Source organism: Homo sapiens, chromosome 20 (genome assembly GCF_000001405.40).
Source record: "Homo sapiens chromosome 20, GRCh38.p14 Primary Assembly".
Lineage (NCBI taxonomy): Eukaryota > Metazoa > Chordata > Mammalia > Primates > Hominidae > Homo > Homo sapiens.
Genome location: NC_000020.11, coordinates 58,120,160 through 58,190,522, shown reverse-complemented (window position 1 = coordinate 58,190,522; position 70,363 = coordinate 58,120,160). Strand labels below are relative to the sequence as shown.

General features: G+C 47.7%; 1 protein-coding gene and 3 long non-coding RNA genes across 6 annotated transcripts, besides 2 other annotated features; 2 read left to right on the top strand and 2 right to left on the bottom strand.

Moving 5' to 3' along the window:
- Positions 10,682–10,741: a silencer, noted in NCBI's record as "silent region_13068". NCBI's record gives its function as "represses an Ori minimal core promoter by ATAC-STARR-seq in GM12878 lymphoblastoid cells {active_cell/tissue: GM12878}" and the evidence as "EXISTENCE:reporter gene assay evidence [ECO:0000049][PMID:35858748]".
- Positions 10,844–26,062, top strand: LOC105372694 (uncharacterized). 3 transcript variants are annotated; one of them, XR_936926.3, is made up of 3 exons: positions 10,844–10,931; positions 11,067–11,175; positions 25,865–26,062. It is a non-coding gene; the product is annotated as an uncharacterized LOC105372694 (long non-coding RNA). The 3 variants fall into 3 exon arrangements; XR_007067679.1 differs by lacking the exons at positions 10,844–10,931; positions 11,067–11,175 and adding an exon at positions 15,291–15,496; XR_001754691.1 differs by lacking the exons at positions 10,844–10,931; positions 11,067–11,175; positions 25,865–26,062 and adding exons at positions 15,291–15,496; positions 16,099–16,323.
- Positions 14,336–14,836: an enhancer, noted in NCBI's record as "H3K4me1 hESC enhancer chr20:56750743-56751243 (GRCh37/hg19 assembly coordinates)". NCBI's record gives its function as "activates a minimal SCP1, AML or CMV promoter by ChIP-STARR-seq in naive H9 embryonic stem cells {active_cell/tissue: H9 hESC(naive)}" and the evidence as "EXISTENCE:reporter gene assay evidence [ECO:0000049][PMID:30033119]".
- A 3,310-nt stretch (positions 26,063–29,372) lies between the features above and the next one.
- On the bottom strand, positions 29,373–39,621 carry CIMIP1 (ciliary microtubule inner protein 1). Its single transcript, NM_178456.3, has 4 exons — positions 39,491–39,621; positions 36,898–36,979; positions 34,954–35,055; positions 29,373–29,862 (listed from the first exon to the last, which is right to left on the bottom strand). The coding sequence occupies exons 1-4, from the start codon at positions 39,556–39,558 to the stop codon at positions 29,701–29,703; spliced, it is 414 nt and encodes a 137-aa protein (NP_848551.1). The 5' UTR covers positions 39,559–39,621; the 3' UTR covers positions 29,373–29,700.
- LOC107985434 (uncharacterized) lies at positions 31,092–60,924 on the top strand. The gene is made up of 3 exons (XR_001754692.2): positions 31,092–31,132; positions 33,694–33,825; positions 59,106–60,924. It is a non-coding gene; the product is annotated as an uncharacterized LOC107985434 (long non-coding RNA).
- LOC107987284 (uncharacterized) lies at positions 56,696–60,993 on the bottom strand. The gene is made up of 3 exons (XR_001754693.2): positions 60,921–60,993; positions 59,492–59,576; positions 56,696–58,761 (listed from the first exon to the last, which is right to left on the bottom strand). It is a non-coding gene; the product is annotated as an uncharacterized LOC107987284 (long non-coding RNA).
- Positions 60,994–70,363: the final 9,370 nt, after the last annotated feature.

The window sequence follows — 70,363 nt, the reverse complement described above, 5'->3', positions numbered from 1 at the left end:
AGTAGGTGTTGGTGAAGAGGTGTGAGTTTTAGCACCTAAGGTGGGAACTTTGCTAGGAGTCTAGGGGGACGGGGACTTGCTGCCCGTGGACACCTGTGGTTCCAGTGGAGGGGTCTTGGCTAACTCCCAGGGCTCCACAACGCCCCAGGGCTACCTCGACTTCCCTGTCATCTGCTGGTTCTCTGGGCCTGGAAACTTTCTTCTCTCCATGTTCACCTAATGTAGTCTTGAAAGGATGTCTCTGAGTTGGAGGCGATTGCTCTGTGTCCTGGCTCCCCTACTTGCAAGCTCAGTGATCTACCCCCTATCTGGGAAACAGATGCCCCTGAATCCATTTACAGCAAATAGCATTTGAATGTATGGGGGGAACTGAAACAGCCTCTCCCTGATTTTCTAAAAAGATCTAAAAACAAAGAGAGATGTAGAGGCCAAATGCCTTTACAATGTTTATTTAACTAGTTATATACATACGTTTTGTGAAAGGAAAATAAATCTTGGGGCTGCCAAATCACTAAGCTAAAGGGGAAAGTCAAGCTGGGAGCTGCTTAGGGCAAACTTGTCTCCCATTCTATCCAAAGTCACCTCTGCTCACTGAGATAAACGCATATCTCATCGCCTCCTTTGGAGGGCTCATCAGAAACTCAAAACAACGCAGCTGTGTGTCTCTTATCTACCTATGACCTGGAAGCTTCCTCCCCGATTCCAGTTGTCCCGCCTTCGTCTGGTGGTGTCCCACTTTCCCAGACTGAACCAATGTACATCTCACACATATTTATTGAAGTCTCTTGTCTCCCTAAAATGTATAGAACCAAGCTGTGCCCCAACCACCTTGGGAACATGTCGTCAGGACCTCCTGAGGCTGTGTCACGGGTACGCATCCTCAACCTTGGCAAAATAAACTTCTAAATTAACTGAGACCTGTCTCAGATTTTCGGGGTTGACAATTTAAAAATCACATGCTAGGCTGGGCACGGTGGCTTACGCCTGTAATCCAGCACTTTGGGAGGCCTAGGTGGGCAGATTATGAGGTCAAGAGATCGAGACCACCTTGGCCAACATGGTGAAACCCCATCTGTACTAAATATACAAAAATTAGCTGGGTGTGGTGGCGCAGGCCTGTAGTCCCAGCTACTCAGGAGGCTGAGGCAGGAGAATGGCTTGAACCTGGAAGAAGTAGGTTGCAGTGAGCCGAGATTGTGCCACTGCACTCCAGCCTGGCAATAGACAGAGATTCCATCTCAAAAAAAAAAAAAAATCACATACTATACAACACGAGGTGTGAATCAAAAACATGGCCAGTTCCCTCTGGCGCATCTCATGAGTAAGTTTCATGTCAACTCTTCCGCTGGGCCTCCTCCAGCCTCTTGGTCATCACCAGCCCCTCGATGTCTGAGTGATGCTTTCCACAGCTCAGTGTCTTCACTCCCACCCAAGTTGTGGGACACACAGCACTTTCCAAATTCCCCCCATAGGGCTGTCAATCCCCATTTCATCGTAAGGCACGTTTGCAGCATATTAGGATGGCTCTCCCCATTTGTCCTGTAGGTGTAAGCCAGTGATCTCGAAGTGTAGTCACTTGCTTTATTGCATTTTAAAGAGATTTTAATAGACTCATTACATTAGTTTTCTATTGCAGTGTAACAAATTAGCACAAAATTAGTGGCTTAACACAATAGTTGTTTATTCTTTCCCAGTTCTTAGGTAAGAAGTCTGGGCACAGCTTATCTGGGTTTTCCTCTAGGGTCTCACAAAGTGTCAGTAGAGCTGCCTTCTCATCTGGAGGGAAGACTTTGCTCCCAAGCGCCCTCAAGCTGTTGACAGAATCCATTTCCCTGTGGCTGTAGAATCCACTCCAGGGCAGCTTGCTGCTTCTACGAGGCCAGCAGGAAAGAGACAGAGAGAGGGACAAGAGAGAGGCTCTCACTTCTCACCTTCTTTTAGAGAACTCACCAGAGTGGGTCAGGCCCACAAGGGATAATCTCCCTTTCAAGTAACTTTAAGTCAACCGATTAGGGACCTTAATGATATCTGCAAAATTCCTTCACCTTTGCCATATAATTTAACATAATCACGGGCACGATAGCCCTCACCTTGGCCTCGGTCCATCAGTTAGAAGCAAGTCACAGATTCCATTCACATTCCAGGGAAAGGGCCATACAAAGGTACTGACATCAGAGGCAGGAATCATGGGCTCACCTTAGCCTTCTGCCTAACACACCTGTTTACAATGAGAAGCAATAATTGCTATGCGAAGATACCTCCAGATAATAACAAAATCAATGGGCTGCTTTCTCCTTTCTTGTTGATGACATCAAGGCAAGCCTCCCAAAGTAGCATTTATTGAAACACCCTTCTCCTTTTTAAGATAATATGCCTTCCTCAAGCACAACTTTGTTGTTAACATATTTTATTTTATTTTTTGGGACAGAATCTCGCTTTATCACTCAGGCTGGAGTGCAGTGGTGCAATCTCAGCTCACTACAACTTCTGCCTCCTGGGTTCAAGCAATTCTCCTGCCTCAGCCTCCTGAGTAGCTGGGACTACAGGTGTGAGCCACCACGCCTGGCTAATTATTGTGTTTTCAGTAGAGATGGGGTTTCACCATGTTGGCCAGGCTGGTCTCGAGCTCCTGACCTCGGGTGATCTGCCCGCCTCGGTCTCCCAAAGGGTTGGGATTACAGGCATGAACCACTGCGCCCAGCCATGTTGTTAAAATATTTTTGAGGACATCTGATTTTATGACAAACTTTGTAATGTAAAGGGCTTCAATACCATTTTTTTCCCCTGGGGGATTCAATTTCAATAGGTTCTCCTCCTCCTACAGAAAAAAGACCAACTCAGGAGAAGCCCAGGAAGGTTGGGGACGTCTGAAAAAAATGGGAGGCTGACTTCTCTTTCCCTAGTTGGACGTTTATTTGGCTCTCTTCCCTTGTGGAGGTGAGAGTGCTGGGGAGAAATGTCCTGGTATGACCAATATCACCACCCCTCGATGCTCATGGTCCTGAGAAAGGGGAATGGAGCTCACTCATCTTGCATGCCCCCAGAGTTGGGTCATGAAAGGTCAATGGGATCGGGGATTTCACCCTACCAGGAATCCTTGCAGTGCGGCACAGAAGCATGTGTGTCAGGGGTGTGGCAAGATGCCACTAGCTGGAATGACTGAAAAACTGTGGGGCTGACCACCACCACCAACATGAGGGTGGGCTGCTCCGGCCTTCCCCTCACCAATGTCACCTGGCTCCAGCGTGGGAAGGATGAGAAAGCGTGGACTAGAGGGGCTGGCCCAAGCGTGGCCGTGCCCCCTTCCACTCTCCCAGAGCCCAGGTTGGCCTTTGCGTGGGAGGAGGGATTTGGATGGAATATTCATTAATTTATTCTGTGCTTACCATGTGCTGGCACAGTTTAAATGAAATACCATTTAGAACCAAATGGGACTCTTATTTTCAAATTTATGTTTTAATCAAAGTCATTACTATGCTTAGAGCCAAATATTTCCATAAAGGTTGTTAGGGAAAAAAAAGGTGGTATCCATTGCACCTGCCTGACCAGGGAGATCCCACACTTTGACTTGATTATCTCAGCCATTTTTTTCTTTGCACCTAAACCACATGCTTGGCCTGCTCCGTCTGGATGGAGCAGCTGCAGGCATTGCCCGTGGACTTCCTTCCTCAGAAACAAGGGCTTCCCTCTCTTTCCTTACACACGTGCTCGCCACACAAGTCCACCCTCCTTTCTGAGCCATATGACATAAGATAAAGTTGCCTAGATCAATATTCCATGTTTCCAATATTATTACTTTGTAAATGTCCTGGACCATGTCATAAACTATGAAATTCTTGCTTTTCTACCCAGCTTTGTTTTCCCTGGGGTTAATAACTGCAACATTACTTGCTTGCTTAGTTTTTTTATTTTTTTTTTAAGTGTCCTTCTGATTCATTCAACTTCAACTTTTCACCGGTTACCCAGAGACCTCCACGCTATCCAACACATCAGTGACTCAATAGATCTTTGGCTTCATGAAAAAGTTCCATAACTTTCTGAACTGGTTGCCATCTGCTGTCCAGCCACCCTCTTTTATTTTTATTTTTGTAGAGATGGAGTCTTGCTTTGTAGCCCAGGCTGGTCTTGAACTCCTGGCCTCAAATGATCCTTTCATCTTGGCCTCCCAAAGTGCTGGGATTACAGGCATGAGCCACCATGTCTGGCCCTCAGACATCCTCTTAGTTCTCCCTTCACCACCTCTTGGATCCCACCCTGCCTGGATGCAGAGCCCTCGTTTTTAGGGCTTTCTTGGGAGATGGGTGGTGAGGGGAGCTGTTGTCCCTGAGGCTGCCCCTTGACACTGACCTTCTCCCTCCTCCACGGCCCCTCTAGACACCCTGTCTCTGGCCCGTACTTCTGCTGGTCTGGGCAGCTTGCCTGGTGGGGTGGCCCGGACCCTCCTCTTGGGGCTCTGAGCAGGTGAGAAGCTTGTGGATTCTGGAGAGATTTGAGACAGAACTGATGAGGATTTGCTTGCCAGAAGGGTGTGGGGTGTGAGATAACTTCTAGTTTCCCAGCCTTAGCAAACTTCTATGTGCTGAGCTTGGGAAGAGTGTGGGAAGAGCTGGCTTTAGAGACAGAGGTCAGAGGAGCTGCTGTTGATGTACCACACCTGAGATGCCCACTGCACAGCCGTGCACCAGCTGCTCACCACACCTCATCTAGTTTAATACTCCCCAGCCCAAATACACACACACATATACACACAGGTGCAAACACACACACAGGCATACATGCACACACGCACACATAGGTGTGCACACATACGTGGATGCACATGCAGACACATGGGAAGTACAAGGGAGGTGGTCACCTTTGGGATGGCAAACTGAGGCTTGAGAAATCCAGCCTCTCACTCATACTCACACAACAAGCCCATCTCAGAGGCAGGATTCCATCCGAGGCCTGTGCTACTCCAAAGCTTCTGCTTTTTGTTGGCTGGAGAAACATGGGTTCCTTAGAATGAGGCGGAATCAGATGGGAAGTGAGAGGTCTTGTCCCTCTCCAGGGAGAGGCAAGACTTGGAGGTGAGGAGGCCTGGGGCTTTGCTTGCCCCAGGGGTGAATGGAGAGGCCTGGGTCCAGGAAGGTAGGGAGGAGGAGGTGGGGAGGAAGAAGTGAAGGAGGCCTGGCCCAAGAGACGGATAGGTGGGTGTGTCCCTTCTGAGGGGAGGGTTTGTGTGGCAGAGAGCTCCAGGCAGCTGGCCTTCTGTGTCTGAGCCTGATGGGGAGGAGAGAGAGCCCTGGGGGGTGTGAAGCTGGCTCTCCCCAACCCACATAAGTATTGAGCACCCTGTGCCAGGCATTGAGGGCATTGTGGTCAAGGAGGTCGAAAGTCCCCATGGTGATTGTCTGCAGAGACGGCAGCTGCATTCACCTCCTGCAGCTGCTGTAACACATGGCCACAGTTCAGTCTCTTAAAGCACACATATTTTATTTTCTTCCCGTTCTAGAGGCCAGAAGGCCTAAATGGTTTCATGAATGAAATGAAGGTGGCTGCAGGGCTGCATCCCTTCTGGAGGCTCTGGGGGAGAATCGATTCTTTGTCTTTTCTAGCTTCCAAAGGCCACCTGTACTCCTTGGCTCGTGGCCCCTTCTTCCATCTTCCAGGCCAGCAGAGCAGCATCCTCCAGCCTCTCTCTGCTTCCATTGTCACATTGCCTTCTTCCTTCTGTAGTGAGATCTCTCTCTGCCTCCTTCTTGTTAAGACCCTTGAACATTCAGGACCCAGCTGGATAACCCAGATCATCTCTCCATCTCAGGGTTCTTAAGCACATCTGTGAAGTCCGTTTTGCTACATAAGGTGACATATTCACAGGGAACAGGGATTTGGACCTAGACATTTTGGGGGGCATTATGTAGCCTCCCACAGCTACCAACAATTCCTCCTGTCCCTGTGTGTACATGCCACTCTTCCCATTGGAAGAGGAGTCTATTTCCTCTCCCCTTAATTCTGGGCTGGCCTGGGATTTGTCTGATACTACTCCAGTCTTGGGCTAGGCAGTGAGAGGCCTGGTAGCTTCTGCCTTTACTCTTTTGGGTTCTTAGAGGTGGCATGTAAAGAGATCTGACAACTCTGATGGAAAGAGGAATAGTTGGGAGGTCATTGTGGGGCAGGGAGAGAGAGAGGGGTGCCCAGCCAGCTCCCAGTTTTCCAGCCCCGCCAGCCATGACACCAGGCATGAGAGTGAAGCCATCTCGGATCCTTTAGCCCTAACTGAGTCACCCCAGCTGACACCGTGTGGAGCAGAGATGAACCATCCCAGCTGAGCCCTGCCCAGGTTTCTGACACACAAAGCATGAGGCTATTGTTTCAAGCCACTAACAGTATAATCACCAGCTTAGGGAGGGTGCTTTGGAGCAGTCACTGGGGAATGGGAGCTGCTACAGGCAGCCTGGGTGTCCCTGGGTGGTCTCAAGGTGGTAATGCACCCTTTCTGAGCCTTGTTTTCCCCGGAGAGGGTGGACTAAAGGCTCCTGAGGGCATTTCAGTATGTTGCCGGCCTCTGGAGTCTCTCTGTGGCTGCCCTGGACTCCCAGGGTGTATGGGTCCCGAGGACTCCAACAATTCCGTTTAAGGTGTTTTGTGCCAGCTCTTAGAGCATTAGCATCTTGGCCATGTTTCATGAGGAGTAATTCTCTGTGGTCCTTGTATCAGTCAGGATTCAACCAGAGAATAAACAAGCAGGAGGAAGATATTGAGGGATTTATTGGGAGGAGTTGGTTTAGGTGACTGTGGGGCCTGGCCAGGCAAGTTCGGAATCCATGGAGAGACGGTGAGGACAGGTTGGGTCTCTCAAGCACCTCTCAGGCCACTGTCACAGGAGGAATTTCTTCTTCTGCAGGGAGCCTCAGCCCAGTTCTAAATCCTTTCCACTGATGGATTGGATCAGGTCCACCTGGGACATCCCGGATAGTCTCCTTTACTTGACATCATGGGCTTTAATCACATCTACCAAACACCATCACAGCAATACCTAGATGAGTGTTCAGGTGAATAAGAGGACTGTGGCTTCACCAGGTTAACAATTCAGATTGCCTTCAAATTGTCCTTCACAGTCTTCCTTTGAAAATATGACCCCCAAATCCTGGGAGACTGAAGGTGGTGGGAAAAAAATAAATATGATACATATCTGACATGTATGGATATGTATGAGGTACGTCTATGTAAATATACATTTATATGTAAAACATATATATATATATATATATATAACATCGCCCTCCAGCCCAGATAGGCCTGTTAACTCTCCTTTCTTTGGAAATCAACTCTGCAGGAATGATTTAGAGATAATTTATGTGTTCCCCTAAGTCACAAGGGTTTGCCCATATAATTAGCAATAATAAATAAAAATAAAATATGGGATTATATGTGGCCATTTATCCATAATAAAGCTGTAATTCCATCTGTGGGGATCATAAACCACTGAGCATGAGTGAGGTGTCCTGGGAGGTTAGCTCCTGTCACCAGAAATGACATGAAATGACAGCTGACCATGTAAAAATGTGACACACCTCGTGTTTGAACGATGCAGCGGCACCTGAGGTTGCAGGGAGCTGGGGCAGCCAAGCCCTCCGAGAAGGACAGGAGGCCCGGGTACCAGCACTCCCGCCACGTCCCCTGGCTTCCTCCTGCAGGCAGTGGGCACAGGCAGGTGGAGGCAGCCACTGCAAGGAGCCAAGCTTTCTACATGCACCATCTCATCTAATCCTTCCAATGAACATGTCAGATGGGCACGGCCATTCCCCCATTTCACAGACCAGGCAACTGAGGCTCAGAGATGTAAGGCCATTTGTTCAAGGCCACAGAGCTCACTATGGGCAGCACAAAGAGTGGTCAGGGCAGTCTGACCAACACCAGTCAGGATTCCCCAGCTAGAGATCATGTCATCAGCACTAGCATTGACACAGTGTCTCTCTGGTGCCAAAGACTGTTCATAAGACATGACCAGCTCCCCACTGTAGAAGGGAGGAAATTGAGGCTCAAAGAGTCGATGTCACTTGTCTCAAGGGTCCCAGTAAGTGAGGGTAGAGCTGGCGGGGGCACTCAGGTCTGTCTGGCAGCTGAGCTCTTAAACGGCTGTCCCTCGCCTGTCCCAGAGAGCAGCTGGCATGTCACAGGGCCCCTGGGAAGCTGAGAAATGGGCCCCAAAGATATCAGGTCCCAATCCCTGGAACCTGTAAATGTGACCTTATTTGGGAAAAAAAGGTATTTTCATGAATGATTAAAACAAGGCTCTTGGGATGGGGAATTTATCCAGCATCATCTGGGTGAGGGCAGATAATCTCCCCTTTTTATTTTCTATATTTTGACCCTAGCAAGCCGTCTAGATGGGCAGTGGAACGCTGCATTCCTCATTCCAGCTAAAGAGGAAAAGATCTCACAAGGAGAAGGGAGTGCCAAGAGAGAGCAAGACCCTACACCCTTCCAAAGATCCCCTATGGTCCAAACTCCTTTGGCCAGCTCGGTCAGTTCTTTTTGTTTTCCATTGGCAGAGGAAGGACAGGTGAGAGGAGCTGGGGGTAGTCATGAAGCTCCCCAGCCTATTTGAGAGAGCACTGCCTCTGAGCTCCAGCAGTCTCAGCTGGTAAGACCCAGGGGTCCTGTTCTTTTCTGTAGTCCCTTGAAGATGAGGTCCAGCTAAGGTAGAGTAAGCAGTCATGCCATCTCAAGTGTCAGAACAGGGAGGCAGAGGGAGATTGGAGTCAGAGGAGGAGAGTTTGATGTGACTACAGAGGCAGGTTTGGGAGTGATGTAGCCACAAGCCACTGCAGGAAAGCCTGGAGCCACCAGAAACTGGAAGAGGCAGAAAGGATCCTACCTTGGAGGCTTTGGAAGGAGCGTGGCCCGGCTGACACCTTGACTTTTGACTTCTGCCTCCAGACTATGAGAGTCAATCTGTGCTGTTTTAAGCCCCCTAGTCTCTGATCGTTTGTTATGGCAGCCCAAGGAGACTGATCCAGGGTCAGTGGTGTGTGAGTGAGGCCAACCTTCTCCCCTGACCCGCTCTCTCTCTCCTGTGTCATCTCCAGGGGTCCCACGACTCCTTAAAGCATGCTGGTGCCGGACACAGTGGCTCATGCCTATAATCCCAGCACGTTGGGAGGCTGAGGCTGGTGGATCACCTGAGCTCAGGAGTTCGAGACCAGCCTGGCCAACATGGTGAAACCCGTCTCTACTAAAAATACAAAAATTAGCCGGGCGTGGTAGTGGGTGCCCGTAATCCCAGCTACTTGGGAGGCTGAGGCCGGAGAATCACTTGAACCCTGTAGGCGGAGGTTGTAGTGAGCTGAGATCACGCCACTGCACTCCAGCCTAGGCAACAGAGCGAGACTCCATTTCAGAAAAAAAAAAAAAAAAAAAAAAAAAAAAAAAAAAAAAAGCATCCTGGAGGGCACTGTGGCTGCTGTCACAAATTTCAGAGTGTAAGGCAACACAATTGTGCTACCCCACAGCTCTGGAGGTCAGCATCCGTCACAGTCTCCTGGGCTAAAATCCAGGTGCCGGCCAGCTGTGTTCTCCTCGGGAGGCTCTAGCGTAGAATCCGTTTCCTTGCCCGTTCCACCTTCTAGAGGCTGCTGGAAGGAGGGGTGGTGAACCTTGCCTGGTGGGGAGGCCTGAGGAGTTAAGAGATCCAGAGCCCCTGGGGAGAGACCACAGAAAGAAGCAGGAGGGAGGGACCACGGCTAGGGTGAGGCAGGTGATGCCATCGCCTTGGGTGCAAAATTTAAGGAAATGCTAAAAAAGCACAACTCCCAAAACCCTGTAATCAAGATAGAGGATATTTTAGTGTGACTTTGAAAAAATCAAAATCAATGCAAAAAAATTCATGATATACAAAATATTAAAGCTTTTTTTTTCTTTTTTCTTTTTTTTTTTTTTTTTTGAGACACTGTGTTACTCAGACTGGAGGGCAGTGGCGGTGTGATCACAGCTCACTGCAGCCTTACCTCTCTGGACTCAGGTGATCCTCCTGCTTAGCCTTCTGAGTAGCTGGGACCACAACCGTGGGCCACCACACCTGGCTAATTTTTGTATTTTTTGTAGAGATGGGGTCTCACCATGTTGCCCAGGCTGGTCTCCCACTCCTGGCCTCAAGTGATCCTCCCCGCTCAGCCTCCCAAAGTGCTGGGACTACAAGTGTGGGCCACCTCGACTGGCTTAATATCAAAGCTTTAAATAATGACAGATAAATAACAGCGCTGGGCCTAGCCGTATTGCAGCCCTAGGCAAAAGGACAAATCAGTACTACTGATCCTGACTTCATTTACAGTTTTGATATTTTGTTCTTGGATATGCTTGCATTGATTTTGAATTTTCAAAATACGATTTATTTTGAAGAACGATTTTTTGGGCTCTCCCTTGAATTTCCCACCCCATGTCATCCCCTCTCCTGGCTGTGGCGGTGGGGGTGGTGCATCTGGCAGTGACCGGCTGACCCGGGAGCCAGGGGTGTGGGCAGTTCCGGGGGCCACCCACGCGCGGGGGTGTAGACGCTGCGCCGTCCTGCTTCCCCCTAGCCCTGTCCTCTGGGGACAATCCTTTGCAGGAGGTCGTTCATCAGTGTTCCTCAGCCTGCGCCAGGCCAGCCTCCCGCCTTTAAGGCGTGCATTGTTTTTCAGCCTGGCCCCTGTGAGACCCCAGTGCGTGGCCGGGGAGGGCGCTTCACCCACGCGGCGCGGGAGCAGCGCGGAGCCCGCAGCTGAGGTCCCGCCCGGCGCCCGGTTCCTGCAACTCCAGGCGTGGCCAGCAGGGGGCGGCGTGGGCACGCTCGAGGCCCCGCCTGGGACCCGGGGCATTTCCTTCCCTCTTCCGCGGCTCTGCCTTCGTGCAAACGACCCTGACCCGGGGACAGCCCGGGTACTGCTCTTTAACCCCCTGCTGCTCAGGTCCGGCTCCTGGGGAGGGAGGGGCTCTGTGTTCTGGTCTTGCGGGGCAGCAGCGTGCTTTTCTTGGATCTGAATTGGGAAACCATGAGCAGACCCAGGCACTCAGTGTGTGTTGAATGTTCCCTGTATCTCCAGATTCTTCACGCAGCCTAAAGAGGCGGCCAAGCCTGTAAGTCTCACTTTGCAGATGTAGAAGCAGAGGCTCAGCAGGGCAGATCTCCTCCCGAAGTCCCGGGACCATCAGGTAAAAGGTCGAGTCATACTCAAGTCTCCCTGCTCCACATCTGAACGCATGGCCTCTGTCACCTTGTCTTGTGAACAAGGCTGGTGTGGACCCAGGATGCAGGGTCTCCACTGAACTCCGGGGGGTTGCCGAGGTGGGAGCGTGACCAGGAGCCAGGGCGGAGTGCATGACCCTGCCCCTGGGGCCCCTGTCCTGTTTGTGGCAATGAAGAGTGAGGGAGAAATACGGAGAGAAGAGGAAGCATTTTGTGAATGGCTGCAGCAATATGAGTCTCCACTCCTAGGTCCACCTTCCAGTCTCCAGGGGGAGTCCCTGGAGAGCCTAGAACCTGAATTGTCTGTGTCCCCACCTCCAAGCACAGATCCAGCACTGAACAGCACCTGCACTGGTTCTGCCCAGTTCCCTGTACTCACCATTCCAGTCTGGACCCACATCCCAGGAAGCTAAGTTCCCCCAAGAGCAGCCCCCAGCCAGTGATGGTGGGAACGGAGGATAAATACCCCAGCTCCCTTGCCCCACAGGTGAGATAACCCTGAGGGTGTCCAGCACCTCTCCTCTGGGGCCCATGTGGCAGCTGGCCTTGATGACACCTTGATTAGCCTCCTCAGTCTCACCTGCCTACTCCTTGGACTTCCTGGGACCACCTCCCCTATAAACTACCTGCCCTCAAATCCTCACTTCAGACCATGCCTCTGTTAAGCAGAGACCCTTGATACCACTGTGATGGTGGTGATGTTAACATTCATTGGTGCTGTTTCTTGAGCACTTACTGTAGGCAGACGTTGTGGAAAGGGCTTTGTGGGGTGAACTTCATCAAATCCTTGCAACAGCCCCATATTGTGATGAGGAAGCCGGGGAGGTGGTCACGGGGCTGCTAGGATTCGAACCCAGGTCTGGAATGAGGGAGTGAATAAGTGATGGGGGCCTGGATTCCTCCCAGGACAGTGGCTTAAGATGGAAACTAGATATTATGGAATGTGGGCATGTTTGGGGAAGCCAGGAGCACATCCCAAGGCTTTCAAGAGTCACTCCCACAGAGGGCAGTTCACTTTCTCAGTCCCGGCCAAGTCTGGCAGGGGAACCCTACTTTCCTCTTTGTGTGTTTTATGTCTCACTCATTTTCTACAGTAGGTAAATATGCATTAATTTTCATAATTTGAAAAGAAAACCATAAAAAAGTAAGGCTTTCAGATAAAAGCACACTTGGACACGTTAGTTGGGAAAATGTAGCTAAAGGGAGCTCCTGGCAGGATGCTTGGTCAAGGGCGGTTTCTGGGATGAAGATGCAGCCGATGACTGAGAGGCTGATTCGAGTTGATCCGTGGAGAAGCCACACCTCTCAGCCTGCACCCTGTGCGTGGCGCCACATGGTAGTGGTGGCTGAGGCTCGGCGGACTGCTTTGGTGAAGGAGATGAGACCTGTGAGAGCTGCTTAGCGATTTTTGTTGCAAACTGAGGAAGTATCTGGGGTGGATTAGGGCCCAGACTAGGGAGGGAGCTGGGATTGCTGTACTTTCACAGAGGGTTTTCTTTCCCAGGGTATGGGGCCAACACTTGGTCATGGGGCTTTGGTTTCTCCAGGTGTAGGGAAGGACCCTTGGCCCCTCTGCTTCAAGGCAAGCCCGTTGTGTCTGACCCCAGGCAGCAGGGGAGGGTTTGGGCCCACTACCCTGGTGGTCCTCCCCGGGGTGAGGACAGAGGCTTGAGAATCCCCCACTTGGTGAGGGGGAAGGAGGGAATTCTGGGAGTCAGGAGGGTGACAGGCCCTGGCAGGTGGGGGTCTTGGCTAGTACCTTCCTGCCAGAACAGGATTCCACAAGCCAGACAGATGGGGGAGAAGGTGGGGGTGGGGGAAGACTGACGGCATGTGACAGCGATGGCTGGGTTTTTTGTTGGCGTCTGGCTGGTGACCTTTTGGGGGAATGGATTCAGAAGTGACTGCTATTTGTCAAGGCCCAGTTCAGAGATGCCAGTGGGGGTCACCTCCTCAGGATTAAATGTCAGGGCCCTACTGTTGCTGGAAGTGGGATATACATCCCTGCAGGACACAGGCTGGTTGGGGCTTGGCAGTCTCCTGAGCCCAGGCGTGTCTGCAGAAATGCAGGTGTGCCTACCTCATGTGCTGTGATGTTAATTTGTGACTTGCTCTTGTGTGTGTGTGTGTGTGTTTCCTTTCTCCTCTTCCCAGAAGGCAGTGGAACTCCTTCATCAGGGTTTTGTGGTATGGAGTGGGGGACTGAAATTGCCCACTCCTGGTTTTTATTTTCAAAAGGAAGATGCCTTGTGGGGGGCATGGCTGAGATAGTGAGAAAAACAGCCACCAAGCTGGGAGGGGGTCCTAGGGCTGGGGGGGCCACAGCCCAGTCTCACAGCTTCCTGGGCAGATGGCAGAGTCTGCATTGGTAGGGCTGCCAGGAATTCCTGCCAGGCTAGACCCTGGATGCCCAGGCCCCTGCTTCTCCAAAGCCCCTCTGCCTCCACCTCTTGGCCTCTGCCCTCAAGAGACCCTTAGGGTCTATGTATATCAAGAGCCTAGGGACCAGAGCCACACCTCAGGGTTTGAAGTAGGCTGAATCACTTTGCTGGTGGCCTTAGGCGAGCCTCATCTGCGATAGGAATGGTGCCCCTCTGTAATCTGCAGTCAGGATTATTTAAACACATAAAGCACTTAGAGCAATGCCTGGCATAAAAGAAGTGCTCAATAAATAGTTGCCCTTGCTGTTCTTGTAAGTGATGACTGACCATTGTGAACTGAGAGTTCGGGGCTTCCCCAAGAGTTTGGCTCCATGCTAGGCCTCTGGGGCTTTGAGAAGGTGCGGGCGTAACAGCAGCCTCCATTTGGCTGGAACTGAATTTCTCATCAGCCCAGGGGCATGGGGGCTGGAGGCGCTTCTAGGGGGTTGGAAGAAAGTGGGGAATGAGTATCTCGAGAGCCCCAGTAAGCCCCAGACTCATGACCCCCTCTCGTAAGAGGCTCCTCAGATTGGGCCTGTGGTCTCCAAGGGTAATGGTGGGGACAGCTGGCAGCCACTGCGAGAACCCACCCTGTGAGTCATCTGAGTGGGTCCCCCCAGGGTCTTTTGAAGTCAGCTATGAGACCCCCATTTTATAGGTCAGGGCCCCATCAGGGGCTGCCCAACACTCATGGCTGGAGAGTGGGGGACCAGGGATAGAAGTACGATCACCTCCTTCAGGGCCTCTGCACATTGGACTCAACTGCCCTTATGGGGACACTGACTTCCCAGGGGGGACTTGGGCACAGGGTCTCCGCTGTCAGGACCAGCTCTACTCAGGGCGCAAGCCAAGCCAGGACCTGGTGCCCCAGCCCGGCCTAAGTTAGTGATGGAAGTGAGACCTGAACCCAAGCCAGCTCCCAGCTGGTGACTAACATGGGGACTATCACCACCATCCCCCTTGTCCATCCCGTCACCCAGGGACAGAACAAGTGACCACACCAGGACCCTTCTCTATGGGACAGATGCTAACCTGCAGTATGGGCATAATCTGGCCCTCTCCTGGGTAGATGGAGCTGTGGCCCCTTCTCAAGTGATGGCTGCTGTTGGAGGAATCCCTATTCCAAGCTCCAAGGCACAGCCCCTATGGTGCGTGCCTGCCGGGGCATAAACGCAGAGTCCATCCATGTCCTCTCCACACTACAGGGAGGACACAGACGAGGCCCTGATCACTCAAGAGGAAACCGTTCACCTGGGATAATGGGATGCAGTGGCTGCGGGTGGCCAGTGGGGACTTGAACCCATGCAGTCTGGTTCTGCCCAGTTGCTCAGCGCACACTAGGGCTGCTGGGGGAGGTGCTCCTGTCCTGGGAATGCAGATTCTCCCTGTGCTGAAGTTCAGAGAAAGAAAAGGAAGGAAAAAGGAAAATCTTCTTCCCTCCCATCCCCTCCTGTTCCCCGTTTCTCGCTCACTCTGTCTTCCTGTCCTTTCAATGTCTTCCTCCCTTTCTTTTCTTTTTCTGCCTGCCTGCCTTTCTGTCTCTCTCTCTCCCTTGTTTTTGCCTCTACTTGTCTGTTTTTCTTTCCCTTCTCCTCTCTTTCTGTCTCTGTCCCTCCCTCCCTCCCTCTTTTCCTTCTCTCCTTTCTCCTCCCACACCCTGGGGCGGGGGATGGAGGTGGGGGCTGTACTTGTGCTCTGAGCCTGCCCGCTGGCTGTGGGGACCTGACCTTTTCTGCACTGAGGGGAAGGAATGGGGTAATTAGCTTATATAATCCCCGGCCTGCCTGCTGTTTGCTGTGGATGTGGACAAACTCCATGAAAATGTGGACTTCTGGGCTGCTGCTGTGGGATCCCTTCAGAGGGCTCGGTATGCTGGCCTGGGAGGGGAGCAGGGGCTCTGGAAGGCAACTCTGGGTGCGGTCCTTTCACAGCCTTTCCTGGGCTCCCTCCGAGGTGTCTGTGAACTTGTGGAGGGAGTGAGGGTATGGGGAGGGGCAGCAGCTTCCCCAGGGACTCAATAACACACCAGTGCGTTCAGATTCTTTCCAAAAAATTAGAGGAGCGTGTGCCCTCTGCAATTACGTTCCTTCCCTGATTCTAAGCCTGAGAACAGCTTTGGTCTGGGCTGATGACGTTCCCATCCTCCATTTTCTTTCTCCTGAAAGAAAGGAAGGAGCTTTGTGGTTTCGAACTCTCCTCTCCTCGTGCTGCGAAGGTACAGTGACAAGCTGCACTCACACCCGCTTTAGGAGCTTGGTCTCCAGATGTGCTGGGGTAATTTCTGTTTGCATAAAAAAAGTTATAATAAGCCTTTGAGACCCACGTCTGTACAACATCCCACAAACTCAACTCTCGGGTGTCTTGCAACCTGAAGCCAAGGCCTGGGCCTCTATTTCAAAGGCTTGGCAGGAAATTCAATGTATCTGATGGATTTATGCATTTATTATTTCTTTAAAAACTTCTCTAAAGCCGAAGTAATACAGGACAGTGCATGCGCGATTGTGCAGCCCCAGGAGCGTTCACAAACTGAACACATCTGTGCCGCCGGCATCCAGATTCAGAAACAGGAAGTGACCAGCACAACCCCCTTCATGCCCCTCCCAACCACCACCGCACAACGACCCCACCATCCTGGCTTCTGTAGCATTGATCAGATTTGTCTGTTTCTGCACTTTATATAAATGGAATCATACAGCCTGTTCTCTTTCGTGTCTGGCCCAACATTCTGCAGATTTATTTTTATCTCTGATCCCACCAGAGCAGTTTTCCCGAGGCTGGGAGAGATAAGCAGGTCTCCCGGGTGGGGACCGCCGGTGGAGTGACGACCAGGTGACCCGATGGGCACCGTGGATGATGGAGATCTACCGCGGCAAACCGGTGCCTCAAGGGCCTGTCCTGGCCCTGCACTGTGTTGAATTTCACCCGTGCAGTGGGTAAAATATATTCCAATATGTGTATCAGAAATTGGGAAAAATATGTAAAAGAATAATTTCACGCACATCACCCAGAGTTGACAACAGTCATGTTTTTTGAGGTGAAATTAACATGACATAAAATGAACCGTTTTAAAGTGCACGATTCAGGGTCCTTTAGCACTTTCACCATGTTATACAGCCATCGCCTCTATCTCTGCGTCTAGCTCCTGTTCGCTGCCCAGCCCCTGACAACGGTGAATCTGCTTTCTGTTCCTAAGGGTTGATTCCTTCTGGATTTGTATCAACTGGACCATGCAATAGGTGACCTTTTGTGTTTTCTGGCCTCTTTTCCGAGCTTATCCACGTTGTAGCGTGTATCACGACTTCATTCCTTTTAGTGGCTTCCAGTCATTTTTGCTTCGTGTCATTTTTTTTAGAAAAATAAAGAAATGAAACATTACTGGTAAACTCGATGAGTCTGCTGTTCTATAGGGTCACTTCTGTTCCCCAGCTTCATCTCTGGGGGAAACAACAGTCATGAAATTTGTCCTTCAGAGTGTTTTTTTTGTTTCTTAAATTGGGAATTATATGACAAGATGAGAATGTGTTTCCATCTTCTTTGGGCAAATCAGAAGGTCAGACTGTACTGGAGCCCCGCCCCACGGCAGCCATTGGCTGCAGCTTCCTGGCCCCGCCTCTCAGGTGGGCTTGAGTTCTGCCCACGGTCCTGGCCCCACGGCCCCACGGCCCCACGCGGCCCAATTCACTTGTCTGCCGCTTCCTTCCCAGCCTCTGAGTTTTAATCCCTAAAGGATTTCACAGTCCAGGGCTCCCCAAACACTTGTCTGTGCCCCACAGCAGCCTCTGCTGAAGTTTCCTCTTTTTGCAGATATATGAAGAAAATAAAGTCATCACGTCTTTTCCATCAAGATCTGATTTAAGGGTGAGCCTCTATTCTGAGATACCATTTCCCTACCTTCTCAGTTAAAAATGTTCTTTTTTTTTTTCTTTTCCATTTTTTTTTTTTTTTTGAGACAGAGTCTTGCTCTGTTGCCCAGGCTGGAGTGCAGTGGCGTGATCCAGGCACACTGAAGCTTCTGCCCCCTGGGTTGAAGCAATTCTCCAGCCTCAGCTTCCCGAGTAGCTGAAATTACAGGTGCACACCACCACGCCCAGCTAATTTTTGTATTTTTAGTAGAGACAGGATTTCGTCATGTTGTTCAGGAGAGCTCAAACGATCCACCCCCCTTGGCCCCCCAAAGTGTTGGGATTACAGGCGTGAGCCCACCTTGCGCGGCCCAAATGTTCTTTTATGAGATAATTGTGACAGTGAATGAATGAGCCTAGGGGTGCTCAAGCTTTTTCTGTAAAGGCCCAAAGTAAATATTTTCAGTTTTACAGGACCCGAAGTATCTGTTGCAACTACTCAGCACTGTTGTAGCGCCAATGGTAGCCACAGACAATATATACAACAAGCAACAGGCTGTGTGCTGGTAAACCCTAATTTACAAAGAGGTTTTGGGCCGACTGTGGCCGTTGGGCCATCGTTTGTCCGCTGTTGATCTAATAGATGGTAGTGGTGGATATATACTTTTAAGTGTTCTTTACTGGCAAAACCCAAAATTTAGCAATGGTAGAAGTTACTTGTCCCTGTGGTAGATATTACGAGTGCTGATGAAGATTTCCTGTCCCCTTGAAGTTAGGCAAGGTCAGGTGACTTGCTCTGGGCTATGAGATATGAGTAGAAACAACACGTCACCTCCAGGCTGAAGCATTTCCAGGCTGGTGTGCACTGCAAACAACAACAACATCCACCATGGCCCACACAGTCTGCCATCACGGCTGTCTCTACCAGAGGTGTGCATCACAGTGTCACAATGCCTGTTCTTTCACAGAGATGATGGTGCTGGAGGTGGGTGAAGCAGAGAGTTATGCTGAAGGATGGTTGGGGAGGTGGGTGGGGCAGAGGGAGCCGAGACTTGTGCATGGGCTGGGTGGTGAATGAATGCTCTGGTCACTGACTTGCCTGTGAATGTGATGAGGAGCAGAGGTGTGTTGGAGTCGGTGTGGGGGTGGATGGGGCGGGGAGATGCCTGCTGGAATCGAGAGTTTCATTTTTGACATGTCAGGTCTGAGATGCCTTTTAGAGATCCAAGTGGAGAAGTCACAAAAGCAGTTGAAAATATGAGTTTATTTCAGAAATTATCAATTGGAGGCTGCTGGCTTATTGGGTTTAACTTGCATAGTATTTGTTTATTTATTAAATACTATTTATTTATTGAGACAAGGCCTTGCTCTGTTGCCCAGGCACGTGCAGTCGCACGATCATAGTTCACTGTAGCCTCGACCTCCCTGGGCTCAGGCGATCCTCCCACTTCAGCCTCCCAAGCAGCTGGGATTACAGGTATGCACCACCACACCCTGCTATTTTTTTGGTATTTTTTGTGGAGATGGGGTTTCACTGTGTTGCCCAGGCTGGTCTCAAACTCCTGGGTTCAACTGATCCTCCCGCCTCAGCCTCCCAAAATGTTAGGATTACCGGCATGAGCCACGGCGCCCGGCTTACTAATAATTAAAAACATTAAACATTTAAAAGACATTTTAAAATCGGGAGATTTTACATTTATAAAGTCCAAATTGTTCGGCTTCCTTTGGAAGCTGGAAAGATCTGGCTGTGCTGTCCCCTGCTTCCCCAGGCAGTGACCCGTGGCGCTGAGGGGCAGCTGCCCTCTCAACAGGACATGGGTTCTACAGACGCCATTGTCTCTGCCATGCCCTTCAGGATCCTTGATCGTGAATTTACGTGTCTGTTACCATTTATTGTTTTGTTCAGGATTCAGCTTTCCTTGTAGTAGAGAGAAATCTTGACTCCTTCTCCACACCCATGTCTCCACTGAATGCTGGAATAAAACAGTGCAAGAGAGGCATATTTTAAAGAAAGGAGAACGGCATATACTTTTTCTTGCACTTGCTGTGTGTTAGAGGATAACCCCTGCCGTAGCAGCCAGCAGATGAATTTGAACTGCTGCCTGGGAGTGCAGCTGCCACCTGGTCTCTGCACCCCCGAGATCGGGATGGGCCCGGCACCATCTTAGTAGTTCTCTGGCTTTCGTTGGTGCAAGTATTGGAATGTGCTTTGTATTTTTGAATAATTATTTATAAAAATGAGTAGGGAAAACAGGAAATTGCTAAAACCAGAGATGATAAGTAAAGGTGTCTCACACCACTGTTGTCGTAACCACGATGAATGTCATTGTACAACAAGGCGCATCCGTGGCCCATGTGGATGCTCAAGGGAGGCAAATCCAATGGCTTCCTGTTTAGTCTTCAGATTCAGCACCTCTAAAGAACAGGTGTTGAGCTGAAACATGGCACTCACTATTACATCTAAGGCAAGGGGAATGAGGAACTTCGTAAAAATGTTTTCTCTTTATGAGAAGAGAAGCTCCCTAGTGATATATATGGGGATTGCTAAGATTTTAAACACTTAACCTTTGTACATGTTTTTAGGACAGCATTATATTTGAACATTGGAGGTGATTGTAATTTTATCTATCTATATCTATCTATCTATCTATCTATCTATCTATCTATCTATCTATCTACCTACCTATCTATCCATCTTTCTACTTACCTACCTACCTACTTATCTAATCTATTTATTTATTCTCTAGACAGGGTCTTGCCCTGTTTCCTAAGCTGGTCTCAAATTCCTGAGCTCAAACCATCCTCCTGCCTCAGCCTCTCAAAGTGTTGGGGTTACAGGCATGAGCCATTGCGCCTGGCCTGTAATTTTATTGGAATGTGATATTGTGGATATTCTGTGGGACTGTGACTGTCTCAAGGGCTCAATGACCTGACTCCATCACCAGCAGTTTCTTCCTTCTTTTAATAAATGTTGAGCAGCTATTATGGGCTGGGCATTTTCTTAGACACTGTGTATGTAATGGTGAGAAAAGTCAGGCATGATACCTGGAATACCAAGTTACTAGGGGACTCAGATATTTGTAAAAATATCACACAAAAATGCAAAAGTTTTAGGTGACAAACTGTTACGAAGGAGTAGTATTTGTTGCTCCAATGGCGTGGAAGGTGTCACAGGGCTGAAAAAGCCACTCTCAGGAAGGGCTACCAGCTGCTAGCTGGAGATGAGTGGGAGGGTGATGGTGAAAAGGAGAAGGAACTGTTGTGGGGTCTGGGATTTCATTTTACTTTACATATAAGCTCGTAAGTTAGAGTGCTACTGATTCATGGATGCTGGCAGAAGACACAAGACTCCTGGATCAAAGACGAAGGACTTCATGACTCACAGCACAATAAGTAGCCTGCGCTTCAGCATGTGTGTTCCCTTGCCCTCAAGTCCCATGGACATGGTGGGTTTGTGTTACAGCTGAGGAATGCGGAGCTTGGGAACCAACCATTTCATAGCAAGCAGGAAGAAGGCCTGCTCTTTGTCTGGAGGGAGACATTGCCTTGTCCCTAAAGGATGCTGGCTGCAAACACAGCTCTGAAAAAGGGCCCCAGGTGAAGAGCAGTCAGGGACTCGCATCCTTGGCACCTGTGGTGGATTTGCTTTTAGTTTTTTATTGCTGCTGTAATAAATTACTGCAAATTCAGGGGCTTAAGACAGCACCCATTGATCATCTCACAGCTCTGTGGGTCAGAAATCCAGATGGACCTTGCTGTTCTCTGCTTAGGGTCTTACTAGGCCACAATCAAGGTGTGAGCTGGCTTGACTTCTTAGCTGGAGTCTCTAGGGGAGAGCCCACTTCTCTCCCATTCAGGTGTTTGGCAGAACACAGCTCTGGTGACTGCAGGATTGAGGCCCTGTTTCCTTGCTGGTTCTTGGCCAGGGGTGTTTTCAGCTTCCTGAGGCTGTGCTGCCTCCTCATGAGCTCTGCTCCAGCCTCAGAGTATCAATGACAGGTCACGCCCCTCTCATGCTTCAATGTCTCTGACTTCCCTTTCTGCCACCAGCCGGAGAAAACGCTCCACTCTTAAGAGCTCATAGGATGACACCGGATGATTGCACTTGGATAATCCAGGCTCATCACCCTGTCTTAAGGTCAAAGATGCCATAGACCCTAACATAACCATGGCAATGACATCTCCCCATAGTCACAGTTTCTGGGGACAATGATGTGGAATCCTGGGTGTGCAGTGGGGACACTTTTAGAACTCTACCTCCCACGCCTGGCAAGAGGTGTAGGTGTGTGAGAGATCCCTGGAGGACAAAGGTGAGCTCTGGGCAGAGGGAGCAGCCTATGCCACGTCTGTGGGTGGTTCCCTGTGAACTTGTGCGATGCCACATGGTCCTCTGGTGGCTCTGGAGTCATGCAGGGTAGGATTTGAGGTCTGGTTCCACTGCTGTGTGACACTGGGCAAGTCACTTCACCTCATATAGCTTCTGTTTCTCCCCCTCACATGGGGGCTTATACAGGATGGAGGATGCAGGGTTGCTGTGAAGGTGGAATGAGTTTAGCACAGTATCTGGCTGCCAGGAGCAGCCTGCTGGTCTGCAGATACAGGATGGACCACCCTCCCCACAAAACCTTGTCCAATGCAGACAGGGACGGGACACACACCGAGAGGTAGGAAAAGTTGATTACTTGCATCATGAGGCTTCCAGGGGAGAGCAGAGCAGATTTCCCAGCAGGTTTGAAAACGGCTGGAGAGTGCAAGGAAAGGAGGCCGGTTGGGATTTTTATGGGGCCTGGGGTGGGCCTGGAGGATGGCTGGAACGGCCCCCTCATGCCAAAGGGAAGAGCACCTGGGCTTTCTTACCAGCTTCCCCAAATGGGGGGCAGACGGACAGATTTAAAGAGTCAGCAGGCAGACATCAAAAAGTAGGGTCAGACTCTTTAATACACTGACATTTGGTAGGACCCAATAAATGTGAGCCATTGTTTTTGTACCCTCCTCCTCAGTGGCCGTCCAGCACCAGCCCAGGTTCAGCCCTGGCCATGCACCCCTCCTGCTGGGCACCCTACGTCCAGGCCTCTGGTGGGGCCGGCCCTTCCCCATAGCACCATGCTTCCCACGGCACGAGTGGCTCCTCCTTCACTCCTGGGTCAACACTGCCTGTGTATTCTCAAAGGACAGTTATCGTCACACATCGAGAAGCAAGATTTACTTCCTAATTAAAAGGGAGCTTTCTGAACAGTAAATCAATCAATCATAGCCATGCACAAACACTCAGACAACAGTTGCTTACACTTGTGTTTAATTTCTCAGGGGGAGCAAGCAGCTCTCTCTGGGTGCCGGGGATTCCAGGTCTGTGGCTTACCCAAGAGCCCTCGTTTGAATTTCATCTAATCAGAATCATTACCCACCCATGAAGAACACAGCTTATTAACCACACGATCATCTCCTAAAACTAAGGCCCTGTCAGGTCACCTCATAGTCATGCAATTAGGCTCAGCAAGCATAAAATCCAGAATTGTTTTGGGACCCATTTTTAAAGTTTAAGTGAATGGCCCCAGAAAGGTATTAAATATTATTTTTTTCAGTGGGCATGAGAGAAGTTTAATTTATTTTGTGTTATTTTGAAGGAGCACCCAGCTTTCTCTTGAGCCCTGGCAACGGCCAGATTTAAACATGGATAGGTGCTGAAATAAATGTAGTTCACTTAATTGAAAAGCCTGCTGACGGCCTAATTCTATGGGCGGTAGAATCATGTTCATTAACAACAACAACAAGAGCAGCAGCAGTAAAAGTAGCACCAGCCAGTCTTTGTTGAACCTCTTGGCCACGCCAGATGTTTCAGCAGGTACTTTATCACCAGCGTCTCATTTGATCTTCACCCTGTTTCTGAAGAATCTCTTGCTTTGCTGCAAGAGATGAAACTAACATTGTGTCTGCACATCTGCTCTCTGCCAAGCCCTTTCCCCACGTATCCTTCTGTCACCCCCATGGGTCCCCATGTCACAGCTGGGGAAGGCAGAAGTCTGAGAAGTCCAACCACCTGCCCAAGGCCACACCCCTGGAGTGGGGAGTGTCGGGATTTGAACGCAGACCAGCCCCACTCCTGAGTCTCCTCCTCTCACCTGTTCTCCTGCCTCTCCTTTTCCGCTGATTCAAGAGAAGGCATTTCCAGCCCTTGGTGGGCCTCTACAAATAGTTTTTAGGTGATAACTTGGGACTAGGGATTGTGGATTATTTTTCTGGCTCTGTCCCCAAACTAAAAATGACAAATGTCACCTGGAAGGCTGATCCAGCTTCTGTAATTTTTTGAAATTAAATAATTTTTACTGATACCTATGAGTAAAAATCGGGTCCTCATACATTGGTGGATCATGGTCTTCTCAGTCCCTTGTCCTGGGAACATCTCCATTGAGCATCTCATGCTATTGCAGGTGGCTTCATCAGAGAGAGTGAGATTGTGAGAGAGAGAGAGAAAGTGGTGGAGAGAGAGAGAAGGAAAAGGAGAGAGAGAAAGAGAAAGAGACAGAGAGAAAGAGAGAGAGGAGCAAGCTGGCAAGATGAAAGTCAGTCTTTTGTAACCTAATCTGGGAAGCGACAACCTATCACTTTTGACATATTCTATTCATACAAAGGAATCACTACATCCCACCCACCCTCAAGGGGCAAGGACTACCCAAGGATGTGAATATCAGGAGGTGAGGATGCCAGGGCCATCTCAGAGGCTGCCTGCCACATTGGCCAAAGTGAATTGAAGCGATCTGATAATTACCACCACACATGAGGTCGTGAAAACTTCATTTTCAGGTTCTATAGCGGGCTTGTTTTGTTAACTGTCTTTACCATGCGGCTTCCATTCCCCCTACTTTTGGGAACCACCTTCAGATTTCCATCTGGGAGATGTCTTCCTCTGGTTCGACTTACGTGCCCTGTGCGCTGTGGCCTACTCCATCTCAGGGGTGGAGCCAAGGACTAAGCCAATCAGTGCACTTCATTTCTTGGGCCACACTGATGGGTTCAGGAAGGGATATGTCACCCAATTAGAGTCAATGAGACTTTTGTTGGGAATCCTGGGAAACAGCCTCTGGGCGTTCTTCCTGTTCTACTTGACGCTAAAAGCAAGAGAAGTGGGGAGCTGCTGCATCTTTGTGACCACGAGGCATGTGAAGTTCCGGTGGATGTTGCACTGCCTCCTACTACAGAGTCACGATGCAGCGTGGGAAGGGGTTGGCTTGTTTGGCCCAAGGGAGATAAAGCCATGATTTACTCAGGAATGAGGATACGATACATTTCTGGCCAATGACACCCTCCAGAGGAGTTGCAGGGATGAGTGGGAAACCTTTCCCTCTTTCTATTGCCAGAGGTGAACAGGAAAGCATGTGGCCTAGGCCGCTGACGGTGCCCATCCTACAGCCAGGAAGAAAGCCAGCCTTTGACGAGGCTGGCATTGGGAGTGGCATGGCTGAGAGAGGTGGTTAAAAGCATGCAAATCCTTGCTGAATTTAAGTTACTAGACTAGCCCTGGTGCTCTGCCTACCTGGGGACCTCCTGTCTGTGATCTAAGAAATAGCCTTGTCATTTCAACAATGCTGAGCCATGTTACTTGCAGCTGAAAGCAGTCAGATAGACCAAACTGAAGGAAATTGGAGCAGAAAAACCCTGGGTCTTGGTGATATTGCTTGAATCCCTGATCAAGCTGTACCTGAAACCAGACCTACTTTTGAGTTTTCCAGTTACATGAGTCAAAACATTCCTTTTGTACTTAGACTAGGGATTGAGTTTCTTCCTCTTACAATCAAGAGAGTCCTGATCCAAGTTCATAACGAAAGGCAGATCCAAAAGAACCAACCTTACAATATTTTCTGTTGATGGCAACATTTTATGTCCAAAATCTCTTATCAGTTTCGAATTCTAAAAAGCTCTAAAACCTAGAAATATTCTCCTTAGTTTGACACCAAGATTCATTTGTTGGCAGAACCTGAACCAAACTCATATGTGGCTCCTTTGAGTCTTTATTTCATTGAGTGTGAATATTCCTCAGTTTTGTTATAAAATATTAATAGATTTCATTTCAAGGGGCTGCCTCAGACCTTGCCAGAGGGGTTACATATAATATATAGCATATGCAGTTTCTCAAATACACAAAATTATAAATTCCCCAACAATCTGGTCCCAGGCTTTGGGTACTGAAAACCCAGAGTCCATCATGACAATGATACTCAGGTGTGGGTCGATGTGTAAGGGAATAGTTGTGTTTTCCAGTAATTTTATTTTTTAGTTGATCATGTCATTTTCTCCTAACTCAAATTTAAGAGTTTCTAATTTGTCTTGGGCTGAAATGTGCTTGTGACAGAATCCATTCCGAGTCTCCAACCTAATTATGTTTTGCATCATTTCAGAGATGGTTCATTTTGACCGAGGCCCGTCTGGTGGTTCGTTGCTGTGATGTATTTCGGCATCATCGACGCAGGTTCACCAGCCTCATCTCGACCTTGGAAATGTTGCGGTATTTTACAGTGTGTGGTGACATTTATGGGCCCATTTGGACACCCACAAAGAGGTTGATTTCCATAGATTAAATGTCAAGTTTGAAGCCATCCAGGGTAATTGAATCCTTGAATGTTGTCCACTTCGATTCTCAGCTGGGGCCGTTGACTGGACATTTGTGCTCTGTTACAAACTCTTGAGTGCAGCCCAAATTGCTTAATGCCAAAAGGTCACTCTGTGAGTCCAGGGGGAGGGTGTCGGTAGGGAGGACCATGGCACTGGAGTTTGATACCTGCAGAAATGTTGCCTTGTTTTTATTTCTTTAAATGAAAGCACATATGTGGTTAGTTGGTGAATACATTACCGGGGACAGAAGAAAAAAAACCCCACCAACTAAGACTTCCTAGATGTCAGTTAGTTTAAAATATCTAACCATCTATGTTTTGTCAAGAGCAAAAGGCTAAAAAGAACTTCACTGTAATGTTTTAAGTAGGAATAGTTTTAAACGGCATTAAACACATATACATAAACTTGGCATGAGCGTCATTTAAATTGAAGGGTAGCAAAAAAGCATCAAATAATTTCTGAGATATTGAAACGTATTCACCTGCTGATTGTCCAGAGAACATGTGTGTCTTCAGACTTTGGATCTGAGTGTCTTGAATTTTTGTCCTCACAAGGAACTGGAGTTAAATGGATCCAATACGGGTACACCCACACCCATTTCCTCCACTGGTACGCTGTGGCCAGGAGGCGCGGGCCAGCCTCAGAGGCCTTCCTCACTGGGATTTCTGGCTTTCTGCAGGTTCAGCTGTCCACACGGTGGCATGGCTTTCTCAGCTCCACTCTGATCATTTCCACCAGAAAGATCTGCTGACTAGTCTCCCTAAAAGTCAGGGCTGTTGGTCAACATACACAGGTTAGTGAAAACCAGGGCGAAAGTTAATTTACCCCTGAGTTTCAAAAGAGTAAAAATGGACATGTTGATTTCCTGTCCAGGCTAGGGGTCAGGACAGGTCAAGGGAACCCACCTTTTGGGCTAGATTTTTGCTGCCACCTGTTGTGGGCACGCAGATGACATGGATGATGAATCCTAGATTTGTTTTGTGATCAAGAATTAGAACTAAAAACAACCTGACATGGGAGGTTCATCCCCCACCAAGGCGGGTGCTGTCTCTGCTCTAGCAATGGGATGGAAATGCGGCTGAGACAGAGGTCAGCACAAAGCAATCCCGCTTTCTGGCCACTGCTTGACTGTGGTGGAGGTGTCTGATCACAAGAAGGGACAAATGTTCCTCCAAGGGCAGATGCTTTGCCTGCAGCAATGACTTGGATGCCAAAACATTAGGATTTAATAGGGACAGGCTTGGCCAAGCATTCAGTTGTTTAGTCTACATCAGGCTAAACCTCTGGGTGATTAGAAACATCTTTGGAGTTTGAGGGGCCATGTGATCTGTCTGTTATAGATTCAGCCCGGGTCAAGACCAGTGAAAGACACATGGTTAGAGGAGGATGTCTTCTGAGAAGGGAAGGAGAGGAGGAGGTAACATGTGTTCAAGGCCATATTTATTTCCTGGGGCTGCTGTACCCAGTACCCCAAATGAGGTGGCATAAAGCAACAGAAATGTGTTCTGTCACCGTTCCAGAGTCCAGAAGTCTGAAGTCAAGGCATCGGCAGGGCCATGCTCCCTCTGAAATCTATGGGGTAGAATCCTTCCTCGCCTCTTCCTAGTTTCTCGTGGTTTGCCTGCAAATGTTGGCATTCTGTGGCTGGTAGATGCATCCCTCCCATTTCTGCCTCTGGTGTGGCATGGTGCCCTCTCCTGCATGTCTGTGTCTCCACATGACCGTGTCCCCGCTGCGTGTCACTCTCTCCTCTTCTCATGAGGACACCGATCACACTGGATAAAGAGTCAACCCTTCTTCTATAGGACCTCATCTTCATCTAACTAATCACAGCTGCAATGACCTTATTTCCAGGTAAGTTCGCCTCCATGGGTACTGGAAGCTAGGACTTCATATCTTTCTGGGGGACACAATTCAACCAAATACCTTGCTCCCCCTTTTCTCAGAACCTAAATAGCCATGATGTTTCTTGATGGCCCTGGCCCCTATGCCCAGCGATGTGTGTGGGCACCATACTCGGAGGTAACGACAAGGCTCCTTGAAGGGCTGTTCTCTTGGGTATCAGCTCTTCTGGGCTGGGCAGCCCATGCCAATCTAGGAATTTCCCACTCTGGGGTTGGACAAGGGGTGTGGGGAGACAGAGAACCATTTAGGTGGCTGGGAGAAGCCTTCTGCTATGTGGCTCTGTTCTCAGCACTGAGTAGTTGGTGTCTACAGCCAGACCCTTGGAAAGAGGAAGGCTGGTAGTTTTTACAAGAACAGAGTCCCTGAATAAGAGAAGCTCTTCTGCTGGGGCTTCTGAGATTTGGGGGCTCTGAGCCCAGAGCTTGCAGGGGAGGACCCAGATTTGATAGGAATTCTGTCCCCTGGTATTTAGTGACCCTCAAATCATGGAGTCCCTTTAGGAACATGCCAGAGGGGTGACAGCCAGTGTTCAGGGCTTAGAGGACTTAGGTTCTCAGAGGCCTTAGTGGAGGGATTCCTGGGTTGGCTCTAGCACACCCACCCATGGCTGGACAGGAAGGTGAACAGGACATGTTTGGGTGGATGGGCCTTGTCAATGGGTGCCACCCAGTGGAAGTCCCCTCAGGCCCCAGTCAGCCAAACAAATGGAGGAATCCATCCCAGGAACAGTGAGGCCTGACCAACAAAGGGGAGGAAGGCCTGTGTTTCCACGGAGGATGGGTAACTGAACACAGCCCCTCCTGCCCTGTCTACGCCGGGTCTGAAGAGCGCGCCAACCCCCCACTCCTTGGAAATGAAACACAAACCAGCTCCCACAGGCTGCTGCAAACTCTGCTCTCCTACTTTTTGGGGTCCAGTTCATGAGGCCTGAGGACATGCCGGCTTTTCCTTCTGGCCAGCTGGACACTCCATGCCCCCAGCCCCCATTTGTAGGAGTAGGAGAAGAGAGACAGCTAGACAGTGTTTAGAAAGAAAATGGTAACTGTGGGGTTGATGTACTCGGGGAAGGAAAATGACCCATTTGGGCAGCCTGGAGCTTTCTGTGCTGGACTGGGGGTGGCTGGGACAGGTCAGCAGCAGTGGTTTTCTTAGAGGGATTGGGAAACCCATTTTTCTCCTGTGAATCTACGCCCAGTGGCAAATCTTGGGCTCATTTCTGCCTTTAAAGCTGTTAACTTATTGCAAATATCTTGAGCAAGGAGAGCCAAGGGATTCTCTAAGTGTATTCTTCTTCCTGAAAAACAGGCCCAGGGATATCTGGATAGAGAAACACCTGATCAACAAGTTCGTTATAAATAAGGATGATGATAGGTGCAATGAAAAGCTACATTGAAGGACCTAGACAAATATTTTTAAAATTGAATCACTTATTTTTTTTTAAAGCCCTGCATAGAAATTCCCAAGGTATCAAAAACAAATGAGAGAAGCCTTATTCATTACATTAGCCAAGAATGGGTGTGGACGTGAACATTCTGGAAGGGTGACGCTGATGACTTGAGAATGTCTAAGGCACACTTTGTGTTCTTTGCAACATCCCATGAGCAAGTACGCAGGGGACTGTGTCCTCGGGATTCAGGGGAGCTCTTCCTTTCCCTGGCATGGCCCTGGGTGCCTGGTGACCGATATGCAGCACCCCTGGGCAGAACTCCGTCTGGATTCAGTGCACGCCCTGCTTGGGCCAGCACAGCTCTCGTGCAAAAGCACCTTTGCAGCTTCTGATCGCATCGTCGAGCTCTAGGCACTTGTTCAGGCCTGGCACTGCAGATCTCCAGCCGATGAAGCCCTGGGTGGTCTGTGGGACTGGGGGGGATGGAAAGACCTGGAATGGAAATACAGGGGATTTAGTGACCTTCGGCCACAGAGACACGAGGCACCCAGCATCGGCATGTGAGGCAGGGGTGGAAAAGACAGAAAGAAAAGCCAGCCTCCCTGATGTGTACTGAAAACAAGCACATTCCAATCAGCTGGACTCAGAGGCTCTCATCTTTCCGGGAAGTGAGGAACATCAAACATGTTTCTTTATCGTGTAATGCCTAACATATTTAATTCATGACTTCCAGCAAAATAATTTTTATTTGGTAAGAAAGCAAAAAGAAAAAAAGATGCAGAAATATCAAGTGCTACAGTTTTCACTGCCTTTTATAAAATATATGGCACTGTTGTCAGATGGCATTGCGGCAGGTGCACGTCACCCTGTTTCGATGAGAAGCCTCTACGAAATGCATCTGTATATACACACACACTCCAAACCGTGGAGATCACAGGAATGAAAAGCAACTGAATTTAATTTTAAAAACCAAAAGGAAAATGGGCTTCTATCTGGAATGAAAAAACACAACTTCATTTGTCAACTCCTTGGACAGATTTGACATTTTTGGAAAATGAGGGTAAATGTTTAGGCAGGTTTTCCCCTTCTTTTGAAATAATCTGTTCTGCATAAGGGGATTTGAACAAAGGCAACAGTGCGGGACATTTGTTCTAGCAGAAGAACTGAGATAAAGAGGTTTAATATGCTTGGGGTTATGAGTTCACTTTTACTAATGGAACCTGCCGGTGAGGCGGTGGCAGGAGGGGATGGTCCCGAGTGGGCTGGCTGCTGCTGGTGGACGAAACCCCTTAGCATATGTTCTTGATGAACTCCTAAAATTAGTCTCCTGCAAGGCTACATGTAGGGCGGGTCATCAACAAATGACAGAGGGGCCAAAGCTTCCTTGAACCAGCTACAAGTAAAATTGTTCAGAAGGGAAGCAGCTCTCAAAGCTGTTTGTCCAGCCAGGCCTTTGGGAGCACACAGACTAACTTCCAAGTCTTTATCTAACTTGTAAAAGAAATGCAGTTGAAATCCACTGTGAGACATCATGTTTCACCCAGCAGAGGGGCAAAAAGATGAAAACACCACCACTAACAAGGGCATTATAGGAGCAAGGGCGATATGGCAATTATCTTTTTTTTTTTTTCCTTTTTTTAGACGGAGTCTTGCTCTGTCATCCAGGCTAGGGTGCAATGGCGCAATCTCAGTTCACTGAAACGTCTGCCTCCTGGGTTCAAGTGATTCTCTTGCCTCAGCTCCTGAGTGGCTGGGATTACAGGTAAGTGCCATCATGCCCAGCTAATTTTTGTATTTTTAGTAGAGACAGGGTTTCACCATGTTGGTCAGGCTGGTCTCGAACTCCTGACCTCAGTTGATCCACCTGCCTTGGCTTCCCAAAGTGTTGGGATTATAGGCATGAGCCATCATGCCCAGCCTGGCAATTATCTTTTGAAAGTGCAGATGCAAAAAAAAAAAAAAAAAAAAAGAAGAAAGTGCAGATGCAAACACTCTTTGACCTAACAATCTACTCTGAGGCATTCATTCTAAAATATCCTGATAGCTACACAGGTACACACCCATGATGGTGCAAGGGATGCCTTGCGGAGCTGTTTGTAATAGCAAACAATTGGACATAAGCTGCATATCCACCCACGGAGGCTCATTCACTATGGCCCATCCATGCAATGTGTGGTGTGCCATGCAATGGTTTAGAAGGATGAGACAAACTTCTAAGAGAAAAGAGGTGCACAAAACTATTCAAAGTATGGTACAAGCTGTGTAATAAGAAAATGAGGCCAGAGGCCCATGGATGTCCTTGTCTATGCAAGAGTGCGTGACAAATGGGTGACAGTGGCTCCAGGGGTCCAGAGGGAGGGAGGCATCTCATCAGATGCCCTTTTAGGTATCAAGGTTACCTATTAAAAATAAATATATTTTTAAAGGCTTTGGTCACCAATGAGAGGATAGGAAGGTGGAAGAAAGGTGGAAGAAGGAAACCAGCTACCATTTTTTTTTTTTTGAGACGGAGTCTTACTCTGTCGCCCAGGCTGGAGTGCAGTGGCACGATCTCGGCTCACTGCAAGCTGCACCTCCCGGGTTCACGTCGTTCTCCTGCCTCAGCCTCCTGAGTAGCTGGGACTACAGGCACCCACCGCCATGCCTGGCTAATTTTTTGTAGTTTTAGTAGAGATGGGGTTTCACCGTGTTAGCCAGGATGGTCTCAATCTCCTGACCTCGTGATCCGCCTGTCTCGGCCTCCCAAAGTGCTGGGATCACAGGCTTGAGCCACTGGCCCGGCCACCATTACCATTTCTTGGGCAAGAAAGGAAGTTTGGAGGGAAGCAGAGGCTGGGGACCTTTCTCGCCTGAATCAAGGTTCTTGTCCTTACCCCTGCCACCCCACAGGCTCTGTCTGGTGAGTGTGGCTTTAAGAGCTGGCCCTTGCTCCTAGACAGGAGTCTCTCACAGGAGATAACCATGTTTTGGTATGTTCTGGTGCCTGGATGGTTCCTCCCTGTTTCCCATCCTCCAGGAGGGGCACCTCTCTGGTATCTAGGTGGGGGCGCTTTCTTTGGAAAGAGAATAACTGTGGTTGTGCAGAGCAGGCCCAGGGGCCCTGGTGGCAGAGGGAAAGTCCAGTCTCATGGGCCGGCAAGGGATCTGTGGGGACAGCATGTGGCTGAGGGACATTATAGACACTAAGCAGATCCCATGCCACCGTATTCTTGGGATGGAGGCAGGTGGAGGCAGGGAGTTGGCAGAATTAAAGCCCAGCTCTGGAAAAATGTCCCACCTACATCCCAGTCTCTCTTCCTCTATTCTCCGGCCAGCCCAGTGTTCTAGGCCACAGGAGAGCGAGCTCCCTAAATGTGTGCATTTCATCTGAACAATCACCTTTGTAGGCACTAATATCAAGAAAATTACGGACTCAGAGCAAATTTCTGTGTCTACAAGGTGTTCCTTGCACGATTATTCTCCCAAATCTCATGCCGGATACAACCTCAATGGCCAGGAATAGGGGGATGGTTAAATAAATTATGACAGATCCACACAGTGGAGAAAAACACAGCCATTAATATAATAGCTATTTAGAGTGCTTTTTTAAACTGCATGGAAAGATGTCCAGGGTATGTTGTTAGGTGGAAAAATGAGATTACAAAGCAGCCTGTGTAGTTTGATTTGTAAACATATACCTAAAAAGTATGTGTGTATGTGCACAAGTGTGTATATACGTATACATGAACATACATTTGAGGAATATTTGAGGGTAACATTTAAAAGCAGGGCTCTGGAATCAGACACACTTGCTGTGTGGCCAGAGAAAGGAATTCAGCTTTTTTAAGCTTCAGCTTTCCCATCTGCAAAATGGGTTTGAGGATGATAATATCCGGGGCTGCAGTGGAAGTAAGATGAGACACCCAATGTAAAGCAGTCACCACGGTGAGCGGCTAAGAGATAATAATAGCTTGAGCTGGTGGGGTGGTTACTCTTACAGGTCAAGGGATGTGTAGGAAAACCTCTGGAAGGAGCACCCCCAAAATGTTAATCATGGGTAAGAGCCTATATGTGGGTTTTAATTATATTATATTTTGGTGTATTTCTAAATATTTTTTAGCAGTGACTCTATATTGCTTTATATTTGGGGTAAAAACTGTCAACATAACTCAGTGGAGCTCATTCATTCATTCATTCATTGGGGCTCACAGATGCATACCCCCCAAATGCTCACTATGTGCCAGCTACCCCATCAGACCACGAGCATGCCAGGCAAAAGGCTGCAGCTGAACTCCTCCTGCCCTGCGGCCTTCATCTTGGGTTTTCATCTGCTCTCCCCATCAGCACGCAGAACCACCTTCTCCATAGCTGGGCAGAGGGCAGAACTCCCAGCCAAAATGACAGACCCATGAGACATATGGAGCTCAACTGTTTCTAGAGGGATCTGAGCCATGTCCGCCGTGGTGCAGGCTTCAGGTGAGAGCATCGTCTAAGGCCTCTTTTCTCTGGGTTTGGCCTGGTCACTCCTGTCCCTCTCCCCACAATCTTTTCTCCACTAGCAATGAGAGCCATCTTTCCAATAGGCAGGTCTTGCCTTTCCATGGCCCTGCTTACAACCCTCCAGCGGCTTCTCTAAATTGGACTCCAATTGCAACTCCTTCTTCTAGCCTGCCCACTTTTCCACTCACATCCCTTCTCCACCCACACCTTCTCCTCCTGCCCCCACCCTCCACCCAAGCTCCTGTCGCATCGCCTTGCCTTGCTGTTCCTGAAACATAGCAGCCTGTGTTCTATCTCAGGGCTTTCATACATGCTGTTCCCTGCGCCTAGAATACTTTTCCTAGGGCTGGTGCCTGGTCATCCTTCAGTCCTCAGCTCAAAGGGCCCCTTCCCTGACCACCCCGCCCTCTCTTATCCTGTGACACACCACCGGCCTGTTTCCTCCATGGTGCTAGCATAGCGTATCCAAATGGTGTTGATTTTCTTGGTTAATGTTGGTTCTCTAGACCCAGACATGTGGGCTGGGGTCTTGCCTTCTTGTTCATTACTGTTTTCCCAACCAAGCTGTTGCACCTTAGTAATAGCTGACTGTCATCGGCACTCTCTAAACATGCTGGGCAGCCTGCTGAACCCTGAGGGTACTCCCTGAAGTAGGTGCTTCATTAACCCCCATTGTATAAGACAGGCAGGGGAGACACAGAGAGGTCAAGCCACTTGCCCAAGACCACACAGAAGGTGAGCAGCCTATCAGCACAGGGATCTGGTGGTCTGATTCCAGAGTCCCTGCCTGGGTCTGCCCTGCCTTCCTGCCCACACCCTGGAAATGTTTGCTGAAAGAACGCATGAAGACCCCATTTTCCTGCCTTCTCTCTGCTTCTGCAGAGCAGGAGGTCATGGTGCTTGCACTTGTAGACTTTAGCCTGGCATGTTTCCCATGGCTGGGTTTGGGAAGGACGTGGACCTGGACTCTGCACCTGGCACTGCTGTGCTCTTACCTTCAGTGCTGGCTTTGCACATCTGGAGCCATCAGTTTCCACTGGGGCTTATTTCTTACTTAGGAAAATGAGTATTTTAAAAAAATGAGTATTTAAAAACGTTTCAAACCTTGATGTACTTCTCCACTGGGGTCACCGGCCGGATGCGGAAACGCTCAGGAAGCTCGATTTTGGGCTTTGGGGTGGGGAGATCTTCTTCACACTTGATCAACTGAAACAGAATCCCCAGAGATGGGAAGTCTTACGTGAAGCTGGGGGAAATGTACTGAAACAGAATCCCCAGAGACGGGAAGCCTCAGGTGAAGCTGGGGGAGTGTCCTCCCCATTGCTTCCCCTAGAAGGCGCATTTTATAGACACAGAAGTGGGGCATGGAAATGGGAGGCAGAGGCTTGTCTTAGTTACACCGTTAGGAAAGTAGGGTGGGGACCTCAACGCAGGCCTGCTGCACCCAAAGCTGAGACCCATCTCCATCCCCTCCTGCTGCTCACCACAGCCTCCTGATTTACATCCCCTGTGGGGGAATTTGAGAAAACGTTACCAGTTACGGACTCAAGTTTTAAAATGCCAAAAAGGGTTGAGTGTGGTGGCTCATGCCTGTAATCCCAACACTTTGGGAGGCCGAGGTGGGAGGATTGCTTGAGCTCAGGAGTTCAAGACCAGCCTGGGCAACTTAGCAAGACTCCATCTCTTCAAAAAATACAAAAATTAGCTGGGCATGATGGCATGTGCCTGTGGTCCCAGCTACTTGGGAGCCAAGGTGACAGGATGGCTTCAGCCTGGAGGTGGATGCTGCAGTGAGCTGAGATCATGCCACTGCACTCCAGCCTGGGTGACAGATCCAGACCCTGTCTCAAACAACAACAAACAAACTAACAAAAAATGCCAAAAAGTTTTCAGGACCGAACTTTAAAATATTAGAGGAGAGCGTCCACTCCCCTTTTTAATTTTTCAAGCAATATCAAGCTTTTTGAAAACCCAATTTAATTACATATAAAGAATATTAATATAGACTCCTTATGCATATTATATTAATAAGAACTCATTCTATGCATAAAATTTCAAACTGTGGAACCCTCTAAGAATTAAAAACACCCTCATTAAGAACAGCATAATTTCAAAGCTCGTAGGATGGGATGAATTACAAATGGGCTTTACACTGCTGTGAATCATAGATACTTTGACTGATGTGGTGTTTTAATTAATTCTGCATCTCTTGTGTTCTGTCCTGAAGTTTGAGAGGTTGCAGATTGGTGGCCACCACCCCACCAGAACCCACATAAGCATTTCATTTCTAGACTCAGAAAATTTCATGTAAACATCTGGCTTTCTGGACTCTCTTGAGTGATGGGAATATGCAGTTGGCTTTCCCATATGGTTTCACTTGGCTGGGCTCATGCTGGCTGCCTCTTTGGACAGGACCAGTGGCCTCTTTGCCTGAGTCTCCACCCCTTCTGATTAATTATGCTTGGCCCTGTCTCCTGTTTCTGTCACCTAGCTGGTCCCTGTAGACTTCTGGACTTGTCATCTTTAGGGAATACCGACAGCATTTTCCCAAGAATCCCTCATATGTCACTTGGCCTCCAGGCCAGGTGAGGTGTCCATAGCCTTCTTGTATCTGCACCTCACAGTCGCTCAGTTAGGCAGGTGAGGACTCTCATCCCACTTTACAGATGGGAAGTCTGAGGTCAGGTGGCTGTGGCATCAGACCCACCTGCTTCTCACCTGAGTAGGGTCCTTATCAGTTGTGTGACTTTGCAGGTCTTGGAGCTCAATTTCCTAATTTGTAAATGGGCATAAAACAACACCTGTCTCTGCACCGGGGTTCTTGTCCAGATTTGATCATCTGGTTCTGCCGAAGCACCTAGAACATGCCTGGCATGTGGTCAGTGCCCAGGAATCTGTGAAAGGCGGGAACCTTCTGGTTTAGGAGTTAGTGATCTTTGCCTACAACATGCTCTTTAGTTTTATTCTTGCAAGTGATAGACTTTGTAATCATTCATTCTTTGAAATGATTGATTCTGTAACCTTGGGGCTCATACAATTTATATTTACCTCCTCAAAAGGGGTTGTTAAAAACCCCCAGTTCTGGGGCCAGTTCTGCCGTGCTTCCGATTCAGCCTTCAGACGGTATTTCCTGAAAAAGAAAGTTCCTGAGTGCTGGGCAACACGGAAAAAGGTTCAAGGGGTCTGTGGGGGACATTTCCATTCTCCACGAACATTGACTGGGCAGTGGTTCTGCACCAGGGACGGAGTGAGGAGCCAGACAGCGTGAGAACCTCTGATGCTGAGCACCTCCCACCAGCAAGGGAGACACGTGGCTAACGAAAGAGAGATGCTGGTTGGCTGTTACGGCTGAGAGGGAATGCCGGGTAAGGGCCAGTCTGGGGGCCGATTCTGCCTGAGGAGCCTTCTAGGTACCAGATCTCTTATTTTGGAGGCCCTTATGACTCAAAATTTGAGGAGGTGCAAAAGTGGAGGAGGCACTCACTCCCTGCTTCCTGCAAGTGCAGAGACAGCGTCTGCATGACCTTGACGTGGAGCATTTCCTAAATATTGCAGCGCAAGTGCCTCACTTGCCCCACCCTAATCCGACCTTGCTTTTGCTCCATGCTAATATTGTTTATATCTAACTACCCATGAGCTGAGTGGCATTGCAGTAGACGAGCCCACGTGCCACATTTTGCAAACATCAAATTAAACATTCAATCGTTTTGAGTTTTCTAGTTTCTTCTATCTTGGAATCAATATCAGCATATCCCTACCCCACAGTTTCGGAGACCCTGGTCAACTCTTTGCCCTGGGCAGTGAGCATCTAAGGCAGAGTCTATTTCAATCAAGATGTAACATAAGCCACAAACATGAGCTGCATACACAATTTGAAATGTTCTAGTAACTACATTAAAAAGAACATAAGAATAAACAGGTGACAGTCTTTTTTTTTTTTTTTTTTTTTTTGATGGAGTTTCGCCTTTTTTTTGCCTAGGATGGAGTGCGATGGCACAATCTAGGTTCACTGCAACCTCCGCCTCCTGGGTTCAAGCAATTCTCCTGCCTCAGCCTCCTGAGTAGCTGGGATTACAGGTGTGTGCCACCATGCCTGGATAATTTTGTATTTTTAGTAGAGATGGGGTTTCACCATGTTGGCCAGGCTGGTCTTCAACTCCTGGCCTCGGCCTCCCAAAGTGCTGGGATTACAGGTGTGAGCCACTGCATCCGGCTGACAGTCACTTAAATAATCTTTTTTTTTTTTAAATAAATCATCGTAATTTGTCACGCAGTTTACACTTAACGGCTGAACCCAATTTGGACCAGTTACAATTTAAGTGTTAGGTAGCCAAGGGCCCTATTCAAAGAGGAGGGGTCACTTAGATTTGGGTCTTGAAGGATGAGCAGAAGTTTGTATGGTGAAGAAGAGAGGAAGGGGCATTTCAGACAGAGGGAACAGATCCTGCTGTGGCAGCATCTCCTATTGGGACACTTGGATAAAGATTTAGTAAAAAATAGTTGTGTATTTTATGCCAAATGATAAAGGTTTTCTATTTATGAGAGTGATATGAAGTTTTCCATAAAATCATCAAGTGAAAACAATTTAAAGACACATATGAAGTGACTAATAGAGGTTTTACAAGGAAATGGTAAAAATTATAGAGAGGGTAAATAGGATAACTGAAGTTTAGAAGGTAAACAAGTATGTTTTATTGTTACTACAACTTACTTATATCTAAATCTGTAAATTCCCATATGAGTTAAACTTTCAAAGAGATGCAATAATACGTAGCAGATAGCATGCCAATTAAAATATCCACGACAAATGTCTGCTAGACATACATCTTTTAGAAAATGGATGTATCTTTAAAGTTAAAATATATTACTTAAAAACCCAGGAGAATCAAGGGATTTTCATGTACTTCATTCAAATTTAACAAATATTAGGATTTTTGCTTTCTTTTTTTAAAAAAAAATTTGGCCAGGCGCGGTGACTCACGCATGCAATCCTAACACTTTGGGAGGCCGAGGCGGGTGGATCACGACGTCAGGAATTCAAGACCTGCCTGGCCAAGATGGTGAAAGCCCGTCTCTACTAAAAATACAAAAACATTAGCCGGGTGTGGTGGTGGGCGCCTGTAATCCCAGCTACTCGGGAAGCTGAGGCAGAGAATTGCTTGAACCCAGGAGGCAGAGGTTGCAGTGAGCCGAGATCGCGCCACTGCACTCCAGCCTGGAGGATAGAGCAGGACTCCATCTCAAAAAACAAACAAACAAACAAACAAAAATCATCAGTCTTAAAAACATGAACACGTTCTGGTTGGATGCTGAGATTTGAAGAAAAAAAAAAAACATGAACATGTTAGTTGGATTTCAACAAGCCAATCTCTGCTGATTGTTGAAAGCCAATCTCCCACGTCTTCGTGGTGGGCCCAACAGGAGAGGGAGAAGGAGACGGAGAAAGGCCCTCCTGTCGCTCTCATGTCCCTAACATTGACCCCTTTCCTCAAGGCCCCTGACCATCCTCAGCGCACGCCCCTCTGCCCCTCGAGTTTAGTGGTCGATCACTTCCCGGACTTGGTGGGGAAACTGAGACCCCAGATGTGGACACTTCAGGTGAGAACAGGAGCCCACCGCGTTGCCCGATCCCAGGCGTTACCAGATCTCATCCTGACCCACAAGGTTCATGCGTTCAGCCGCCGCGGTGCTGAGAGGTTTCTGCGCCATGAGGCCTGGGGGCTCTGTGCGCCCCGCAAGCTCTGGCCCTGGGCTCAGCGTCTCGCGTCTCCTGGGAGACCGGTTGCCAGGCAACGCAGGACTCGGAGGCGGAAATGGCTCTGCACCTGGCGAGGGTGGGGTCGCTGTGCTTTCGCCGCGTCGCTTGGGTCCGGGCTTGCTGCCATCCTTTGCTCACGTCTGGGCCCTTTGTCCACCTCTAGGCCCATTTGCTCATCTGTGGAAAACCTTGGGGAAACCTCCAGACCTAACACCCTAGACTTCTTTGAAAGTTTAAATCCGCAGTGGAAGTATGCACACCTACGAGTGGACAGACGCTCAAGTGTACAGAGCTTAATTGAGTATGTCAAAGAGAGGACTCGCCTGTAACCGTCACCTGGAGATTAGAAAACAAAGCATTGCCAGCCTCCCCCAGTGGCCCCCAGGGTCACCGTCCTCCCTGGCTCTCATTGACTTCCCTCTGCAAAGATTAGCTTTGCTGTGATTTGAACTTTGTGTGAGTGGAACCATCCAGATGTTCTCCTTTGTGCCTGGCTGCCTTTGCCCAGTGTCATGATTGAGAGAGCATCCCCGTTGCTGTGAGTGGCCCTAGCGTCCATTTCTGCTCCTGAACAGTATTTGCTGATGGGCGTTGCATTGAGTTTTTGGCCACCACAAAAGTGCTGCTAAAATATTACTGCACATGTCTTTGGAGAAAATATGCGTTTTGGTTGGCGTCCACTCTTTGTAACAATCCCTAAATGAAATTCACGGATAATGTTACCTCCAGACCCCACCACCCCACACTCTTTTTCCCTGCCTATAGGCAGTAATCACTCTATCGCTGGGGTGCTCAGCCAGTGTTTTTTGACTGATTCATTGACCCCCTAGGTTTCTACCATACCCCCATTGTTGTGGACCCAGAGCTGGAAAATGGCTCTGAGACAACAGCAAGGGGATCATCTACACGATGTAGGAGGACATTTTTCTGGCTGAGCAGCCATGAGATGAGCAGGTGTCCAGAGCCTGCCTCGGGGGACTGAGAGAGGAGGAAGCATGACTCAGTTGAGCTACAGGTCACCTCCTAGATAATTACCAGGGCACTGGTCTGGGAGGATGCCAGTGTGTGTATCCACCAGTTAGGTATCTGAGACTCTCCCTAGTCCATCTCCATGGCCTCTTCCCTTATCAACAGATTTGTACTTATGTGTGGTGTTTAGAGGGGAGCTCAGCTAGTGTGTTTTCCCTTCATAGCACATGGTGCTTTTCTTGGCTGTTGGAAATGCCTGGCCCACGCCCAGTATTAGGGTGGTCCCAACTGTCCCTCAGCTGGATTAGTGAGTGGGCAAGCAGAGGCTGGCATCGGAGCTGAATTGATTAATTAATGAATATATAACATCCCAGGTCCACGGCTGAGCCAACTGCAAGCTAGTGGGCTAGCAAGAGGGTGGACAGATCTCTAGGCAGGAAGCTGGGATTTTCTTCCTGGACTGTTCTCCAAGGTCTCCATTCTTACAACAGAGGGGAAGATATTCTGGGAGGAAATAAGTGGATGGCTAGGAAGAAAGATCCATTATGTAGTAAGAACAAATTCTGCTTTCCTCCTTGGGAGGTTTTGAGACATTTCTGTTAAGATGATTAATTAAGACTAAATTCATTAACAGTGCCAGACATCGAGGGTTCCTTCATCCTATGGACGTGTGTTGAGAGCTTTTGATGTGTCTGGTGCCAGGAGGGAGTCAGACCTGCAAGGTCTCTGCTTCCCTGGAGCTGGCACATCGAGTGGGAAGACAGATAATGAAGCCAGGAAACAAATGCACGTGTGACCTGGTGCCAGGGAGAGAGGCATGACGTGCTAGGAAGAGAGTCACACCAGGGCATGAGGCCAGTGGGGGCAGGGACAGGCCAGGGGCTGTGGGGCTGTGTTAAACAGGCGGTCAGGGCAGGTCTCTCTGAGGAGGAGACATGTGGGTGCAGATCTGGTGTGGAAGATCAGAAGAATTTCCCACAGAGCGGGTGGTGTGGAGTATAGTTCCCGAGGCAGGAGCAGCATGGGGTGTTTGAAGAATGCAAAGGGGGCCGGTGCAGCTGGAGGGTTCCATGGAAATGAAATGGGTGCAGAAATGGAGAAGCAGGCACTATGCGTCCCCCAGGAGTTCAATCTAGCAGGTAAGCAGATGTGAATGCAACTAAATGATAACGCAGCCTTATATACGAAATGACATAGGGTATATGTGATTCAGAGCCAGCCCCAGATGAGACAGAAGAGGACAGAGGAGGTGATGAGTGAGTTGGGTTTTCAAGGATGAATAAGAGTTTGCTAGTCTTCTCCATTCTCCTTGGCAATATCTGCACGGGGTAGCCTGGGTCCAGGACTAGAAATGGGTAGAGTACCGGATAAATGTCTGGGTTTTGGGATCCGACGTAGCTCAGGTCTCGGGTTTGCTGTGTGCCATCTCAGTGACCTTGTGCATATTGCTTAACAACTCTGAGCCCCCATTTCCTCATCTGGAAAAGGGGATCATGACTACACCTCCCAATTTTAGGGATCTGCAGAGGCTGAGAGGAGCAAAGGCAGAGAGCTCTGCGGGAGCCTGACAGCGGGGCTCCCAAACAATGGAGGGCTTCACTCCTGGTTTATCACATTTGTTGTCAGCGTGCAGGCAGTTCCCTCAATCTAAGACACTACGATTTGGGGGAAGGCGTGGGGAGATGGAAATGTGGCTTTGGGTGGAAGTGGGGTTTGCTTCTTGAGGATGACAGTGTTGAAGGAGAGGCTGTGGATGGCCGGTGGCTGGAGGCTGTCCCCAGGGAAGGCTGGGTTCCCCTTTCTCAAGAGGTGAGAGAGGACCCAGAGCTGCACTCACCAGGGACTGCTCCTCTGGGCTCTGCCCTGAGTCTGAGGCTGTCCTGGTCACCCTCAGGGCACCAGCATTCCCCAGCCCCCGTGGGGCACTTCCCTGCATGCTCTGATTTGATGGTGAGATGGTCTGGATCTGTATTCCCTGCAAGTCTTATGTTGAATTCTAATCCCCAGTGTTGGAGGTGGGGCCTGATAGGAGGTAATTGGATCATGGGGGTGAATTTCTCATGAATGGTTTGGCACCTTCCCCTGGGTATTGTCATTGCGATCACGAGTGAGTTCCCGCGAGATCTGGTTGTTTAAAAGTGTGTGGCCCCTCCCCCGGCCCTTGCTCCTGATCTGGTCTGTGATGTACTTACTTCCCCTTTGCCTTCTGCTGTGATTGCAGCTTCCTGAGGCCTCCCCAGAAGCCAAGCAGATGCCAGCATTATACTTCTTGTACAGCCTGCAAAACTGAGCCAATGAAACCTCTTTTCTTTATAAATTACCCAGTCTCAGGGATTTCTTTGTAGCAATGTGAGAATGATCTCATACAGATGGTCACAGCAACCCCTTGCAGAGGGCTTTGTGACCATTTTGCAGAAGGGAGAACTGGCTCAGTGAGGAACCCTGGCCTTGGAGGGCAGCTCTTCTTCCTTCCTTCCTAGGGGCAGAACTCCTGAGGAAGATGGGGAGCAGACATTTCTGAGTCTTCCTCTCTCTCGTAACCAGGGAAGATGGCTTTATCTTCCGAGATGACTTTCAAGGCTGAAGCATGGCTGTGAATCTCAGCAGTACGTGAGGGTTGAGGAAGCAGTGCAGGTCCAGCTTTTTCTGAGGTGGTGTCTGTAAAAGGCAAAGTTTCCCCTTTTGGCAGCACTGTTGGGGTCACATAGAACCTGCCATATGTCACTACAGCTGACACGCAGACTTAGACACCCTGAGACGCCCACCTCCTGGGTCTCCCCTGAGACTCCTTCCTTGTTTCAACCAACTATGAACGGACCCACAAGCTCGCTCTGTCCAATCAGGATGTGCGTTATCAATCCTTCGTTAGCAGAACCACCAGGAGCCCCTCTTCCAACCACTGAAATGCCTCTCCCACTCAGCGGTATGGCCCGATTCAGCAAATAAAAATACAGGATGCCCAGTTAAACTCAAGTTTGCATGGGGGTGTACTGTACTTCTACTGAGAAATCACTCGATTCAAATTGATCTGGGCATCTTGAACCTTCGGTGCCACCCCACCCTCAGTGAGTTTCTTCACTGGTCCGTGCCCCATGCTCGGCAAGTTAAGACATTCACATACATCAAACTCTATTTTTAGTTTTAAGCTCTGGTGGTCTTTTTCTTTGTTTTGTATATCCTCCTCCATTTTCCTCGCTCTGGGGGTTGAAACCCCCTCCCTCTGATATATGAAACCAATTCATGAGTCCCTGGCAGACACAATTTCTTCAACCTAATATATTTTTTTTTTCTGGCAAAATTGTTATTCCACATAGATTTCCAACAGGAAGAGTGGAGAGAGAAAAAGAACTGCCGTACTTGCTGACTACACGTGGGAAACTAGGAAAATATTTACAGCTTGTAGAAGGTTCGCCATGTTCCCGTGTATTAATATTTTTGGCCCTCTCTCAGTTCTCTGGGACAGTTTATTTTTTATTTTTTTCATTTTGCTGTTGCTTTATAAAACATGTCGACAACTGGAGCCAACCGCTTCTTTTTTAGTTTTTAAGCTTAAACAGCTTTCTTTTTTATTTTATGATTTTTTTTTTAAACCAAAGAATGCTTTGTGCCATGAGTGGTTTCTGCCAGCCTGCATGCCTTTCTCACAGCACGGGTGATCATTACCTCAACTGCACAACAAAAGCATGGAGGCTGGAGCTGAAAGTGCCAATTTGTAGGGAATGTATTGGATGGCTTAACTGAGCTTCAGCTTAAGGGACCCAGAGGTTCTTCTCTTTTCACACTCATTATGCCCTCTTTAGTCACAGCCCACGAACTCCCCTCCTGCTTCACAAATAGTCTCCACTCCACACACCTAAAGTAACAATTAGCATCACTCTCTGGGTCTTACTGAAGAAGAACAAAGCTGCACCCCTCCTGCTGCACCCAGGAAGCTCCCTCGTAAGTCTGCCCTCTATTTGGCCTAATTATCCAATGCTGCTCCAATGAGAGGCTGCGCACCAAGCTGAGGGTGGATTTCATCCCCCTCTCTCCTCCTGACATCTCTCAAGCCAGCTCTTGGGAGGTGAGAAAAGCCCAACCCCTGTGTGAAGAGATAGTCAGCTGACGCCAGGGGAAAAGAACCAACTTAGATTTCCAAGTGTGAATCCCACTCAGTGGTCCTGGCCATTTAAGGTGGGAAATGCCTGGGAGCCCTCTTCAGGCGCCATTAGTGGTGAAGGCGGAGAGGGTATTCTGAGCTTTGGCAATGGGCAGCCCGTTTCCATCTGCCCTGAAGTTTCCATGCCTGGGAAGGAGCCTGGCTGGAAATGTGGACAGTTGGGGAATGGAGCTTTGGCTTCTGAAGGGTTAGATGTAGGTTTCAGTCACAAATACTGAACTTGACTGGGAATTTAAGTGCAGTAATTCTCTAGGATTCCAGACCATTTTACTTAACTGGGATGGCAATGGGGAGGACTCTGTGGCCCATGGAGGGTCAGACAGAGGGTTTGGAAGGAAAACTGGATCATTGGGTAGAAGCAGGTGGAAGGAGGTTTTTTCCATAAAATTACAACACCCGTTCATTCGTTTACTCAACTGGGTGGCACTAGGGAAACTTGTACTACTGTGTACATGGTTGAGCTGTCAATCTGATGATGACAGTAGCAGAAGTAATAGCTGAAATTTATTAAGCACTTCCAATAAGTATTTCCCAAGCATCATTGCATTTCATCCCCATAATAGCCCAATGATGTAGACTATGATCATTCTTATTTTGCAGAGGCAGATACAGAATCAGAGAAGTTGAGCCACTTGCTCATGGTCACACAGCTATAAAGATGGAAACCAAGGTCCAGATGCCCTTAGTCATCAACAAGACTAATTTCAAGTATGCCTGGACTATATCTGTCTAGGCCCCTTAGATGGATAGTGGACAGGAATGTATCATTTCCCAAAAAACAGTCTCAACAATTTGAATGATTATAAAGACAGTGAATGGCATTGCTATTTTCTGTGTTTTCCTACTCTCTCTCTCTCAGATTTGAGTGAAAGGTATTTCAGATGAAAATGTGTGGGTATTTGTTAAGGGCCTACTGTGTGCCTAGCTCCCTGTGTGGTGTAGGTCGGCACACAGAGTGAACAACGGGCAAGGCTGTCCCCGAGTGGATGGTCTGGGGTCAAAGTCTCACTCTTCCTTCCAGACCCTGCCACCTGGAGAGTGCTCAGCACATAGTGGGCCCTGCTTTGTCCAGTGAAGGCTATTCTATCCATTCTGAGGATGGACACTTCACCCAGGACATGAAATGGCATAAGTGGTTAAGAACTGTGGTCTCCATCTTCATGGCAAGGAGAGCTCTTTTCCTATCATGGACGTGGAGACAAGCCCACTGGGACCCTGTGTGTTTTATCTAAAAGGCAAATGGATTTGTGGATTGATCTCTTTCAGCAGCCTTCACACCGGTGTCTGGGGAGACATCTCTTTGAGACTCCTATTGTTCATTTTCAGATAACTTCATATAAAATGGATTTTAAATGAAAGCTTGGGGGCTCTATGAAATCCAGAAGGCTAAGTTGGAAATATCTATTATTTCAGAGATTTGCTGGCACTGTGATTACAGAGGAGCTCTGTACGTGCCAGGTCTTTTAAACTCAGTTAATGAGAATCGCAGCTGCGACGGCTCCCAGTTCCTGACCGTCTAATCATTGCAGAGGATTAGCGGGGGTGCTGGGATGGGAATCTGGGGGGACTTCAGCAGGTACAGAGTTAAGGGGCTGTGATCTGCAGTCGGCCTCGCTGACCTGCGTTTTTTTTTTTTTTTCCCTCTGTGATTGGGAGAGAGAAAAAAGGAGAGAGTGAGCAAGTTGAGATTCTTGGGTTTGTAAAATTTTTGTGATGCCTTGACACTGTCCATGATAGAAGAGATGTCCTGAGCTCCAAGCTCTTGGGGTCACCTAGACATACCCAAGGAAGTTGCAAGTCCTCCTGGATCAGAGGAAGTTTGGAATCTCCAAGAAGAAAGGAAGCCTGCTGCTGGAGTCTCCCAAAGACCCCCTGATGAATATAAGAACCCTACATTTGTCCTGCTTATCAGCTGGGCCTTTGTCCTAACTGGGTGCCTTTGAATGGCTTTGGTCTGGGAGGGGCACACTATGACCTGTTCTATGTATGTGCCTCTGGCCTGGAGAATGGGCTGGGAAGCAACACTGGAGGTTGGGGCCTAGGAGGGGGTTTGCTGATGTCTAGATGTGTGGTGATGAGGCCCAGGCCACAGAAGTAGCATTTGGGTTGGAGAGAAAGATACAGGGGGTATGGGAGAAATGAGGAGAATGTGTCAGCCAGGACTATCTTACCTGAAAGGGTTAGAGAGTCAGCTCAAATCAGCTTTGCATGAAGACAGGGGATTATTTAGCTCTCATGTTTGAAGAGCCTAGAGGCTTCAGATAAGGCTGCATCCAGGGGTTCAAGGATTGCCATCAGAACCAGATCTTCTTGACTCTGTGCTCCCCTGCATTGGCCCATCTCAGGCAGGTCACTCTGTGTGCCGACCTACACCACACAGGGAGCTAGGCATACAGTAGGCCCTTAACAAATACCCACAAATTTTCATTTGAAATACGTTTCACTCAAGTCTCAGAGAGAGAGAGTGGGAAAACACAGAAAATAGCAATGCCATTCACTGTCTTTATAATCATTCAAATTGTTGAGACTGTTTTTTGGGAAATGACACATTCCTGTCCACTATCCATCTAAGGGGCCTAGACAGATATATTCCAGGCATACTTGACATTAGTCTTGTTGATGACTGAGGGCATCTGGACCTCCAGGTTGGATGGAGGTTGTTGTCCTCCCCGTTGCTCCTCCGCATGTCTCAGGGTTTGCGCCGACTGCACTGTTGTGGGTCACGTGCCACCGTGGTCACCATGGTCAGAGGACAGAAGCTGACGGGCAGTCTGGGGCCCCATGGCCACTCCAGCCACATGGATCCAGAGTGAGGCATGTTGGTTCCTGAAGAGACGACCAAGGTGCGGCAGGCAAACCTGTGCTGCTGGGGTGTGGAGGCCTGGGGATGTTGGCGGGGGGTGGAATCCATGTCACAGGTGGCTCTGAGGTGGGACCAGGGGCTGGGCCTGGATGCCACGAGTGGAGCCTCCCAAGGGTCGGGGCAGACACCACAACGTTTGGACTGGATTAAAGCAGAATGACTCCGTGGCTCTGCCTGAGGTGGGTTTCCCTGATTTATAGATGCGCAATGATCTGGCTCTCGTTTGCCTGTAACTCAGCTGTCACTTCCACTTTATCTCGTATTTAAGACCCTGTCACGGTGCGATGCGTTCACTGCGCCTTGTTCAGGGAAAAGGGGTGACCCTGTGCAATTTTGCTTTTATCTCCTGGGACAATCAGCTTTATCACGCTGGCCGTAATCAGAACAGGTTTTACAGGAATATATTTTTTTTCTTTTGGGTTGAATGCAGAAGATGTTTTGCTGGTGAGTTCATTGTGCTGGGGGCCTGTGGAAACCTGGGCTCAGGGCTGTCCTTGGGGGCACTGAGACAACCTGGCCATTCAACTCAATTGTCCAGCCCACTCCCCATCCAGTGTGGGAGGCTCAGCCTGCCTCTGGCCCTTTGCTGGTTCTTCCCAAAACCCATTTTACGTCCACATGGTCCTTACTCTTCAAGACTGACCTTGAGTTCCTGGGGATCACAGGGTCCCCTGTTGTCCTTGAGGCCTCTGCTTGACGGGATGAGGGGCAGCCCCACCTGAGCCCCACTCCTGTCCCTATGTGACTGTGTGCTCCGGGAAGGCAGCTCCATCTCCTTGGTTCTTGTTTGGCCCCAGTGAAGGACCTGGGCTCAAAGGACCCTTGGGTCCCACTGCTCCTGGCTCTGGTCTCTCATCAGGATGCCCAAATAAACAGGATGCCCCCGCGGGAGCCCAGCTGCCGAGCCAGGTGGGGATTGCCAGTTGTCACTCATTGTCCAGGTGGCTCTCTGCCCTGGCCATGCTGGTGCTCCTGCTTTAGAACAGATATTTTGTATCATCCCCTTCACTGTCTTGTGATGACATTCAGAGATAATATAATGCCCTAGCTAGGAAATCAAGGAGAAATAAGAGGAAAGTAATATAAACTAAGGAAATAGAATGATGGGGATGGAATCCTCCAGGCTTTGCTGCATTACGAGACAAGGGGGGTGGGCAGGTGGCCAGGCCTGTGGGTGGGATCCTCCTGACTGTGCCACCCCCCAGACTGTGCCACCTCGTGACTGTGCCACCCTGACACTGTGCCACCCCAGATGCTGTTGACTCAGAGTAGAGCATATTGGCCACTCAGCTACCACAGTGACATTGCTGTTGGTGATGTGATTTTGTGAAACGACTCTTGGTTTTCACTGAATGCATCCAGCAGTTTTATTTCAGAGAAACTAAAGCCAAATAAAGTGGCACGGGAAACATTGTGGATTTTTATGTGTGAGAAGACCTTGTACTTCTGTGTGAAAGGGAAGGTGGTTCCAGGCTTAGATAATGTGAAGCAGGATGTTCACTGACAGGCACATCCAGTGGGTTATTCCCAAGTCCTTGGGGTGGGGACTTTGCTTTGGGGTCCTGACTGCCTTGTATGTTGTGGGAAAGCCTTTTCCCTTGCACACCAAGTGGTGCTAGCATTGTGATAATCCCCAAACAGCTCCCTACCCCAGCATTTCTAAAATTCTCCCCCAAACCTCTTGAGAACCCCTGCACATTATATTCAACACTCACAGCAGTCCCGGGGTGGGGGTGGATATTTCTGCTGCCAGCTTACAGAGAGACCTAGGAGGGGAGCAAAGATTCCCTCTTGGTGTTAAAGGCACTCACAGGCTGGGCAGGTTTCAGTCTTGTGACATTTGCTAGTAAGAGTCAGCACTTCTAAGCTCAATGCACGCATGTATCCAATTATTTATCAGACACTTAGTGACAGCCAACATAGATTAATCAGCACCAGCTCTGCTCTCAAAAGGCAATTATCTTATAAGGGGGTGGACTGGGTTGAATGGCGCCCCTCCCCCAACTCCTGTCCACCTGGAACTTGTGAGTGTGATCTTATTTGGAAATAGGATCTTTGCAGATGTAATTAGTTAAATTAAAATGAGGTAATACTGGATTATCAGGTTCCTAACCCAATAACATGTCTTTATGAGGAGACCATGTGCAGACACAGAGACACAAACACACAGGGAAGAAGGCCATGTACAGATGGAAGCGGAGATTGGAGTGAGTCTGCCACAAGCCAAGGATTGCCGGCAACCCCCAGAAGCTGGAAGAGGGTGGGAAGGATCTTCCCCTGGAGGCTCTGGAGGGAGCACGGCCCTGCTGAAGGCTGGATTTTGTACTTCCAGCCCCACGAATGTGAGGGAAGAAATCTCTGTTGTTTTGAGCCATTCAGTTTGTGTTAATGTGTTAGGGCAGCCCTAGCAAACCAATTCAGGGGCACACACGGATACTAACACCCACAGTACAGACTGCTGAGTGCCTGGACAGAATCTCATGGGCACAGTGAGAAGGGGCCCCTGGTCCAGGTTTCTAAATCCAGCAAATCTTCCTTGAGGGAGGAGACCTCAAACAAAACATACAAACCAAACGCCCAGCATAACAGGCTCTGGGAGGGATGTGAGCAGCCTGTGAATGGTTAGACAAACTCCATGACTGGGACTGTCCTGGCTCAATACACTCCGACCTCCCCCAGGAGCTGAGGGTGCAGCGTGGAGGAGGGGCTGAGTATGGTTTGATGGCTCCAGGGTGGGGTCCTTCAGCCTCACGAACCTGGCTCCATATCCCAGCCCTGCCAGCCCCTGGCTGCGAGCACTCAGGCCAGCCCCCTAGTCTCTTTCAACCTCGGTTGTCCCCATAACGTGGGCATGATAATGGTACCCACCTCAGGGCTCAGGGAGGAGCCAGCGACTCGGCACATGAAACGTCTTAGGACAGAGACCAACCCGTGCCACGGGAGGGTGGTAGCATCTTCCTGAACAGAGAGGGCCACGTCCTCACCAAGCCTCATGCATGTGAAGTGCATGGGTTATGTTTCACGAATGGGCCTTCCCTGAAGGTACAAATATTAGAAATAGGAAGGAGAGAAAGACTGAAAGATGGAGATGTTAGGGGAGAAATGCATGACTGTTGCCAAGGGAAAATTACGCAGGACTCTGAGATTTCACCTGCCTTGGGGATCTTCCCGGAAATATCTGCCTGGAATGTTGCGACTCTTCCTAGGAACCTGCCCAGCCTGGTGCAGAAAGCATCTCAATTTGCACTGGGCTCTCTTATGTCATTCATTTTACTTGTAAAATGGCAGACATTATTTCTCTGCAGAGCTTCCCCAGGATACAGGGATTTCAGAAAAAAATTCCGGGAAAGACTAGAAAAAAGCATTGGCATTTTCTATACAGGATTGCAAATTTTAATTGCTGCAGCCCAAGTTAAAGAAGAGCCAAGGGTTCTTCATCCAGGATCGTCAATATTGGTTGGGCACTTACTATGTGCCAGCATCGTGCACCTGCAATACTCTGGAGTTTTAAAATGAATCCAAGGTGGACATTATCCCATAAAGCAGATGAGGAAACAAGATGGCTGTGCTACTGGCCCAGGACAGCTGATTACTGCCTATAATAAAATCTAAAATGTCTTCGGTTATTAAACACTATTGCCTTATGTACCATAAAAATACCATGGCGTGGAAAGGGGGCTTGCATATTAGTGCACTTGAAGTTGACTTTGCTGCAGGAAGACTTGGTGGAGAAGTAGCCAGGCACACATGATCCCTGAGCTCCTGCTGCTGCATGGGAGGTGTGCAGGGCTGGGCACAGCTGGATGTGGAGCACCTCAGAAAGGGCTCAGGCAGAGGATCCTGCCCTGTAATGCTCTACCCACACATAGGGATGGAGGCCAAGGGGTGTCTAATCCACAATTAGTGACCTTGTAGAGCAGGCGGCCTCGTGCCCAGCAGCTGGTATCAGTCTGTTTTCCCTGGAGACAACTCAGTCGTGTGGAGCTAGCTCCTTACTCACCTCGAAAAAGAGGGAGAAAGTGAACCTCCCAGGCCATCCAGGTGTCTGTCATCACTTGGGCCTTTAAACCCAATATCCATCAATCAGTCATGAGTTGCATCTCAATCTCAGAGAAGTTAAATTGTGAAATAACGTGTATTTTAAAATCAGTGAAATAAAGGGTTCACCCAGGTCTGGTGAGCACAGGGAACCTGCCTCTACAGTGTAAAGGCACCCACCCTAGCCAGTTGCCTCACTGGCCCAGGAGGGCATCTCCGATCTCTCCCACTCCTTGCTCTTCTGCCAAATCACGTTGCTGCAACCTCACGGTGGATTTCTGGGCACCCTCCTGGGCTGTGACTGAATCTCTCTCTCAATGGGCTGCTAGTGGTGACAGTGAGTTTCAGGGTCTTAGTGGCAGGGAAGTGGGGACGATAGAGGACAAGACCCTGTGGGAGGTGCTGGAGATTGGAGGTTGGTGATAGCAGGTGCATGAAGAATTGGGCCACAGAGAGGGAATGCGTGGTGCTTGTGGTGCTGCAGGTGTGGTCAGGTGATCACAGGTGGCTCTGGCAACTTGGCAGTCTCCTAGAACCTCAGCTTCCTAACCAGAGAAGTGTCAGACATCCTCGCTGTCATCTGTTCTGGAAGCTTTAAAGGTGCACAACTCTGTGCTTTGTCCAGTTTAGTTCAGTTCACAGTGAAATTCATTCATTCATCCTTTCATTGATTCACGCATTCATTCACAAATATTTGTGAGTGTCACATGTGCATGTACAGCAGCAAGCAAGTTAACATGGTCCCATTGTTACGAATCTTTCTTTCTGTCAGCCCCAGTGGGTGGTGGGCCCCATGGGGTACAGGGGGTGATGAGGGAATGGTGGTATATATGCCCCAGCCTGAGACTCCAGGGGCTCCCGGCCTGCGGGGTGGAAGGTGGTGTCCAGTTCCACATGGGCATTGAAGGAGGGGCACAGAGCTTCCTTGAAGATCTGCCCTGTCCTGGCACAGCTGAGTGGTCAAGGGGACGTGCTGCTGTATCTGAGACACAAAGGATGGGGACTAGGAGGATGGAGGCCCTGGCAGAGGGAACCATGGACATAGGCACTGGCGTGGGAAGTAGCGAGTTCATACCCCCTCCCTAACCTGGTCAGCTTCCACCCAGCCCTGCATGGATGCACAACCCCTTCCACTGCCCTCCACCTGGCAGAGAGGGCTGGACAGTCATGAGCTGCCTGTGCTTGCTGAGGGCAACGTGTTTGCTCTTAGGGTAAGGGCGAGGCTTCTCATGGTGGACACAGGCCCTACCTGGGCTGACCCATTTACCTTGACTCTCCCTTCCACTCTCTCAGCCCCTCCTCACAATCTGTGCTCCTGCCACACTGGCCGCCTTCCCATCTAGGAAACACTTCAGGCAAATTCCCACCTCAGCGCCTTTGCACTTGCCACCCCCATGCCTGGCGTACACTCTCCGTTTCTTCCTCTTCCCTTAGAATACAACTCTGCTGTCACTTCCTCCAGGAAGCCTTCCCAGACCAGGCCAGATGCCCACCCCATTTCTTGGTGCCACCCTGTCCTCTTCCGACAGCGTGCCTTCCTAGCAGGTTTTCACAGTTGAGTTTTCGCAACACTGAACTCTCAGAATCCAGGACAGTGATGGCTCTTGGTTGGCACTCAACACATATTTGATAGACAGATGAATGAGACAACGAGTGAGAGAACGGGGGTTGTTGGGGAATTGTCAGGCTGCTGTTCCCAGCACACACTCATGCCAACGGGCTCCAAAGAACCCACGAATTAATTGGCATCCTGAGTGTTCAAAATGTTTGCAGAAATCAGGACAAGGCGGGAGCAAAACAAGGCCCTATCTTTGTGTCTTTGTCTTCCCTTCCTCCCTCCTTTAGGGTTTCTTGCTCACAGCCGTGAATGCTGCAGACCCAGGGAAGGTGCCCACCATACCTGGGCCCTCACAGCCCTCATTGAGCTGCTCCCCAGCTCAGCTATGCACAGTGGAAGCAGGAGAAATATAAAGACCCAACTTCGTGTTCCTTGGCTCCTGTGGATTTAAGTGAAACTCTTAGTGTTACTTCAGAGTAGATTTTTTTTTTGGGAGATGGTGAGGTGGGGTGGGTATATTTTATGCAAAGCCTGTTTCAAATCAGAGAGAGCATTTCCCCCCTTCTTCCTCTCCCATGAAAGGCAGGAGGTCTAAGACATTTTAATAGCTTTCATATTCCTTGCTCCAAATATATTATTTCAGCACAATAGTTTCTTTGCTTAAATGATTCAAAATGGATTTAAAAATATATTTCAAGTTTTAATTTTATGCACAGCACATTAATGAGCGGAGTGCCTTAGAGACTGCCTGTCAGTTCAACATATTCACAATATTCTCAGCACAGATGTTATTCCATCTAAATCCTTTTAGGGGGAAGAAACCAGTACTTTTTTTCTTGGGGGATGTCAGAAAATATATTATTTTTGAAATTATATTTTGATCCCAGAATTCTACACAAAATGTCATTGTTAGGGTCTGGGTTTGTCAAGTGACTTGGACACCAAACTTTTAAAAAGTGGGGGAAGGAAAAAGCAGCCCAGGATGTTGGATTTGTTTCTCGCCGTTGCCTTCTCTGGACGAGGACTTCGCGCTGCAACACACAGGATGAGACATGATGAAAACTTTCCTGAGCTGTGCACTTGGAAGCTTCAACATCTTTTAAACAATGGCAAAAAATTGGAAGGAACTGGGTTGGATACAAAAACATTTAGAAAGAGTGGCTCTCATTTTTTGTTTTGTCTGCTGGAAGACGCAAACTCTCATAGTTAATGCAGCCTTATCCCCTTTGGTTCTCAAATGATGAATCAGGCTCAGTCATTTTTGTGTATGTATTTGCAACACTCACGGCCGGGAGCGCTGAGTTCTTTTGTTTGTAAATACCTACTTGGGAGAGGTGCAGATTCAGAGCCGAGTATTTTCCTCCAGGGTGGGGCCGGCAGTGTATTGCCTTACTCTTGCACTGAGCAGTGAGAAGGGGTTGGAGCCGACAGGTGAGCTCCAAGTGCCCCCGTAAGCTGGGTGGTCATGGGTGAAAGAATTAATCTCTCTGAATAGTTGTCTGTAGAATGGGGGGATGACAGGAGTGCAGGCACAGCACAATGCCTGGGACATGGTCAAAGTCCCGTGAACTTGACCCCTTTTATCTGCGCTGTCAACGTTTTCCTCCCTCTGTCCTTCCTGACAGCGATTTCCCACCTGCAGTCCTGTGCATAGTAGAACGCTCAAAGAGAGAGCTCCACCTCACTTTGTCTGCAAGAATCAGCCAGAGCTGACTCTTATTCAAACTGGCACCACATCCGCGGGGTTCTAGCAAGAATTGCTGGGCTCCTAGCCAGGTAACTGGCTGAGAAGTGCTCACTCTATAGAGCCCCCACCGCCTCCCTGCTGGCTTACCTGAGGGGGCTTGGCAGAGTTGCTGAGCTCAGGGAGGTGGGGCTTCTGGAGTTTGAGACTTGGTCCTCTCCTCCCACTGCCTTCCCTGGCCACCAGTTCAGGGAGGCTGTGAGCAGAAGAGGTCCAAGTGACAGAGGTACCCTCAGCCACTTTCTGTTTCAGATGCTGGCATAGCTTAGCTTTTGATATACAAGAAAGAGACAATTTAAAAGATCCCTCCCTCCCTTTAAAAAAAAGACCTTATTTTTTTAAGAGCAGTTTCAAGTTCACAGCAAAACTGAGTAGAAGGTGCAGAGATTTTCCATAAACCCCCTGCCTCCACACAGGCACGGCCTCCCTCACTATCAACATCCCCCACCAGAGCGGGACACTCGCCTCCCTAATTGTGTTTGTTTTTGTCTTTTGCGCATCTTTTCTTTGTTTTGTGCCTCCTTAGTGTGGCCATAGAGTTGGAACCATACAGTGTGTGCTTTTCAGACTGACTTCTTTCACTTAGTAACATGCCGTCGGTTTCCTCCACATCTTTTCCTATCTCGATAGCTTGTTCCTTTCTTAGTACTGAATAAAATTCCAGTGCCTGGATGTACTACAGTTCATCCATTCACCAACCCAAGGACATCGCGGTGGATTCTAAGTTTTGGCAATTATGATGAAAGCTGCTCTAAACAAATCCTCTGGGTAAATATCAGGGAGCACAATTGCTGTGTGGTATGGAAAGAATATGTGTAACTTTGCAAGAAGCTGTGAAACTGTCTTCCAAAGTGGCTGCACCATTTTGCATTCCCACCAACCAGGGGTGAGAGCTCTCGGTACTCCAATCCTCACCAGCATCTGGTGGTGCCGCCTCCCCCCACTTTTTTTTTTTTTTGGACAAGGAGTTTTTTTTTTTTTTTTTTTAAAGACAGAGTCTCGCTCTGTCGCCCAGGCTGGAGTGTAGTGGCACAATCTCGGCTCACTGCAACCTCCGCCTCCCAGGTTCAAGCAATTCTCTTGCCTCAGCCTCCTGAGTAGCTGGAATTACAGGCGCTCGCCACCACACCCAGCTAATTTTTGTATTTTTAGTAGACACAGGGTTTCGCCATGTTGGCCAGGTTGGTCTCGAACTCCTGACCTCAAGTGATCCACCCGACTTGGCCTCCCAAAGTGCTGGAGTTACAGGCATAAGCCACCACACCTGGCCACCTTTTTAATAATAAAATATTTTATTTTTTAAATTATTGAAATAATGCATACTCAAATAAAAATATAATCTTAGAGTTCCTATGGAAGAAGAGATGCCCTCAGAATAGCTAGGAAATGTGGAAAATGAGAAGAGTGATGGAGGATTTACCTATCCAGGTATTAGTATAGGCTCTAAAGGTCCTGTAACCAAGTCAGTTTTGGTGTCGTGACAGGGACTAGATTAGTGAAGCAGGAAGTGAAGTGGAACTGTCCTTATAACTCAGAAGGTATATACGGAGAGAGCTGATGTTCAAGACAGGAGGATGGATGAACCCTTTGACAAATGGGAGAACATGAAAATGGAACCAATGGTCCATGGATACAGAAATCAACTCTAGAGGAATTAAATACTTACAAGTAACACAATAATCATAATAGTATTGCAAGAAATGTGTGATACTGCAGTTACAATCTAGGGGCCAGGGAGACTGGAAACCCAGAAGCTATAAAGAAAAGATGGATTTTTTATTTTATTTTATGAAGTTGAGAAGTTTTGCCTGCCCAAGAGATCACAAAGGCAATAAACAAAAGGCATTCCAAGAAAAACATTTATAACCAAGAAGTCAGACAAAGGGTTAACTTCTATGCAATACAAAAATTCAAATAATCCAGATGTGTTTAAAGCGAAATGTGAATGTGTTCCCCCTGCCTGCAAGCCCCTTCCCTGGGGGAGATCACTTTTAATGGTTTGATGAATTTCCTTCTGGATGCTTTTTTTCCCCGTCATGCTGCAAAAGGAATTAATTTTAGTTTTCCTCTGAGCTGCAGCGCTGGGAGAGCGGGAGAGCCAAGCTGCCTTTATTTTTATCGATTGCCCTTTTCCCCAAACCTGCCATTTGCATCTCACCTGCCATATCGTGCCATTATTTACTTAATCCTTTCTTTTACATTTACACACTTTTGAAAACATACAGTTATTTTAAAAAGGAAGCTTCAAGTCATGACCATAAGTGAAAAACCAGTGCCATTTGACCTATGTGGAAGGCAATGGTCATAAAAATAATGAAAGCTGATGTTACGAAATTCCAGTTTGGTGCTGTAGCTGCTCACTCTCTCTATTAAAAAGGGTGGTGGCAGCACTGGGGAGGTGCTGAAAATTGACTAGTCCCCACTGGGGACTCTCCTGGGCCAAGCAAAGGACTAAAAAGGAATAGCTCTGTCAGCGTGTGTATCTGTGGTTTTGATGCTACGTGTACCTCACAAATCACCTTGTGACCCCCCAGTTTGGGATGTGCCCTCCTTTCCAAGAACAGTTAATTCGATGGGACTGGATAGAAGGAGAAAAAAGCAGGTCTTCTTTTTTTTTGGAGATGGGGTCTCACTCTGTTACCCAGTCTGGAGTGCAGGGGCATGATCATAGCTCACTGCAGCCTCCACCTCTCTGGTTCAAGCCATTCTCCTGTCTCAGCTTTCCAAGTAGCTGCGACTACAGGCATGACCCACCATACTCAGCTAATTTCAACATTTTTCTTGCTGTGTTACCTAGGCTTGTCTTGAACTCCTGGGCTCAAGCAATCCTCCCTCCTCAGCCTCCCAAGGTGCTGGGATTACAGGCATGAGCCTCTGTGCCTGGCCAAAAGTAGGTCTTCCTGAAGTCAGCACAGTTTAGAAGTCAGTCTTCAATCTTCCAAATACCACAATTTTTCTTTAAATAAACATGCATTCAGAGGAGAACTCAAATGGAAGAAAAACATGCATAATCCTACCAGTAAATTTTCCAAAACTCCTAATGCAGTTTTTTATGACTTGAACTTATCAATATAGTATTTTGAGATGCACTGAAATATTTAGAGAAATTTGGTTGTAACCAATGACAACTAAATACACTTGCCTGTTTTTTCAAAAAAATAAAGGAGTAATAATTTGGTGAAGTTTTCAGAGTGGTTGCCAGTCACTGCTAGGAAAGATGTCGTTAGCTTCTGGCAAGTCAGAAAAGTAGGATGAAGAATCTGATCTTGAAATATCTTCTTTTTTTTTTCTTTTTCATCTTGCTGCTTTTCTTCCCGACACTAAAAGATTTGTCTTCCTGACAAATTGATGTAGAAAGCAGCACACCTGTGACCCAAAGAGAAACTTGAAAATGTGTGTCCTTACCATGCGTTCAGATATTGTAGCTTTAGTGTAAGTTTTAGAAACGATTTCAGTAAAACATGCCTCTTCTAGGTCATCCTGGGATCAGCTCAGGGTGAGGCCCTGGGGAACACAGGATGTGGTCTGTGAACAAAAGGAATATTTGTGCCCGCAATTGACTGCAGTGGGGAAGGGCTCTGATTTCAAACAGAATATTTCAAAAGGCATTGCTTACTCTTGGTCTTAGAGCTATGCTCTGACTGGCTGTATTCCAAAGAAGTCCAGAAAGAGAAGGCGATATTTCAAAGTATTATTTCTTTGTTGCATTCTTCACTCCCTGTAATCACATGTTTCTGTGTATTATCATGTGTTTAATGTCTGTCTGGCCAGCTGCTCTCCATAAGGGCAGGGCTCTTCTCTTGCCCACAGTGCCTCACTCTGCCTGGCACACACAGCAGAACGAAAGAAAAATGGAAATGAAGGTTTATATCCCAAGATATAAATACATAAAACAAACGAGTGTGTTCTGAGTGATTAGCTTGATAATTGCAGACAGTGCGTCAGCCTTCCTGTGGTCTCCTGAGGACAGTTCGGTAGCTAAAAATCTCCCAGCGTTGTCAAAAGCAAGTGCCCTAATTAAGTTAATTCAACTAAGGCAAAGAAGGGAGGAAAGACGGCTGCAGTTTTTTGCAAAGGAATCAAGGGGGATGGAAATAAGAAAATAATTCGCTAGGGGAATAAAAACTGCAAGCCCATCTGAATGAGATTCTCATTTTCTCATACCAGCTTCCCCTCGAGAAGCCAAGTTCCAAGCCATCCGCAAAATGATCACTCAGCATCCACCGGACAGATTGGTGGGGGCCGGTGGGGGGAGGAGGAAGGAGGAAGCAAAGAGACAACACCAGCACCACTCACTGGCTCTCTCACTCTCCGCATTCAACAAGTCCGGAAGGATTTGGTTGCCTGGTACAAAGCCTTTCAGGGAGAAAGTTTGAAAGGCCTTTGGAAATGTTTAGAAGCTCTTCTAAGATGGCATTTTAAAAATTACTTATTTGGATAAAATATGGCATTTCATAGTTCCATTTTGAACATATTTGGAATAAGTAAAGACAAAAAAGAAAGAAAAGAAACAGGAATTTGGATTCTCAGGGGAAGTGGACCGAGATGCTCACCCTTCCCTGCTTCAGTGAGGCCTGGGGAGCCATCAGGGGCCTGTGGACATCGTTCTGGATGAGTTTTGTTCATTTTGCACGAGGTCTAAAAACAAAAGCAAAACAATTGTGCTTTGAACCTGAAGGCAGCTCCTATTTCTTTCTGTGCCGCTCCTCCCTCCTGCGTCCTGGATCTGAGTGTGGGTTTCATCTGCGGCTTAGCAGTGGCGCATGCTGAGCGCGTCCTTTCATCCGTCTGACCCTCAGTATGCTCAGCTGTCTAGTGGGGATGGTGAGAGCCCTGGCTCGCAGCTCAGAGACTGCTATAGAACGGAATGCGGTGAGGTTTGTGAAGCCGTCACTCAGAGCCATGGCCAGCCACTTCTTAGCTGGGATTACAGCTCCGGCAGTCTTGCCACTTCTGGTAACTGATTGTGGAATTGACCTTCAGAAGAAGACGTATGGAGGGAAAGGGAACACAGAGGAGACACAACCCAAAACAGAAATGTGAAAATACGCCTCAGTTTTCTGTTGCAATTATTAGCGCAATAGCTCATACTGAGCCTCTGCCTCAAACTACAAAGCACTGTAACCCATTATCTCGGGCATGTGTGTGCGTACATGCACAATCATTCCTACTTTATACACCAGGACACTCAGACTCAGAGAGGTGAACTTACTTGCCTGAGGATCCACAGCTAGCTGGTTGAATTGTACCTTAGACGCCAGCTTTCCCGGCTCCTTACTCCCGCCGATCCCAGGACACCCCTGACAAGGGTGGCAGTCTGATTTCCTGAAGACAGGAGCTCAGAGGAAGATTAGTTTGCTTTAAAGGGGAAAAAAAAAGAAGCTGACAGTTTGGGGGCACTGGCATTTTGGCTGCAGATTTATACATGCGGCACAAGCCCTCAGGGAATCGGCTTAGAAATCCAAGGCGCATTTGTCAGTTAAATCCAAAGGGAGAGGAGAAAGATCTTAGTCCCTGCCCTAGCGGTGCTCTGTGTGTTGTAGGAAAGGAAAGATGTGGTCATGGAGGCAACAGGGGAGCAGGGGACAGGGTGGGGTGGCGCCAAGACGGGCTGTCCTGAGATGGAGGTGAGTGAGTGGTGGGTGGGACCCCGGGAGGCCAGGCTGTCTGCAGCTGGTGGCGCAGGCCTGAACTGGGCCAGATGAGAGGAGAGCGCTGGAGACGGCTGCGGAGGGCCAGGCAGGCCCCCAGCCAGAAGTGGGGGCCTCTGCTTGGGCGGCAGCTCCCCCTCCCTTCCTCGTGGTTGGCTGCTGAAGTTCCATGGCAACCCTCCTAGCCTGCACACGATCCCCTGTGGGTGCAGCAAAAAACCTTAAGGAACTTTGGCTCAATGAGATCCTTATTCACAGCTCAGAAGTCAAAACTTGAGTTTTGAGAGGGATTGGGAGGAAGAGCTGCACTTTTAGACTCACTTGTCCTTACCTTGAATTTCTTTCCAAGGTTGGCAGGTGGAGGCCAATGGGGTGATTCTGACCCGATATGATATTGTGCGCGATCAGCCTGCCAGTCAACCACAGGCTCCCACAGCCCTGAGGTTGGAGCTTCAGAGAGAAGCAATTTTGACAAACCAGGGCTGAAGGAGTGGAATGTATTTTGGTTGGAATCCATGACTTTTTATTACCACCGATTAAACAGGAAACAAACATTTTGAGCAGGTTCCAATCCTCAGCTGAATGTGGCTGCGCCATCCATGTATGGGGACACTCGGTCTCCAGCCATTCTACCGGGACACGGGAGGGCCCTGGGAGGCACCCACCTGCCTCAGTGTTCCAGTTACTAAAAATGAGACTGGATTTTAAGGCAGTGGATCTGGCCTGGCTTTCTGTGTCCAGGGTGGGCTGGAACTGGATCTGATTAGGTGGGTCTAGGCACTGACAGCACCTGATTTGGTGTGCACCTGCTGAGGACGTGTGCAGGTGGGGAAGGAGGGGCCCACATGGAAGAGGGGTGCATGATGCATGAGCTGAAAGGCGGCATGTGGAGGCTGAAGCCCAGTGGGCTGAGGATTCTGCAGTGGGGTGGCCTGATGAAGTGGGCACTCTGAAGTGTGTCCACCTGCCGTGACCTGCTAAAGCACAGTGGACCCACTGCCTCGGTGGACACCTTGAAGCATTGCTGTTCTGAAGGCACCTTGGCCTAACCAGATGATGACAGGGCCCACCCCAGGGGCCCCTGAGGCCCTGTGGTCACCCCTAACAAGGACGCTTGGGCTGATTATTTTCATGAAGTGTCGGGATGGGCACTGCTTCTCCTGCTGGACTTGAGGTGGTTGGGAAGGGTTTCCCCTAATGTTCTGCCTGAAATGCCCCAGCCAGATGTAACACCTGCCTCCCTAACTCTCTCTTCCTACTCCCATCCCTTGCTCCTTCCACTTGTGTAACTACAGTATAGGGTGGCATAAGCAAAGTCTTCCTAGAGGATGGACACCTTTGAGATGGCAACTATATCTTCTTTATAAGCCTACACCCTTCTGTGTAGAGCTTATTCCACACATCCATCCACCCACCTCCCCACCTACCCATCCATCCATCCATCTGCACATTCATACATTCATCTGTCTGTCATCAATCCATCCATCCATCCAACAAATGTAAATTATGCACCTACCATATGCCAAGCACTGGGCTTGGTACTGAGAGTGAAAGAACATAAATGGACCCTGCTAGAACCCCAGTGCCTGGTACACAGTAGATGCTCAGATATGTTCACTGAATAAATGCATGACAAAATCCCCATCTTCATGCTATAGCTCACAAAGAATTGGAAAAAGGAGGGCTTTGGAATTTTGGGAGCAGTCACTTGTCCAGCTCACATGGACTGCCTCTGGAGGCCCCTTTTTTGGTGGAACCAACAGGAGAAAAGAGGCTGCACCTCTGAGACCATGACCAAGTTCCGTGAAACAATGAAGCCAGCAGTAAGGCATTTCCCTTGCCACCCGTCCAGCTGCCAGAGCGTGGCTGAGACTCGAGAGTTTAGAATAATGAATTTCATCCCCACTGTGCTGGTGACAGACAGAGCCGGAGATCTCAGGAAAGTACATGTGAGGCTGAGAGTGGAGGTGGGCAGATTTCCAGGGGTGAGTGAGACAAAGGAGAGGTCTGTGTGAGGGGCCGCCCCTGAGGGAAGTGAATAACATCCTTGGCAGTGATTAGCTAACCACATCAAGCTGGGAGGAAGAGGGAGTGGGGAGGCCTTCTGCCTGCGGGCAGAGTAGCTCCCATCTTCCACCTGTGGCAAGCCCAATTACATTGTCTTCAGAGCCAGGAAAAAGCTGGAATGTTTCCCTAATGAAAATGCTTTTGCTATATTCATGCATGAATACAGACATGCACATGTCCCTGGCTTTGTGTGTGTGTGTGTGTGTGTGTGTGTACACGAATGTGTGTCTGTAGAAACAGTGTGGCAGGCCGGGTGCGGTGGTGCACACCTGTAATCCCAGCACTTTGGGAGGCCAAGGTGGGCGGATCGCCTGAGATCAGGAGTTCGAGACCAGCCTGGCCAACATGGCAAAACCCCATCTCTACTAAAAATACAAAAATTAGCTGGATGTTGTGGCAGGTGCCTGTAATCCCAGCTACTCAGGAGGCTGAGGCAGGAGAATCTCTTGAACCTGGGAGGCGGAGGTTGCACTCCAGCCTGGGAGACAGAGGAAGACTCTGTCTCAAAAAAAAAAAAAAAAAAAAGAAAAAGAAGAAAAAAAAGCAATAGCATGGCAGTGCACATGCAGTGAAACATCTCTGTGTGTGAACACAGTGGCCTTGGGTGTATGTGCAGAGGTCTGAGCATGCCGTATATACCTGTGTGATAATGACTGTGCGGTGCATCTTAAGAGTCAGTGTGGGGGTATGTCTGAGAGCTTAAATGCCAGACAGACTGAGTTTAAACTCAGCTCTAGCATTTATCAGCCGTGGGGTCTTGGCGTATGATTTAACCACTCTTTGTATTCATTTTCACCTTTGCAAAGTAGGGCTGATAGTAGCCCCAGCCCCGCCTCTCCTATAATTTCAGCTGGGCCTGCCATGGATTCCATGAACATTTTGACTCACCTTACCATCTTAGCATCTAACCTCAATGTGTCCCATGTAGCTTTAACTAATGCCTCCGCCCCAGGGATTCTTGGATGCTGCAAATACTGGTGGGAACCTGCCCATCAAGCACACATGTGCAGCCTGAATGTGCAGGGGAGTGAACACCCCAGGGGAAACCTCCAGCAATGGGGGTTGGGAGCCGATGGATAAAAAATTCTCCAGGTAGATCTTTGGGTAGACAAATCTGAGAGATGTTCTCTTTTAGCACTTTAAAGATGTCATTCCATTGTTTTTCTAGCCTCCATTATTTCCAAATGAGATGTCAGTGTCATTCTAAGCCTTCTTTCCCTAAACCCCAAGTCTCTGTTTTCTTCTGATTGCTTTCAAGATGTTTCTGTCTTTCATTTTCAAAAGTTTAACTGTGGTGTGACCATGTGAATTTCTCCTTGTGTTCATCTTGCTTGGGGTTTGCAGAGCCTCTTGGATCTATACGTTTATATTTTCTGTCAGCTTTGGAAGGTTTTAACCATTATTTATTCAAATATGTTTGCTGTTCTAGCCTCATTCTTTTCTCCTTCTGGGACACCAGATACACATATGTTAGACTGTGTGATCTTGTACCACAGATCAGAGACTCTGATTTTTTTCTTCAATCCCTTTTCTCTCTTTTCTTCAGATTAGATAATTTTTAAATTAATCCATCTTCACATTTACTAACTCTTCTGTCATGTTGAATGACAAATTTTTAATTTGAAGTTTTAATTTGAAATTTAATTGAAGTTTTATGTTCTAGAATTTCTATTTGGCTCTTTTTTTACAATTTACATTTTGCTCTTGAGATTGCCTATTTGGTTTGTTATTAAGGCCATATTTTATTTTAATTCTTTTAACATCTTTATAAAGGTTGCTTTAAAGTTTTGTCTACTAAGTCCAAAATCTAGACTATCTTGTTTCAGTTTCTATTGACAGATTCTTTTTTTTTTTTTTTTTTTTTTTGCCCTATGGGTTACATTTTTATCTTTCTTTGTGGTTCCAGTGGTTTTTGGTTGAATCTCAGAGAGTGTGGAAACAATAGGGTATAGACTCTGGATTCTGTTGTCTTCCTCTGAAGAGTGTTGATCCTTGTTTTGGCAGGCAATCTTCTTGAACTTTTTGTAGGTTTGGTTTTATGCTTTGCTGGTATGAGTCTGTGCAAAGCCTAAGGTGTTTCTCAAGCCTCTCTAATTTAGTAAAACTTCACCTCTAAACACTGCAGATCCCCTGCAGATTTTTGTCAGAGCTTGATTTTGGGCTTTGTTAGGCAAGTTCTCAAATAGGTCCTACTCTAGGATGTGGTTCGTACTCTTAAGAATAACATGATCTCTCAGCTGGATACCCGGTGTGTTAATGAGATGTTAGTAAGATTTCTCTACTTTGGTGAGGGCCGGAACTGCATCTCCAGTACTGTTCAACCTCTGATAGATCTCCACTCTCAACCACATAACAGCTACTACCTGGTAGACCTCAGCTAGGCCTACTGCCTATCCCTCAACTAAGGACGCATCACTGTATGTCCTGGGGCCTCTATGTGCACTGCTTTCGTATTTCTGATGCCCAGATCTATAGGCTGTAGCTGCTTCAGTTGCCTTGAACTCTGTTTTCAACTCTGTCCCATAGCCAATGACTGACTGATGTATGACTACAAACATCCAGCTCCTTTACCTAGAGACAGAACAAACTCTGGGTTGTAATTTATGTCCCAGAGCTCCCTGAGGGTCCAGGCTGTGCTGGGATTTCACTTGGAATCACTCCTCAGCTTGGCTCTCCCTCTTTTCTCTTTTGCTGCCACTCCTCAGCTTGGCTCTCCCTCTTTTCTCTTTTGCTGCCATTGCTCCTGGTAACTCCTGACAGCACAGCTTCAATAAATCACTTGACCTTGAATCCTCAATTGAAAGCACTGGAACTTGCTTCAGAGCCTTTGCATGTCTTATTATCTCTTCCTAGAATGTTCTACCCTCCCCTTGCCCAGATCTTCCCACATCTGGCTCTGTCTTATGCAGAGCTCTGCTCAAATATCACCTCCCTAGGGAGGGCTTCCTTGACCACCTTGTCAGAGCAGCCTACTCCTGTGCCTTTCGTCCCTGGTTGCTTTTGGCACAGCACTTTGTTTATTACCTTACCACGCTTCTATGCAAAAATTATATGATTAATTGCTTTTTGTGTGTTTACTTGTTTATTTTCTCTCCACCCTTCCCTTATTATTGCTTATTGTTACTGAGTTGTCATTGCTTCTAGGTCATCTCAGCTGATGGAGCAAGGAGATATATGTGTGTGTATACACTTATCTATAAATATTTCTGTGTGTAACCACCTGTATCCATACTAAGCTAAACATGAGTTCACGTTGATGCCTCCACATTTAATCCATCACCACATGGATCGTTCTAGTTTGCTCTTCTTGCTTAACTGTAACCTCTCACTCCAACAATGGGAAACTGAGATCTCACCATTCACCATTCATTTACTTAATTGTTCAATTACAGAATACATGTATATCAGCATCAGAATTCCTAACCTGTACCTCAGTGGGAAACAACTTTATCAAGTAGAATACACTGCTTATGTACAGTTTCATTTAGTCTTACAGATTCCACTTACTTCCAGTGTTACATAGGTCAGCACCTTATTTCCCTACTCCCTTCTGTGAGGCTGTTTCATCTGTAATACAGGTCGTTTCCCTTGTCACATTCATTCCAAAAATCTTCTGACATCCTAAATGAGTTATTTTAAAAAATTCCCACACATTAAAGTTTACTCTTTGTGCTCAAAAGTTCTGTGGTATTGACAAATGTATATTATTTACTCTTCATTATAGCATCATACAGGGTAATTTTACTGACCCCTAAATTCCCTGTGCTTTACCTGTTCATTCCTCTCCCCAGTCCCAAACTCTTGGGCAACCACCGATCATTTTATTGTCTCTACAGTTTTGCAGTTTCCGGAATGTCATATAATTGGAATAATACAGTATGTAGCCTTTAAAGACTTGCTTTTTTTTTTGTTTATTAAATGCACCAATGGTTCCTCTATGTAATTTTATGGCTGAATAGTTCATGTTTTAAATCAGTGAATAATATTCAATTTTACAAATGTTCATGGTTTGTTTATTCATTCACCAATCAAAGGACATCTTGGTTACTTCTGGTTTTTGGCAGTTATAAATATAAATGGTATAAACATTTGAATGCTGTAAACATTTGTGTGCAGGTTTTTTTTTGTGGATATGTTTTAAAATCAAATGGGTGAATACCTAGGAGCATGACTGCTGAATAATATGGCAAGACTATGTTTACCTTTATAAGAAACTGCCAAATTATTTTCCAAAATGGTTGTATCATTATACATGCCCATCAGCAATGTGTGAGAGACCTGTTGTCCCATGTCCCCAGCAACATTTAATATTATCAGTATGTTTTGGATGTTAGCCGTTCTAATAGGTGCATAGTGGTATCTCATTGTTGTTTTAATTTGTAATTCTTTGTTGACATATGATGTTGAGCATCTTTTCATATACTTATTTGCCATCTGTGTATCTTTGTTAATGAGATGTCTTTTCAGATCTTTCACCCATTTGGTTTGTCTCCTTATTGTTTTAAGAACTCTATGTTTTGGATACAAGTCGTTTATCAGGTAAGTGTTTTATAGTATCTTCCCCCTGTCTGTGGCTTGCCTTTGATTGTTTTAACAATGTCTTTCACTGAGCAGAGGTTTTTAATTTTTTTTTTTTTTTGAGACTGAGTCTCACTCTGTCGCCCAGGCTGGAGTGCAGTGGTGCGATCTCGGCTCACTACAACCTCTGCCTCCCGGGTTCAAGTGATTCTCCTGCCTCAGCCTCCTGAGTAGCCGGTGTGTGCCACCATGCCTGGCTAATTTTTGTATTTTTGGTAGAGACAGGGTTACACCATGTTGTTCATGCTTGTCTGGAACTCCTGACCTTGTGATTTGCCCGCCTCGGCCTCCCAAAGTGCTGGGATTACAGGCATGAGGTTAATTTATTATTAGACCAAAGAGTCTAATTTATTATTTTTTCTTTCATGAATTATGCTTTTGGTATTTTATCTAAAAACTCATTGCTAAACCCAATGTCACTTAGATTTTCTTCCATGTTATCTTCTAGAAGTTTTATAGTGGTCCATTTTATAGTTAGGTCTGTGATTCATTTTGAGTTAATTTTTCTGAAGGATGTAAGGTTCGTGTCTGGATTTTTTTTTTTTTTTTTTTTTTGCATATGGATGTCCAATTGTTCCAGCACCATTTGTTGAAGAGACTATACTTTCTCCTTAGAAGTGCCTTTGTTTCTTTGCTGAAGATCAGTTGACTATATTTGTGTGACTCTATTTTTGGTCTCTCTATTCTGTTCGAATGAGTTATGTCCCTATTCTTTTGCCAATATCATTCTGTCTTGATTACTGTAGCTTTAAGTCTTGAAGTCTGCTCTTCTTCTTTAGTGTCATGTTGGCTATTTTGGATCTTTTGTGCTTCTACATAAACTTTAGAGTCAGTTTCTTGATATTCAGAAAATAGCTTCCTGATTTTTAAATTAGTGTTACAATGAATCTGTAGGAAAAAATTCAGAAAAATTGACATCTTAACAATATTGAGTCTTTCAATCCATGAATATGGACTATCTGTCCATTTACTTAGGTGTTTGATTTTTAGTTCCACATACGGGACCTGTACATATTTTATTTGACTTATACCTAAGTATTCCACTTTTTTGGTGCTATTTAAAAAATTCTTCTGATCTTTTCATTTTTATTTATTTATTTTATTTTTAATTGACAAATTATAATTGTATACATTTATACGATACAATGTGGAATGATTAAATCAAGCTAATTAACATATTCATCACCTCACTTACCTATCACTTTTAAGGTAAGACATTCGAAGTCTACTTCCTAAGTTATAAGATATACATTATTATTGACAATAGTCATTCTGCTGTGCAGTAGATCTCAAAACTTATTCCTCCTGTCTAGCCGAAACTTTGTACCCTTTGATTAACAACTCCCCATTCCCTCCCTCCTCACCTCCCAGACTCTGGTAGCCATCATTCCACTCTCTATGAGTTTAACTTTTTAAAGATTTTTTGATGCTGTTGTAGATGGTAGTGTGTTTTTAATTACTAAAGTCTAACTCTTTATTGTTGGTGGCATATAGGAAAACAACTTTTATCTATTTATATTGTATCATGCAAACTTGATATCATCACTAATTAATTCTATGCATTTTTTGGTAAACTTTTTTTTTTTTTTTTTGAGGCAGAGTCTCGCTCTGTCACCAGGCTGGAGTGCAGTGGCACAATCTTGGCTCACTGCAACTTCCGACTCCCTGGTTCAAGCGATTCTCCTGCCTCAGCCTCCTGAGTGTGCTGGGATTACAGGCACATGCCACCACACCCAGCTAATTGTTGTATTTTTAGAACAGATGGGGTTTCACTATGTTGGCCAGGATGGTCTCAATCTCCTGACCTTGTGATCCACATGCATCGGCCTCCCAAAGTGCTGGGATTACAGGCGTGAGCCACTGCACCCAACCATGTTTTTGTATTTTCTACATAGACAATCATGTCATCCATGAACAAAGTCAGTTTTATTTTTTCCTTCCCAATCGGTATATCTTTTATTCCCTTTTCCTGTCTTATTGCTCTACCTAGGACTTCTGGCATAAAGGTGAATAAGAGTGGTGAGAGGGGACATCTCAGTCTTATTGCCAACCTTAAGGGAAAAGCATCTGTTTCTCCTCATTAAGTATAATATTAGGTGTAGGTTTTTGTAAATGTTCTTCTTCTTTCTTTCCTCCTCGTCCTCCTCGTCCTCCTTCTCCTCCTTCTTCTCTTTACTCTGCTTTCTTCTTCTTCTTTTCTGAGATAGGGTCTGACTCTATTGCCCAGCCTGGAGTACAGTGGCAATATCATAGCTCACTGTAACCTCAAGCTTCTGGTCTCAAAGTGACCTTCCTGCCTCAGCCTCCTGAGTAGCTAGGACTACAGGCCTGTGCTACCACACCCTGCTAACTGTTTTTTTACTTTTTGTAGAGATGGGGTCTTGCTATGTTGCTGAAGGTGGTCTTGAACTCCTTGCCTCAAGGGATCCTCTTGCCTCAGCCTCTCAAAGCAGTGGGATTACAGGCATGAGCCACCATGCCCAGCCTGTTTTTTTATTAAGTTGACAAAGTTTTCCTCTATTCTTAGTTTGCTGAGAAACTTTATCATGGACATTGGATATTGTCAAATGCTTTTCTGGATCATTTGATTATATTACATAATTGTTCCCCTTTTGCCAGTCATGGTGGTGGATTACATTAATTGATATTTGAGTGTTGAACCAGCCTTGAATATCTGGAATAAATTCCACTTGGACCTGGGGCATAATTTTAAAAATACATTGTTGGATTCAATTTTCTAATGTTTGTGCACAGTTTTTGGAGTTTTTATACATCAATAATTATGTCATTTGTGAACAAAGACACTTTTATTGAAGATTCTAATCTATATTCATCAGATAGATTGGTGTGCATCTTTACTTTTTGTAATATCTTTCTATGGTTTTGATGTCAGGGTAATTCTGGACTTATAGAATGAATCAAGAAGTGTTTTCTCTGATTTCTACTCTATTTTTTTAAATTGAAATTTTTTTTTTTTTTTTTTTTGGTACAGATGGGGTCTCCCTCTCTTACCCAGGCTGTCTCAAACTCCTGGCCTCAAGCAGTCCTCCCACCTTGGCTTTCCAAAGCACTGGGATTACGGGCATGATGATTCTGTTTTCTAAATGAGAGCATAGAGAATTTTTATTT

Excerpts from the sequence above, each read along its gene's own strand:
- CIMIP1 (NM_178456.3), bottom strand. The coding sequence starts at position 39,558 with ATGGCGCAGAAACCTCTCAGCACCGCGGCGGCTGAACGCATGAACCTT. Across the intron at positions 35,056-36,897 it reads TAACAACCCCTTTTGAGGAG|TTGATCAAGTGTGAAGAAGA; the intron begins GTAAATATAAAT and ends ATTCTGTTTCAG. Across the intron at positions 29,863-34,953 it reads CAGTGGAGAAGTACATCAAG|GTCTTTCCATCCCCCCCAGT; the intron begins GTTTGAAACGTT and ends TTTCCATTCCAG.